Source organism: Lathyrus oleraceus, chromosome 2 (genome assembly GCF_024323335.1).
Source record: "Lathyrus oleraceus cultivar Zhongwan6 chromosome 2, CAAS_Psat_ZW6_1.0, whole genome shotgun sequence".
Taxonomy (NCBI): Eukaryota; Viridiplantae; Streptophyta; class Magnoliopsida; order Fabales; family Fabaceae; genus Lathyrus; species Lathyrus oleraceus.
This window is the reverse complement of record NC_066580.1, coordinates 471103457-471164589: the sequence shown is the minus strand read 5'-3', so window position 1 is coordinate 471164589 and position 61133 is coordinate 471103457. Positions and strand designations below refer to the sequence as shown.

General features: G+C 39.8%; 1 protein-coding gene across 1 annotated transcript; it reads left to right on the top strand.

The window, feature by feature from the left end:
- Nucleotides 1-893: 893 nt before the first annotated feature.
- LOC127123801 (zinc finger BED domain-containing protein RICESLEEPER 2-like) lies at nucleotides 894-10944 on the top strand. Its single transcript, XM_051053982.1, has 4 exons — nucleotides 894-1589; nucleotides 1728-2102; nucleotides 10719-10788; nucleotides 10871-10944. The coding sequence occupies exons 1-4, from the start codon at nucleotides 894-896 to the stop codon at nucleotides 10942-10944; spliced, it is 1215 nt and encodes a 404-aa protein (XP_050909939.1).
- Nucleotides 10945-61133: the final 50189 nt, after the last annotated feature.

Genomic DNA, 61133 nt, shown 5'->3' with positions numbered 1-61133 from the left:
ATAGTTTTGATTTGGGTATGTTTTATGAGTTGTTATCTTATGCTGAGAAATATTGAAATTGGTTTTGAATTGCAGGTTAGGTGAAAGAGGAAGGCATGTTGAAGAACTAGCAAGAGAGCTCAAGTTATTATTGGACAGGATCAAGTCAGTTCTCTTATTTTTATATTGTCTTGTTATGGTTTGTTGATTATGGAATCATCACATTTTTCAGTGATGGGTCAGCCTAATCAAACTATACCTACTCAATATGTCATGAATGAAGTTGGTTCAGCAACAACAACTGAAGTTGTTGGACCAGAATTAGTTAATACCCAACCTACAAAGAAGAGGAAAGCTAGTGCAAGTGGTTCTAGGCAATCATCTGCTTGTTGGGAGCACTTTATTAGATTACCAGATGACTTAGTTGATACACCAACTGCAGCTTGTAAACACTGCCACAAAAAATACCTATGTGACCCTAGGACTCATGGCACCACCAACATGAACTATCATATTTTAAAATGTGCAAAGAAGCCTAGAACCACTGATCTCACCCAAACTATTCTTACATACCCCTCTGTAGAAGGATCTAGTTTGGGTCACGTTAGCTCCAAATTTGACAAGCAAGCTTGTAGAAAAGCTTTGTCAATTTTTATGGTTCTAGATGAACAACCATTTAGTGCAGTTGAGGGGGAAGGTTTTAAGTACTATTCTAAAGTAATGTAGCCCCAATTTACTCTCCCATCTAGGCGTACAGTAGCTAGAGACTGTTTTCATCTACACTTGGATGAAAAACAAAAACTAAAAGCCTTCTTTAAGTCTGACTACAATAGAGTAGCACTTACCACTGATTGCTGGACTTCTATCCAAAATCAAAACTACTTAACCTTTACGGCACACTTTGTAGATAACGAATGGAACTATCAAAAGAGAATTATAAGCTTCACAGTTATTCCAAACCACAAGCACTTACTACTGAAGAGGTGTTAAGGGATTGGGGAATTAGGAATGTGTCTACCATAACTGTTGATAATGCAACTTCAAATGATGTAGCTGTAGCATATTTGCATAGAAAAATATCAACTATGAATGGGATGATGGGGGATGGAAAATGTTTTCATATGAGGTGTGCTGCTCACATATTGAACTTGGTGGTAAATGAGGGTTTGAAAGATAAGCATTTGTCTATTACTAGTGTTAGGGATGTTGTTAGATTTGTCAAGTCTTCCCCTCATAGGGCAGCCAAGTTTAAAGAATGCATTGAATTTGCTGGAATAACTTGTAAAAAACTAGTATGTCTCGATGTTTCAACTCGTTGGAACGCGACATATTTGATGCTTGAGGCTGCAGAGAAGTTTCAAGCTGCTTTTGATAAGCTTGAGTATGAAGAGTCGAGCTATAGGGAGTTCTTTGGAAAAGGTAGTCCTCCTAGTAGTGATGATTGGGACATTGTTAGAGCTTTTATCTCTTTTTTAAAGTTATTCTATGAAGCAACTAATGTTTTTTCCACCTCTCAAAGTGTGAGTTTGCATAGTGCTTTTCACCAAGTGTCTGCGATCTATTGTGAGCTGAAGCAAGCTACTATGAACTTGAATGATGTTTTTGCAAGTGTGGGTGGGGACATGATGGAAAAGTATAATAGATAATGAGGGTGTGCTACTAAGATGAATAAGTTGATTTATTTTGGAATTATTTTGGATCCAAGGTACAAGTTGAGTTATATTGAGTGGACTTTTAAGGATATGTAGGGAGTTGGATCTGTGTTTGCTATCGGGTTGATCAAATCTATAAAAGAGAGCTTACAAAAATTGTATGATTGGTATAAGAAAGCTTATGACCAAAATCATAATAGACAACCTATTGGTAGTGGTGAAAACAATGTTTCCAATGATGAAACAACAATTAGCCGTCCTTCACTAATGGCTAGAGTCAATGCTTTTGAGCAACATTTAGAGGAACAAGACTCGATTGATCAACAAAATGAGCTTGAGGGTTTTTACTCTAGTAAGTGTGTCAAAAGGGATCCTAAATTTGACCTTCTTGTATGGTGGAAACACAATTCAACACAATATCCTATTTTATCTACAATAGCTAAAGATATTTTTGTCACACCAGTGTCTACTGTAACACCCTTCTAAAATACCCCAAATATTTAATTAAAACAACAATGTAAATCAATCAGAGTAATTATGCAATTAAGGGTGTCACACAATCATTTCACACCATTCTCCAAAATATCCTGTCATGCTCATTTATTTAATCAAAAGGAAACATTTGCATAATACGCAGCGGATACAAACTAACAACATTCAAACCATGTAATACTTTACATGTAAATTTGTTCAACAACCAAATGAAAACATAGTAAAACATCCCATCCCGATGTTACATCTACCAGAGCATGACCCACTAAGGAACTACACTAGACTCCAAGGACTAGCTTCTACTCAATCACTGCTCGTTACCTGAAACATAGTTGTAAGGGTGAGTTCCTCAATCAATATAATAAGCATTATAAAATATCATGTAATGCTAAGTAATAACACAATTAATCACCCTAATCATATCACACATTCGGTAACGGCACATCAACACAAATGGCATACTCAATATCAACACAGTTCATACTCATACCCAATACCATCACAAACACACGTATAATATTGGAATACATCCATTCATATTATACGTCATACATACATTATGCAATGAGACTCCATGCATGCGGTACCGACTATTCGTGAACATATAGTTCAACCTCACCGACCCAATCCAGGTACGGCTACCAAGCTCACTAGTCCCCCTCATTTGAGACCTAGTGACTCACTCACTAATTCCTCACCATGGGAATTAGCTACCACCCCAAGGGCTATGATATGCACGCTAATCACCTAGCATGCAAACATCAACAACAATCCACAATACTAACTCACTAATTCCTCACCATGGGAATTAGCTACCACCATAAAGGCCACAATATGCAAGCTAAATCACTTAGTCATGCAAACATCAACAATCAACCACAATGGACATATGCTCACCCTCTAAGCCATAAACAGTCCATTCATAATTTCATACATGATCGATACATTCACAACATTATGCATATCATCATACCACATAATCAATCACAGCATTAGCACACTCTACTAATACCTATACTACTCAAAAACAACGGGAAATGATCCCTACTCTATCATACATCAGCTAAATTACATTACTCAGCTGAACAACCAAAAACTGCACAACAACAGCACAGAAAATCACAATCCTGCCCATACGCGTATTGCCTAGTCCCATACGCGTATGGCCCATTTCTCAGCCAATCCCATACGCGTAATGCCTGCCTCATACGCGTATGCTACGCGTACCACATCCTCATACGCGTACCAACAGAGACAGAGCTACGTTCAAAACATCATCTTCCTCATCCATACGCGTAATGCCTAGTACCATACGCGTACCAGGCCATCTCATACGCGTATTGCCTAGTGCCATACGCGTATGACCAGAAACCAGATTTCCAGATCTGCAATGGTCTTCTCTGCTACGAGATCTCTCCAATTCCACCTTCCACAGTCCAATTTTACACAATAATCATTCATATCACCTAACACGAATCATACCCTATTCGATTCCACAAAGGCTAACATTATTACATCTAATTCCTACGAATTTCTCCAATAAAACCCATTTTTCGTTCATCCAATATTTCACAATCTTCATCATGCATCATTCTAATCAGGGACAAATCAATAGTCTATCACTACCCATTACATGTTATCCCATAATACCCATTAATCGACGATAAACCCCCCTTACCTGAGTTAATCCGGCAATCCTGCAGCTTCAAGTTCTTCCTCTCTTCAATCCTTGTTCTCTGGCTCTCTTTGCCCTTTTCCACTTTTCTGTCCCTTTTCCTTTTCACGTGAAAAATAAACCTTTTTACTAAATGGGACCTTTTCTAAATTCCAACTTTTATTCCAATAAAATAATAACCCAATAATAATAATTCCAATAATAATATTCCAATTATTTAATTAAATTAATAAATGTATTATTAACTTAAATTAAATAATTATCTTATTTTATCGGGGTGTTACAACTCTCCCCCACTAAAAGAGTTTTCGTCCTCGAAAACATACCTCAAGCGAATAACTCCGGATACGACTCCTTCATCTGGCTCTCAAGTTCCCAAGTCACATTGCCACCTGTTGGTCCTCCCCAAGCTACCTTTACTAAAGCAATCTCTCTACCCCGCAGCTGCTTCAACTCTCGATCCTCAATCCTCATAGGTGATGTTTCAACAGTCAGGTTATCTCTCACCTGGACATCATCTACTTGGACCACATGCGACGGATCATGAATGTACCTCCTCAACTGAGACACATGAAAAACTTCATGCAAATTCGCAAGTGACGGCGGTAAAGCGATACGATAGGCTACCTCCCATATCCTCTCCAAAATTTGATAAGGACCAATAAATCGAGGTGTCAACTTCTTCGACTTCAAAGCTCGACCAACCCCAGTTATCGGAGTAACACGAAGAAACACATGATCTCCCTCTTGAAACTCAAGTGACTTCCTTCTCTTGTCGTGATAACTCTTCTGACGACTCTGAGCAATTCTCATCTTCTCCTGAATCATCTTAATCTTTTCCGTAGTTTGTTGAACAATCTCCGGTCCGATCACAGCACTCTCACCGGACTCATACCAACATAAAGGTGTCCGACATCTCCTACCATACAAAGCTTCAAACGGTGCCATACCAATGCTCGAATGAAAACTATTGTTGTAGGTAAACTCAATCAAAGGTAAATAACAATCCCAAGCACCTCCTTTTTCCAAAACACACGCCCTCAAAAGATCCTCTAGTGACTGAATCGTCCTCTCAGTCTGACCATCAGTCTGCGGATGATATGCAGAACTCAACCTCAGCTTAGTTCCCAAAGCCCTCTGCAAACCTTCCCAGAACTTCGATGTAAATCTAGGATCTCTGTCCGAAACAATACTCGACGGAATACCATGCAAACTTACAATTTTCTCAATATACAATTCAGCTAATCTCTCTAACGGATAATCCATTCTGATCGGAATGAAATGAGCCGATTTAGTCAATCTATCAACAATCACCCAAATGGCTTCAGAATTCTTATTTGTCCTCGGTAAACCAGAAACAAAATCCATACTGATACTATCCCACTTCCACTCTGGAATAGCCAACGGTTGCATTAGCCCAGACGGCTTTTGATGCTCAATCTTCGACTTCTGACAAGTCAAACAAGAATAAACAAAACTCGCAATTTCTCTTTTCATTCCCGGCCACCAAAATAACTTTTTCAAATCATGATACATCTTCGTAGCTCCAGGATGAATACTCAGGCCACTACGATGTCCTTCCTCAAGAATACTCTTCTTAAGTTCGGTAACATCCGGAATACACACCCGATTACCAAATTTCAAAACACCATTCTCATCAACTCTGAATTCACCACCTTGACCTTGATTCACTAGAGTCAACTTATCAACCAAAAGCACATCGGATTTCTGACCCTCTCTGATCTCATCCAGAATACTACTCGTTAACTTCAACATTCCCAATTTAACACTATTGTGAGTACTCTCACACACCAAACTCAAGTCTCTAAACTGCTCAATTAAATCCAATTCCTTAACCATTAACATAGACATATGCAATGATTTCCGACTCAATGCATCAGCCACTACGTTTGCTTTACCCGGATGGTAATTCAAACCAAAGTCATAATCCTTCAGAAACTCTAACCATCTCCTCTGTCTCATATTCAGCTCTTTCTAATCAAACAAATACTTTAAACTTTTATGATCACTGAAAACCTCAAATCTTGAACCGTACAAGTAATGCCTCCATAACTTCAGAACAAATACCACAGCTGCCAACTCTAAATCGTGTGTCGGATAGTTCCTCTCATGAACCCTCAGTTGTCTCGAAGCATAAGCTATAACCTGCTTATTCTGCATCAACACACCACCCAAACCCAACAATGAAACATCACAGTAAACCTCAAATAGTTCTGACGGACTCGGTAATATCAGAATAGGAGCAGTAGTTAACCTTCTCTTTAACTCTTGGAAACCTTCTTCACATTTCGAGTCCCAAACAAGCGCTTGCCCCTTTCTAGTCAACATCGTCAACGGTAACGCCAACTTAGAAAATCCCTCAATGAACTTCCTATAATATCCTGCAAGTCCAAGAAAACTCTTTATCTCAGAAACTGACTTCAGAGCTTCCCACTTAGATACCGCTTCTATCTTAGAAGGATCAACAGCAACACCACCTCTGGAAATCACATGACCAAGAAAACTAACCTCTTCTAACCAAAATTCACACTTAGACAGTTTAGCAAATAACTTCTTTTCTCGTAGAACTCCTAAAACCACTCTCAAATGCTCAGCATGCTCTTCTTCAGATTTCGAATACACCAAAATATCATCAATAAACACCACAACAAACTGGTCTAGATACGGATGGAAAATCCTATTCATATACTCCATAAATACTCCAGGCGCATTAGTCACACCAAAAGGCATTACAGAATACTCATAATGTCCATACCTTGTTCTGAAAGCAGTCTTCTGAATATCCTCAGTTTTCACACGTATCTGATGATACCCAGATCTCAAATCTATTTTGCTGAACACACTCGCACCAACCAATTGATCCATCAGATCATCAATCCTTGGCAAAGGATACCGATTCTTGATCGTCACTTTATTCAGTTGCCTGTAGTCCACACACAACCTCATAGTACCTTCTTTCTTCTTAACCAATAACACTGGTGCACCCCACGGTGACACACTCGAACGAATAAATTTCTTATCCAACAGATCTTCCAACTGACTCTTCAATTCAGTTAACTCAACAGCAGACATACGGTACGGAGCCATCGATATCGGCCTAGTACCAGGTACTAAATCAATCGAGAACTCAACTTCACGCTCTGGTGGTAATTCATTCACTTCTTCCGGAAACACATCAGGAAAATCACACACCACGGCTAGATCGCCAATCACCAGTTTATCTTTAGCCTTCATAGTAGCTAACAGCATGAACAACTCTGCCCCATCTGCTACTGCCTCATTCACCTGCCTTGCTGATAGAAACAAACTCTTTCCTTCCTCACTTTCAGGAAAGATCACAGTCTTATCAAAACAGTTGATATAAACTCGGTTACACACCAACCAGTTCATACCCAGAATAACATCAATCTGCACTAGTGGAAGACACACAAGGTCCATTCCAAAGTCTCTACCAAAAATACTCAAAGGACAATTTAAACAAACTGAAGTAGTAGTCACTGAACCCTTCGCAGGAGTATCAATCACCATACTACCATGCATCTCAGATATCTCTAACTTAAGTTTCACAGCATAATCCAAAGATATAAAGGAATGAGTCGCACCTGTGTCAATAATAGCTACAAGAGGAAAGCCATTAATATAACACGTACCTCGGATCAAACGATCATCTGCAGAAGTCTCAGAACCCGATAAAGCAAAGACCTTGCCTCCCGACTGATTCTCCTTCTTCGGCTTAGGACACTGTGGGCTAATATGACCCACCTCTCCACAGTTGAAACAAGTCACAGTCTTCAACCGGCACTCTGCAGCCAAGTGACCACCTTTTCCACACTTGAAACACTTCCTCTCAGCACTGGTACATTCATGGATCCGATGTCCAGCCTGACCACATCTGAAACACTTAGCAGGGGCACTAGAGTCTCCCCCACTAGGCCTCTTCATCCCACTCTGTCTCTGAAAACCCTTGCCAGCTGCATACGGTTTTCCACGATCATTCTGATTCTTGCCTTTCCTATCAACCCTCTGCTGATAGCTCTCCGCTCTGGCCTTGGTATCCTGTTCAAAAATCCTGCAACAGTCAACCAAATCAGAAAACACTCTAATCCGCTGATACCCAATAGCCTGCTTGATCTCGGGACGTAACCCGTTCTCAAACTTCACACACTTTGAAAATTCCCCAGTAGCCTCGTTATAGGGAGTGTAATACTTCGACAGCTCTGTGAACTTAGCAGCATACTCAGTAACAGACCGGTTGCCCTGCTTCAATTCCAAGAACTCTATCTCTTTCTTTCCTCTGAAATCCTCTGGAAAGTACTTTCTCAGGAATCTCTCTCTGAACACAGCCCAAGTGATCTCAGCATTCCCCGCAGTTTCCAACTCAGTGCGGGTAGCAACCCACCAGTCATCTGCTTCCTCTGACAGCATATGCGTACCGAATCTGACCTTCTGGTTATCGGCACACTCAGTCACTCGGAAGATCCTCTCAATCTCCTTCAACCACTTCTGAGCACCATCTGGATCGTATGCTCCCTTGAACATTGGAGGATTGTTCTTCTGGAACTCACTCAGTTGACGAGCAGCTCCCATTCCCATAACATTCGGATTCCCTCCAAGTACTCTAGCTAGCATACCCAGAGCCTCAGCAATCGCAGCATCATCTCTACCTCTTCCAGCCATCTCTATTCTGAAAACCCAACAAGCTAAACAATAAGTACTGATAGGGTTACACAACACCTATCCCGTACAGGGGAACAGAATAATTACGACTCGACTCGACCGACTATGCTCTGATACCACTAATGTAACACCCTTCTAAAATACCCCAAATATTTAATTAAAACAACAATGTAAATCAATCAGAGTAATTATGCAATTAAGGGTGTCACACAATCATTTCACACCATTCTCCAAAATATCCTGTCATGCTCATTTATTTAATCAAAAGGAAACATTTGCATAATACGCAGCGGATACAAACTAACAACATTCAAACCATGTAATACTTTACATGTAAAGTTGTTCAACAACCAAATGAAAACATAGTAAAACATCCCATCCCGATGTTACATCTACCAGAGCATGACCCACTAAGGAACTACACTAGACTCCAAGGACTAGCTTCTACTCAATCACTGCTCGTTACCTGAAACATAGTTGTAAGGGTGAGTTCCTCAATCAATATAATAAGCATTATAAAATATCATGTAATGCTAAGTAATAACACAATTAATCACCCTAATCATATCACACATTCGGTAACGGCACATCAACACAAATGGCATACTCAATATCAACACAGTTCATACTCATACCCAATACCATCACAAACACACGTATAATATTGGAATACATCCATTCATATTATACGTCATACATACATTATGCAATGAGACTCCATGCATGCGGTACCGACTATTCGTGAACATATAGTTCAACCTCACCGACCCAATCCAGGTACGGCTACCAAGCTCACTAGTCCCACTCATTTGAGACCTAGTGACTCACTCACTAATTCCTCACCATGGGAATTAGCTACCACCCCAAGGGCTATGATATGCACGCTAATCACCTAGCATGCAAACATCAACAACAATCCACAATACTAACTCACTAATTCCTCACCATGGGAATTAGCTACCACCATAAAGGCCACAATATGCAAGCTAAATCACTTAGTCATGCAAACATCAACAATCAACCACAATGGACATATGCTCACCCTCTAAGCCATAAACAGTCCATTCATAATTTCATACATGATCGATACATTCACAACATTATGCATATCATCATACCACATAATCAATCACAGCATTAGCACACTCTACTAATACCTATACTACTCAAAAACAACGGGAAATGATCCCTACTCTATCATACATCAGCTAAATTACATTACTCAGCTGAACAACCAAAAACTGCACAACAACAGCACAGAAAATCACAATCCTGCCCATACGCGTATTGCCTAGTCCCATACGCGTATGGCCCATTTCTCAGCCAATCCCATACGCGTAATGCCTGCCTCATACGCGTATGCTACGCGTACCACATCCTCATACGCGTACCAACAGAGACAGAGCTACGTTCAAAACATCATCTTCCTCATCCATATGCGTAATGCCTAGTACCATACGCGTACCAGGCCATCTCATACGCGTATTGCCTAGTGCCATACGCGTATGACCAGAAACCAGATTTCCAGATCTGCAATGGTCTTCTCTGCTACGAGATCTCTCCAATTCCACCTTCCACAGTCCAATTTTACACAATAATCATTCATATCACCTAACACGAATCATACCCTATTCGATTCCACAAAGGCTAACATTATTACATCTAATTCCTACGAATTTCTCCAATAAAACCCATTTTTCGTTCATCCAATATTTCACAATCTTCATCATGCATCATTCTAATCAGGGACAAATCAATAGTCTATCACTACCCATTACATGTTATCCCATAATACCCATTAATTGACGATAAACCCCCCTTACCTGAGTTAATCCGGCAATCCTGCAGCTTCAAGTTCTTCCTCTCTTCAATCCTTGTTCTCTGGCTCTCTTTGCTCTTTTCCACTTTTCTGTCCCTTTTCCTTTTCACGTGAAAAATAAACCTTTTTACTAAATGGGACCTTTTCTAAATTCCAACTTTTATTCCAATAAAATAATAACCCAATAATAATAATTCCAATAATAATATTCCAATTATTTAATTAAATTAATAAATGTATTATTAACTTAAATTAAATAATTATCTTATTTTATCGGGGTGTTACATCTACGGTTGCATCAGAAAGTGCCTTCAGTACGGGAGGGAGAGTCTTAGAAACTTATAGGAGCTCCCTAAAACCTGAAATTGCAAAGGCATTAATTTGCACCCATAATTGGTTAAAGCCGTCTTTTAGCTATTTCAAAGACTTGAACCTCATGGAAGATTTTGAGCTTTCTGAAGATATTATAGCAGGTAAAATCATTTCTAAAAATGTTATATCTTTATTTCATAATTGTTATATCTTTCTAAAAAAATGTTTATTTCATTATTTCAGAATTTGAAGAAATTTCTTCTGCAACAAGAAGAGGATCTTTACCGTCTCAGCCACAACCTTCTGGTTGTGCTTGAAAAATATGGAGGTATATTTACTTTATTAATTTGATTTACTTATTACTTTATTCCTTTTTAAAGCTTAATATTTTTCTTGTTTAATTTTTCAGTCCACATATGTTTTTTGAAGTCATATGTGACTTATATTTTGTGACTACTCAATGGTCAAACAATATATATTTTGTCCCGTGGATTTTGAAGAAATTCAAGCTAGCCAAATTTTGGTATGCATCAAACAATATATTATTGTGTTAATTATCATTAGTGGTTTATTAGTTGGATTTAATACTAATTAATTCTGAACTGAAGTTGGTAATGTCATGGTCGGTTGTCCATTAGTTAGATGAAGTATTGCTAATTGTGTCAATAGAACATTTTGAGGCCATGCATGAACAATTTGGTAAAACTGTGACGATACGCTATATAGCCAGGATCAATTGATACATTTTGCAACATCTTGATAAATGAGCAGCAACATACTCTATTGTTGGACTTTATTGTGTGACACTGGTGTGTTTATTTGGGTATATGGAGCATGAAAACAGTAGCAGTCAAAGAACTCAAAGAACCATAGAGCAAGATCCACTAAACTGTAAGTGTATTCAACTTGTTTTGTATTGTGTTTGAAATTTATAAATTGTCCTAAAAACCATGTACTTATCTCATTGATGGCAACAATATGCATTACTTTGCTCCATTGGAATTTAATGAGAGAGTAGTGATAAAAGTCTTATCTCAGTTATGACAACAATATACATTACTTTGCTCCATGATGTATGAGACTATTTATTAATATGTCAGCTACTTGTAAACCTTCACATCCATTTATTTTCTTTTAATTCAGCTTGGAAATTATGATACATCAGTACAATTGTGTCAAAAACGTCAGGGAATGCTTTCTAATAAGATCTTAATTTTAGTAGAATAACTTAGTCATTTTAATAGGATCTTAACAAATTTATTATTTATTTATTTATTACATAATATGTGTGCGTTAAAGCTTTTGTTGAATGAGACTCTAAAATTTTGATTTGATTGCAATAGAATTGAAGTGTATTGTCAAGACCATTCTCATTAATTATAGCTGTATCTTGAATTCTAATTGTGTTTGACTATTGTGGTAGTTTTTAAGGAATTACATGTTGCTTATTTGATATGGTCTTTGCTTTCATGGTTGAAAATTCATATGTAGTGTTTACTATAATTCATATTGTATATTCTCCTTAGTGGTGTACCACCTTTTTGGGTTGGTAAGATCAACTTTTAGTTTCAAAATGTCTACTATATTTATAGTTTTGGATTTAGATTCTGATTGAAAAATTAACACATATGGTGTGGTAAATTTTCTTTGCAGAAACTGAAAAGGGAATATTTTGTCATATTGGATAGTAAATTTGACTTTGTTAATGAACCATGTCCATCAATATCAAACAATGCTAAAGATCTAGCCAGGAAGATACTGAATCTGGATCCAAAGAAGAGAATTCCTTCTACACAAGTCCTTGGTACTACACTATTGTTTCTATTTTGACTTAATCCTCAAATTAATCCACTCACAGTAGTTATTCTTTAAATAAATTAAAAGTACTAGACTATTGTTTCTATTTTGACTTAATCCTCAAATTACTCAAATCATCAGTGAGAATGCTTACAATAGGTTTATATTGGGACTGTTTTTACTAAGGGACTATTTTAACTTATAATTCTACATTTTATGCTGCAGAGAAAGCTATTCATGATGCAAGTTGAGGAAGTTGAGAAGTTGGTTACACTATTGAAGTTATTCTTATTGGAAGGTCATTGATAGTAGTTGATAATACTATTACTATTTAAATTGTAATTTAAATTTATGTTGATAGTGAATTTATGTTGGAGTCATTTGGATTTATGTTGAATTTAAACCGTAGTAATTTGTATCTTAAAATGTGTCATTTGAGCCAACAAAAAATGAGCCCAGTAACCCGATTAGACCGCTTGTTTTAACCCGCGACCCGTCATAACCCAACCCAGCCAAACCGATTAAGAAAATGGGCGAAAATGAGTTTATATTGTTCAACCGCGGGTTCGGTTGGATGTGACTTTTCGACCCGAAACCGCCAAACCCGGCCCGTTGTCCAGCCCTACCGGTATGCATGATGTAGCTGTGTGTTTCCTTCTTAATTCCTTATTGGTACTTTAGCTCTTCTTTTTATAATTTATATCATTAGCTTAGAAATATAATATTAGTATTAGTTTAGAAGAATATAACAGGAGTTTTTGTCATAAATATAACTATTAGTCTTAGTTAGAGCATGTCAGTAGTCTTAGTTTAGAATGAATAGTTACGTAGTTAGAAAATATAAACATTAGCTTTAGTCAGAAAAATACAAACATTAGCTACGTAGTTAAAAGTTTATAATTAGTTTACTTAGTTTAGAATAAACATTAACTACTTAATTAGAAATTTATACACTAATTTACTTAGTTTAGAACAAAAATTAGTTATTTAATTAAAAAAAATATGTTTCTTAAATAGAAAAATAAACATTAGTACTAGTTTAGTAAAAATGGTAGAATTAATTTCTCTTTTAATTAGATTTAGTGATTATTCAAAATGCTAGATGTAGAATTAATATGTTAGTTAATTTTTTTTTTTATTAATTGATAAATTTTCTTTTGCCTCATGTAATTAATTAATTAAATCTTTAGTTAATCCTTTTGTTAATTCATGGCTTGATTCTCCTTTATTGATTTGATTATTTGATCAAATACGCTTTAGTCAATTAATTGAATTAATGACTTTAGGACTATTTAGTTACTCTTTCAAAATAATTGCACGCTCATTTTAGGATACCAACTCATTTAAGTGATCATAAGTCCCTTGATCACTTGATTGAATTATATCTTTACACTTGCATTGTATTTGATCCTAAGTCAAGATTCACATTCAAGGCTCTGGAGATGGAGGGATATCAAGACATGGTCATGTTGAGCTTCATCCATTCAAGCACCTTCTGTAACACCCTTCTAAAATACCCCAATAATTAATTAAAACAACAAATATAAATCAGAGTAGATATGCAATTAAGGGTGTCACACTTGACACTTCACACCATTCACCAAAATAGTTTGTCATGCTCATTTATTAATCAAAATAAAATATTGCACAATTCGCAGCGGATATGTAAACCATGTAACACATTACATGTAAAATCATTCAACAACCAAATGAAAACAAGGTAAAACATCCCGTCCCGATGTTACATATACCAGAGCATGACCCACTAAGGAACTACACTAGACTCCAAGCACTAGCTTCTACTCAATCACTGCTCGTTACCTGAAACATAGTTGTAAGGGTGAGTTCCTCAATCGATATAATAAGCATTATAAAATATCATGTAATGCTAAGTAAATTAACACATTTCATCACCCTAATCAGATCACACATTCAGCAACGGCAACATCAACTCAAAATCATACTCAACACAAACACAAAACACACGTATAATATTGGAATACATCCATTCATATTATACGCCATACATACATTATGCAATGAGACTCCATGCATGCGGTACCGACTATTCGTGAACACATAGTTCAACCTCACCGATCAAACCCAGATACGGCTACCAAGCTCACTAGTCCCACTCATTTGAGACCTAGTGACTCACTCACTAATTCCTCACCATGGGAATTAGCTACCACCATAAAGGCCATGCTATGCACGTTAAATCACCTAGCATGCAAACATCAACAACAATCCACAACAACTCACTCACTAATTCCTCACCATGGGAATTAGCTACCACCATAAAGGCCATGCTATACACGCTAAATCACCTAGCATGCAAACATCAACAACAATCTAAGATAGACATATGCTCACACTCTAAGCCATAAACAGTCCATTCACAATTGCATACATAACAGATACATTCACAGCATTATGCATACCATCATACATCATCAGCATGTTTATCACAGAATCATATCATATCATGCCAAATAATAAATCACAGTATTAGCACACTCTACTAATACCTATACTGCTCAAAACAACGGGAATTGATCCCTACTATATCGTACATCAGCTAAATTACATCACTCAGCTGAAACGACCAAAAACTGCACAACAACAGCTCAGAAAAATCCAACTTCTGCCCATACGCGTATGGCCCATTTCCTGGCCAATCCCATACGCGTATGGCCCATCTCATACGCGTATGTTACGCGTACCACTTCTCCCATACGCGTACCAACAGAGACAAAACTACGTTAAAAACATCATCTTCTTCATCCATACGCGTATGGCCTCACCCCATACGCGTACCAGGCCATCTCATACGCGTATGGCCTAGTGTCATACGCGTATGACCAGAAACCAAATTCCAGATCTGCTATGGGTTTTCTCTGCTACGAGATTTCTCAGATCCAACCTCCCACAGTCCAATTTTTACACAACATTCGTTCATATTATCTAACACAGATCATACTCATTCAATTTCACAATTTCTAACCTTATTACATCTAATTCCTACGAATTTTCTTCAATTATAAACCCATATCTCATTCATCCATAAGTTCACAATCTGCAACATTCATCATCCTAATTAGAGTCGATTCAATGGCTTATTACTACCCATTACATGTTAACCCATAATACCCATTAAACGACGATAAACCCCCCTTACCTGAGTTAATCCGACAATTCTTTTAGCTTCAAGCTTTTCCTTTCTTCAACCCTTGCTCTCTTGCTCTTCCTCTTTGCCCTTTTCCACTTTTCAGTCACTTCTCCCTTTTCACGTGAAAAAAAACCCTTTTTACCCAAAATGGGACTTTTTACTGATTCCAACTTTATATTCCAATAATAATAATCCCAATAATATTCCAATAATAATCCAATTATTTAATTAAATTAATAAATATACTATTAACTTAATTTAAATAATTATCATATTTTATCGGGGTGTTACAAATCTCCCCCACTAAAAGAGTTTTCGTCCTCGAAAACATACCTCAAGCGAATAACTCTGGATAAGACTCCTTCATCTGACTCTCAAGTTCCCAAGTCACATTGCCACCTGCTGGTCCTCCCCAAGCTACCTTTACCAAAGCAATCTCTTTACCCCGCAACTGCTTCAACTCTCGATCCTCGATCCTCATAGGTGATGTTTCAACAGTCAAGTTATCTCTCACCTGTACATCATCTACTTGGACCACATGCGACGGATCAGGAATGTACCTCCTCAACTGAGACACATGAAAAACCTCATGCAAATTTGCAAGTGACGGCGGTAAAGCGATACGATAGGCTACCTCCCCTATCCTCTCCAAAATCTGATAAGGACCAATAAATCGAGGTGTCAACTTCTTCGACTTCAAAGCTCGACCAACCCCAGTTATCGGAGTAACACGAAGAAACACATGATCTCCCTCTTGAAACTCAAGTGACTTCCTCCTCTTGTCGTGATAACTCTTCTGACGACTCTGAGCAATCCTCATCTTCTCCTGAATCATCTTAATCTTTTCCGTAGTTTGTTGAACAATCTCCGGTCCAACCACAACACTCTCACCGGACTCATACCAACATAAAGGTGTCCGACATCTCCTACCATACAAAGCTTCAAACGGTGCCATACCAATGCTCGAATGAAAACTATTGTTGTAGGTAAACTCAATCAAAGGTAAATAACAATCCCAAGCACCTCCCTTTTCCAAAACACAAGCCCTCAAAAGATCCTCCAGTGACTGAATCGTCCTCTCAGTCTGACCATCAGTCTGCGGATGATATGCAGAACTCAATCTCAGCTTAGTTCCCAAAGCCCTCTGCAAACCTTCCCAGAACTTCGATGTAAATCTAGGATCTCTGTCCGAAACAATACTCGACGGAATACCATGCAAACTTACAATTTTCTCAATATACAACTCAGCTAATCTCTCTAACGGATAATCCATTCTGATCGGAATGAAATGAGCCGATTTTGTCAATCTGTCAACGATCACCCAAATAGCTTCAAAATTCTTAATTGTCCTCGGTAAACCAGAAACAAAATCCATACTGATACTATCCCACTTCCACTCTGGAATAGTCAACGGTTGCATTAGCCCAGACGGCTTCTGATGCTCAATCTTTGACTTCTGACAAGTCAAACAAGAATAAACAAAACTCGCAATTTCCCTTTTCATTCCTGGCCACCAAAATAACTTTTTCAAATCATGATACATCTTCGTAGCCCCAGGATGAATACTCAGGCCACTACGATGTCCTTCCTCAAGAATACTCTTCTTAAGTTCGGTAACATCCGGAATGCACACCCGATTACCAAATTTCAAAACACCATTCTCATCAACTCTGAATTCACCACCTTGACCTTGATTCACTAGAGTCAACTTATCAACCAAAAGCACATCGAATTTCTGACCCTCTCTAATCTCATCCAGAATACCACTGGTTAACTTCAACATTCCCAATTTAACACTATTGTGAGTACTCTCACACACCAAACTCAAGTCTCTAAACTGCTCAATTAAATCCAATTCCTTAACCATTAACATAGACATATGCAATGATTTCCGACTCAATGCATCAGCCACTACGTTTGCTTTACCCGGATGGTAATTCAAATCAAAGTCATAATCCTTCAGAAACTTTAACCATCTCCTCTGTCTCATATTCAGCTCTTTCTGATCAAACAAATACTTTAAACTTTTATGGTCACTGAAAACCTCAAATCTTGACCCGTACAAGTAATGCCTCCATAACTTCAGAACAAATACCACAGCTGCCAACTCTAAATCGTGTGTCGGATAGTTCCTCTCATGAACCTTCAGTTGTCTCGAAGCATAAGCTACAACCTGCTTATTCTGCATCAAAACACCACCCAAACCCAACAATGAAGCATCACAGTAAACCTCAAATGGTTCCGACGGACTTGGTAATATCAGAATAGGAGCAGTAGTTAACCTTCTCTTTAACTCTTGGAAACCTTCTTCACATGTTAAGTCCCAAACAAACGCTTGCCCCTTTCTAGTCAACATCGTCAACGGTAACGCCAACTTAGAAAATCCCTCAATGAATTTCCTATGATAACCAGCAAGTCCAAGAAAACTCCTTATCTCAGAAACTGACTTCGGAGCTTCCCACTTAGATACCGCTTCTATCTTAGAAGGATCAACAGCAACACCACCTCTTGAAACCATATGACCAAGAAAACTAACCTCTTCTAACCAAAATTCACACTTGGACAGTTTAGCAAATAACTTCTTTTCTCGTAGAACTCCTAAAACCACTCTCAAATGTTCAGCATGCTCTTCTTCAGATTTCGAATACACCAAAATATCGTCAATAAACACCACAACAAACTTGTCTAGGTACGGATGGAAAATCCTATTCATATACTCCATAAATACCCCAGGCGCATTAGTCACACCAAAAGGCATTACAGAATACTCATAATGTCCATACCTTGTTCTGAAAGCAGTCTTCTGAATATCCTCAGTTTTCACACGTATCTGATGATACCCCGATCTCAAATCTATTTTGCTGAACACACTCGCACCAACCAACTGATCCATCAAATCATCAATCCTCGGCAAAGGATACCGATTCTTGATCGTCACTTTATTCAGTTGCCTGTAGTCCACACACAACCTCATAGTGCCTTCTTTCTTCTTAACTAATAACACTGGTGCGCCCCACGGTGACACACTCGGACGAATAAATTTCTTATCCAACAGATCTTCCAGCTGACTCTTCAATTCAGTTAACTCAACAGCAGACATACGGTACGGAGCCATCGATATCGGCCTAGTACCAGGTACCAAATCAATCGAGAACTCAACTTCACGCTCTGGCGGTAATTCATTCACTTCTTCAGGGAACACATCAGGAAAATCACACACCACGGCTAGATTGCAAATCATCAGTTTATCTTTAGCCTTCAAAGTCGCTAACAGCATAAACAACTCTGCCCCATCTGCTACTGCCTCATTCACCTGCCTTGCTGATAGAAACAAACTCTTTCCTTCCTCACTTTCAGGAAAGATCACAGTCTTATCAAAACAGTTGATATAAACTCGGTTACACACCAACCAGTTCATACCCAGAATAACATCAATCTGCACTAGTGGAAGACACACGAGGTCCATCCCAAAGTCTCTACCAAAAATACTCAAAGGGCAATTTAAACAAACTGAAGTAGTAGTCACTGAACCCTTCGCAGGAGTATCAATCACCATACTCCCATGCATCTCAGATATCTCTAATTTAAGTTTCACCGCACAATCCAAAGATATAAAGGAATGAGTCGCACCTGTGTCAATAATAGCTACAAGAGGAAAGCCATTAATATAACACGTACCTCGGATCAAACGATCATCTGCGGAAGTCTCAGAACCCGATAAAGCAAAGACCTTGCCTCCCGACTGGTTCTCTTTCTTAGGCTTAGGACATTGTGGACTGATATGACCCACCTCTCCATAGTTGAAACAAGTCATAGTCTTCAACCGGCACTCTGCAGCCAGGTGACCACCTTTTCCACACTTGAAACACTTCTTCTCAGTACTGGTACACTCATGGATACGATGTCCAGCCTGACCACATCTGTAACACTTAGCAGGGGCACTGGAGTCTCCCCTACTAGGTCTCTTCATCCCACTCTGTCTCTGGAAACCCTTGCCAGCTGCATACGGTTTCCCACTATCATTCTGATTCTTGCCTTTCCTATCAACCCTCTGCTGATAGCTCTCCGCTCTGGCCTTGGTATCCTGTTCAAAAATCCTGCAACAATCAACCAAGTCAGAAAACACTCTAATCCGCTGATATCCAATAGCCTGCTTGATCTCGGGACGTAACCCGTTCTCAAACTTCACACATTTTGAAAATTCCCCAGTAGCCTCATCATAGGGAGTGTAATACTTCGACAGCTCTGTAAACTTAGCAGCATACTCAGTAACAGACCGGTTGCCCTGCCTCAATTCTAAGAACTCTATCTCTTTCTTTCCTCTGACATCCTCTGGAAAGTACTTCCTCAGGAATCTCTCTCTGAACACCGCCCAAGTGATCTCAGCACTCCCAGCAGCTTCCAACTCAGTGCGGGCAGCAACCCACCAATCATCTGCTTCCTCTGACAGCATATGCGTACCGAACCTGACCTTCTGGTTATCGGCACACTCAGTCACTCGGAAGATCCTCTCAATCTCCTTCAACCACTTCTGAGCACCATTTGGATCGTATGCTCCCTTGAACATTGGAGGATTGTTCCTCTGGAACTCACTCAGTTGACGAGCAGCTCCTAATCCCACAACATTCGGATTCCCTCCAAGTACTCCAGCTAGCATACCCAGAGCCTCAGCAATCGCAGCATCGTCTCTACCTCTTCCAGCCATCTCTATTCTGAGTTAATCCAACAAGCTAAAACAATAAGTACTGATAGGGTTACACAACACCTATCACATACAGGGAAACAGAATAATTACGACTCGACTCGACCGACTATGCTCTGATACCACTGATGTAAAACCCTTCTAAAATACCCCAATAATTAATTAAAACAACAAATATAAATCAGAGTAGATATGCAATTAAGGGTGTCACACTTGACACTTCACACCATTCACCAAAATAGTTTGTCATGCTCATTTATTAATCAAAATAAAATATTGCACAATTCGCAGCGGATATGTAAACCATGTAACACATTACATGTAAAATCATTCAACAACCAAATGAAAACAAGGTAAAACATCCCGTCCCGATGTTACATATACCAGAGCATGACCCACTAAGGAACTACACTAGACTCCAAGCACTAGCTTCTACTCAATCACTGCTCGTTACCTGAAACATAGTTGTAAGGGTGAGTTCCTCAATCGATATAATAAGCATTATAAAATATCATGTAATGCTAAGTAAATTAACACATTTCATCACCCTAATCAGATCACACATTCAGCAACGGCAACATCAACTCAAAATCATACTCAACACAAACACAAAACACACGTATAATATTGGAATACATCCATTCATATTATACGCCATACATACATTATGCAATGAGACTCCATGCAGGCGGTACCGACTATTCGTGAACACATAGTTCAACCTCACCGATCAAACCCAGGTACGGCTACCAAGCTCACTAGTCCCACTCATTTGAGACCTAGTGACTCACTCACTAATTCCTCACCATGGGAATTAGCTACCACCATAAAGGCCATGCTATGCACGTTAAATCACCTAGCATGCAAACATCAACAACAATCCACAACAACTCACTCACTAATTCCTCACCATGGGAATTAGCTACTACCATAAAGGCCATGCTATACACGCTAAATCACCTAGCATGCAAACATCAACAACAATCCAAGATAGACATATGCTCACACTCTAAGCCATAAATAGTCCATTCACAATTGCATACATAACAGATACATTCACAGCATTATGCATACCATCATACATCATCAACATGTTTATCACAGAATCATATCATATCATGCCAAATAATAAATCACAGTATTAGCACACTCTACTAATACCTATACTGCTCAAAACAACGGGAATTGATCCCTACTATATCGTACATCAGCTAAATTACATCACTCAGCTGAAACGACCAAAAACTGCACAACAACAGCTCAGAAAAATCCAACTTCTGCCCATACGCGTATGCCTATGCCCATACGCGTATGGCCCATTTCCTGGCCAATCCCATACGCGTATGGCCCATCTCATACGCGTATGCTACGCGTACCACTTCTCCCATACGCGTACCAACAGAGACAAAACTACGTTAAAAACATCATCTTCTTCATCCATACGCGTATGACCTCACCCCATACGCGTACCAGGCCATCTCATACGCGTATGGCCTAGTGTCATACGCGTATGACCAGAAACCAAATTCCAGATCTGCTATGGGTTTTCTCTGCTACGAGATTTCTCATATCCAACCTCCCACAGTCCAATTTTTACACAGCATTCGTTCATATTATCTAACACAGATCATACCCATTCAATTTCACAATTTCTAACCTTATTACATCTAATTCCTACGAATTTTCTTCAATTATAAACCCATATCTCATTCATCCATAAGTTCACAATCTGCAACATTCATCATCCTAATTAGAGTCGATTCAATGGCTTATTACTACCCATTACATGTTAACCCATAATACCCATTAAACGACGATAAACCCCCCTTACCTGAGTTAATCCGGCAATTCTTTTAGCTTCAAGCTTTTCCTTTCTTCAACCCTTGCTCTATTTCTCTTCCTCTTTGCCCTTTTCCACTTTTCAGTCACTTCTCCCTTTTCACGTGAAAAAAACCCTTTTTACCCAAAATGGGACTTTTTACTGATTCCAACTTTATATTCCAATAATAATAATCCCAATAATATTCCAATAATAATCCAATTATTTAATTAAATTAATAAATATACTATTAACTTAATTTAAATCATTATCATATTTTATCGGGGTGTTACACCTTGCCTCATCCTTTTCAAAACAAAAGACTCTTCTTTCAACACACCTTTTTAATTATAATGCGAATTGCGCGCCACAAGCTTTAAGTAATGGAGAAGAAATAAGAGGGAGTATTTATATCCTTATTCTGAATATCTTTGGATACGGGATGCTTGACCCAGTTGTTCAAAGTATTAATCTCCATTCATAGACTTTAGTGCAATTCAAATCAAATAATTGTCAACTTTCATTCTTATACAACACTTCAACAATCCCCATCAACAACACCTTCCTCTTTGGACCAAACACAATAATCTTTGAATACTCATACAACTCTTGAGATTAATCACCTTCTCTTGGTTAATCACCTCCTTCATGGGTTCGCCACCTTCTCTCAGTTAAGCACCCATCTCTGAACCATACACAAATCTTAAGGTTAATCACCTTCTCTTGGTTAAACACCTCCTTCATGGGTTAACCACCTTCTCATGGTTAAAATTCTTTCATGCATGCCTTGTAAGCTCCGTGCTTAGACAAACCCTTTCATGCATGCCCTGTAAGCTTCGTTCTTAGGCAAACCCTTTTATGCATGCCCTGTAAGCTCCGTGCTTAGGAAAAACCTTTCATGCATGCCATGTATGCTCCGTGCTTAGGCAAACCCTTTCATGCATGCCCTGTAAGCTTCATGCTTAGGCAAACCCTTTTCATGCATGCCCTGAAAGCTTCGTGCTTAGGTAAACCCTTTCATATCTGCACTGTTAGTTATGTCCTTAGGCAACATCATTTCATATCTGCCCTGTAAGCTCCGTGCTTAGGAAAACGCCCATTTCCTGTAGGTCTTGATCCTCGGATCTAGGCAAAACCCTACAACTCTACATTGGATAATCACCATTCATTGGTTAAACGTTGGACTCTTGGTTCAGACACCATTTTATGGGTTCAAACAACACACTCTTGGTCCAAACAATACTTTCACCATACTAAATAACACCTTCATCATTTCACAAATCTTTTCCAATTCATTCACAAACCTTTTTAATTCAATAATCACAAACTCTTTTCAATTCAAACAATTTTCTTTTCATAAAAGAACTGTTATAATCCGCTCCTTAGAAGTCAAACTATAAGCTTAGAGCATTCAAACGAGGATTATAATGAGCTAACTCAAAGCACTTCTAGGATACGATTATCATTGTTCCCTAAAAACAACCAACAAATACATAATTGTCTACCACGAACTACGGAGCTCTGATTTTCTCATTGCACCATGAGAATACGTAGACACAAGGTTTTGAAATCTTGGTGAGCACATTAATTAAAAACTTATTTTTCCCTTAATTAAAACCAATTGCAAGTAAAGTTTAGATAATAACACTCATCTCCATAAAGAGCAATCAAAATGGTTCTTGTTGAGTACAACAGATGTGAGAGATGCTAATATCTTCCCCTTGCATAACCGACTTCCTTACCCTTTTTCTCTTTCCTTTGAGTTTTATTGATATTTTCTATTTCTCTTAGAATAAATAAAATTCAATGACGACTCTGTTGTATTTCGAGCGTGTGATACACTCATGAATTTAAGCAGAAGGAGGGTGAATCACTGGGTGATTCATACAAGAGATTCAAGAGGTTACTTGTTGCTTGTCCTACTCATAACTTATATCAAACTGAGCAGATGCATATGTTTGTTAATGGGCTCAGGTTGAAGACTAAAAAATTGATTGATTCAACTGCTAGTGGCTAATCCAACTTTACAACAACCAGTAGTATTAAGAAGATAATATAAACCATTGTTGCTAATGAACACTTAGAGTTGTATGATAGGTGTACAAGAAATCCTGAGGGAGTGGTGGATTTGAAACTTGTTACTCAAAATATAAAGATGGAAGACCAAGTTGCTGCTAAAGTTGAAACAAGACTCAAAACAATGAATATAAGTAATCAATAGGTGGCTAAAGTCCAATCAGGCCAAGATGTTAGTTGTGAAATTTGTGGTGGTCCTCATTTTTCTATGTACTGTGCTACAACTGCGCAACAAACTGAAGAATTGAATTATCTGAAACAAAACAACCCCTATTCTAATACTTAAAATTCAGGGTGGAAGAATCATCCAAACTTCTCTTGGAAAGATCAGTAAGGGAGTGTTCAAAAATAGGTCCTTTTCATTATCAGAATCAATAACAATACCAAACTCAGCAAAACTACCAGAATCAGTTTCGACAATAATATCAGCAACAAACTCCTAAGAAGTCAGATTGAGAAATCGCTATTGAAAAGATGGCCGCTCAAAACTCCCAATTTCAAGAATAATCAAGAAACAACCAGAGGAACACTACAATTTCTATAAATAATATTGAAGTTCATATGGGTCAAATAGCTTAACAAATAGTTGGTTCTCAAGCACAAGACTCCCTTCCTAGTGCAATGGTGACAAACCCAAGAGAGCATAATAATGTGAGAACTGTAATAACAATAAGTGGTAAGAAAACTGAGAGTCCTTAACAAAAATCAGTTGGAGAAGATCATCTCTTAGAGGTAGATATGGAAATAAATGATCATCAGAAAAGACCTGAAGAAGTAGTCACACCAAAACTGGATGAGAAGGAAAAACAACAATTCCAAAACCCCAAGTCTGTTGTTTAACTAAATTAAAACACAAATTTTGTATCATCAAGTAGTCATTGAGATCGATATTTGGGATTTTCCCTTATTACTACATTGGAAGATTAGTACACTTTCTAAGTTATCATTGGAAAGATTCCTTAGCCTACCTGCTCAGAAAATAGAATAGAAGGAGGATGAAAAAGAAAAAGAAGTGCTCGCTATGATGGAGGCACAACCTTAGTGGCTAAGATCCAAACCACACTAGTTAGAGGATTTAAAAGCACCACAAGAAGTGGAAAACACAAAGGAATAAAAAAAATTCATAGAGTTGAAGCAACTACCTAAGAATCTGAAATATGTCTACCTGGACATTGAAAAAATTTGTTCGACAAGTTTAGGGTTATAAGAAAAAGAAGAAGAGAAACCGGTACATGTACTTAAGAAATACAAAAGTATTATGGGATAGACCATTGAGGACTTAAAACGGATCAACCTAATATTATGCATGCACAAAATACTGATGGAAGATAATCACAACTAGTGGTTCAACCCTAAAGAATATTGAATCCAATAATGAAAGAAGTAGTGAGAAAGGAAGTAGTGAAACTATTGGATGCGAGTGTGATTTATCGTATATATGAAAGTTCATGGGTGTGTCTCATGAATGTATACCAAATAAAGGAGGAACAATGATGATATTGAATGAGAAATATGAATAAATTCTCACTCGAACAGTAACTGAGTGGAGAGTGTATATTGATTACAAAAGACTCAACATTACAACAAGGAAAAATCATTTTCCTCTCCCTTTCTTTGATTAGATGTTGGAGAGGCTTGCTGGTCATGAGTAATATTGTTTTATTGATGGATACTCGGGGTATAATCAGATTTTAGTAGCCCCTAAGGATCAAGATAAAACACCATTCACATGCCCTTACGATATTGTTGCCTACAGAAAAATGCCATTTGGGTTGTCCAACACTCCTGTTATATTTTAGATATGTATGACATCCATATTCACTGACATGCTTAAAAATCACATGGAAGTGTTTATGGACTGTTTTTTGTTCTTCTTTTAATGATTGTTTAACTAACTTGTCTCTTGTCTTAGAAAGGCGCAACCAAATAAACCCGACTCTGAATTGGGAGAAGTGTCATTTTATGGTACATGAAGGTATAATGTTGGATCCCAAAATTTCCCATAAGGGAATAAAAGTTGACAAAACAAAAGTGGATGTGATTGATGACATCCCACCTCTTGTAAATGAGAAAGAAATAAGAAGTTTCTTAGGACATTCAGGTTTTTATCGTAGGTTCATAAGAGATTTTTCAAAAATTGCTAAACATTTGACTAATTTGCTTGTGAAAGACAAGTCGTTCACTTTTGACAAAGAGTGTTTGGTTGCATTTGAGACATTAAAGAGCATGTTAGTATATGCATCTATTGTGATTTCCCTAGATTGGTCTCTTACTTTTGAGATCATGTGTGATGCAAGTGACATTGCAGTAGGGGTTGTGCTAGGACAAAAAAGAGAAAATCTTTTGCATGTGATATCTTATGCTAGTCATGTTTTGAATCCTGCTCAGTTGAATTATGCAGACACTGAAAAAAAAGTTATTAGCAGTTGTACATGCTTTTGATAAGTTCAGGTCTTACCTTCTAGGCTCTAAAATAATTGTGTATACTGACCATGCTACTTTGAAGTATTTGTTTTCTAAACAGGAATCGAAGCCAAGGCGCCTGAGATGGATATTGTTGCCTAAAGAGTTTGATCTTGATATCTGGAATAAAAAGGGATGTGAGAAAATTGTTGCTGATCATTTGTCCATATTGTCCTTGATCAAATAAATAGAAGAGAAACATCCCATCAAGGATGCGTTTGATGATGAATGTATCTTAATAACTACTGATGTCCTCTGGTTTGAGACTATGCGAATTATTTTGTAGGTTGTGTGATCCCTGATGATTTTGATTATAATAGAAATATTTTTTCATGATTGCATGTTATATCTATAGGATGATCCATTCCTTTACGAAAAGGGAATAGATGAATTAATCCCAAGGTGAGTCCTAGAAGGAGAGCAAAGGGACATCCTCAAGGCATGTCATAACTCAGAATATGGATGGCATTTTAGGGGAGATAAGACAACAACCAAAGTTCTCCATTTAGGATTATATTGACCCATTTTATTCAAAGACGCCCACTGAAAGATGCCATAGGACAAGTAACATTTCCAAGAGGAACCAGATGCCCCAAAATGTTATGTTAGAGGTAGAACTATTTTATGTTTAGGGTATAGACTTCATGGGACCGTTTCCATAATCATTTTGTAAAACTACATTTTGGTGGCATTAAACTATGTGTCTAAGTGTGTAGAAGTTGTGACATTACCCACAAATGATGCTAAGGTGGTAGTGAAGTTTCAGAGAACTAATATCTTCACAAGGTTTAGAGTTCCAAGGGCACTCATAAGTGATGAAGGTACACATTTTCTGAATCTCCTTATGGAAAACTTACTTAGGAAATACAATATGAAGCACAAGATTGCCACCCCATACCACCCTCAGACAAGTGGCCAGATGGAAGTATCTAACAGAAAAATCAAGCTAATTCTAGAAAAGACTATTAGTGCCTCCAGAAAAGATTGGGCAACAAAGTTGGATGATGCATTATGCTCGTACAGAACTGCGTTCAAAACACCAATAGGTATGTCCCCTTATCAGCTAGAGTATGAAAAAGCTTGTCATTTACCTTTAGAACTGGAACACAAAGCATTATGGGCCTCAAAATTCCTGAATTATGATCTCTCAAAGGCGAGTGATTCCAAAATTCTCCAGATCCATGAGTTAGAAGAATTTAGGAACCAAGCTTACGAGAATGCCAAGATTTATAAAGAGTAAACAAAAAATTGGCGTGATCGAAAGATTTAGAAAAATAAATTTTGGGAAGGAAAGTTGGTTCTCTTGTTTAATTCCAGGTTGAAGTTGTTCCCTGGAAAGCTGAAGTCTAGATGGTCTGGCACATTTGTCATACCCCAAAATTTTCCCTCTCCTTTTCACTTTTTATCTAGACTTGCTAGATTTCTTGTGATGGCCTTTCTCTTTGTCTTTCTTAATCTTAGGACATTCCGGTATATAGTTGTCATACTCCAAAACTTTCCTTTCCTTTTTCACTTTTCATCTAACCCACAACTTGAGATTCATTTACACTCACCCAAGCTTCATTCATGTGCATCATTTCCTCATGATTAACACCTTCTAACAAGCATCTGGATTCAAGGTTTAGGGTTGATTAAAATCAGGGTTTTGCTTGAAGATTATGATGTTGCTCATCATGTGGGATGAAACCCCAAATTCTTGATCCTTTGGGACCTTGATTCTTGAAGATTACATAATGACATTCATATGTACATTCAACCTTAATTCTTGATTTTGCTCTTATGGGAACTTGTGTTTGACCTTTTGTGCATTTGACTTGTAAACCCTAGTGTGGCTTAGTGCATTTGTGCATTGCTTATGTTGAGTACTTCTTGGTTTAAGGCTTTTGGTTATTACATTCATATTTCATTGCATGTTGTCATTGGTCTCACTTGATCAAAGTTACACTCCATCCATTAGTTTTCATGGTCATCATCAATTGGTGCAAAGTTTCATTGTCCATTTTGGTTAAATCATTTCATGGTCATTTAATTTCAATATCATTAGTTCATTCAAAATACTTGTTTGCAATTTGATTGCATTGAATTTGAAAAATGGTCATTTGAATCCAAGTGGTTCATTAGAGCACTATTTAGCCAAAGAAATCAATTTCTTTCATTGTATAGTCCATACATTGCATTGAGAAAAATTACAATATTTACATCATTTTTGCATAAGTTGATTTTTGATCAACTGTTGACTTTTTGGTCAACCAGTTGACCAAAGTCAACAGATCATACTACCATCCATAGTCCATAATATTCTAATTATTTGTTATCCATCACTTACATAAATCAATCAAATCATAATCCATGTTCACATCTTATCCAAAACTTTACATGTGTATTTCAAAGGCCAAATTACACTACATAAGCCATTTCAAACCAATACATAAACCTTGTTTATTCTTATTACAACCATAAACCTATTCACATAATGACAAATGTAACACTTAAACCATGTTCATTCCATGACCAAATGACTTGACTTATACAATAGATAAACCATGTTCATTTCATTACAACCAAAACCAAATACAAGACCTAATTCCACAATCCAAATGTCATTAACCATTCAAATTTCCATTACATTAAACATTCAAAATTCCATGTACATCACAAATTCATACAAGTCAAAATTCTAATACAAGCAACCAATACAAATACATTCCATATACAAATTCCAAGCATAGAAGTCAATTCCACATGGCCTATGATTCACATTTCCAAGGACCTGCATTTTCACAAAAAAAAAGATTCACTTGCGTTTTTAGGATCATTTAATACACAACCAAAACAACTTAAAATAAAGGCCCAATCATAACATTGCCCCTACAAAATTCGATTACAGTGAAAAATGATACAACCGGAATTTTTTGATAACCAAGTTCCAACTGCATATTTGATTTCCACCCGTGTGCTTTGAACACAATATTCCAAGCAACTCAATTGCAACATGTCCAAACATTCAACCTACAATACGCATAACAGAGTAAACACAGCAATACCATTCACCTGCAAATACAAATCCAACTTGCATTTTTCATAACATGACTCCCTTACATTTCATAACAGGGCACAAATAATTTTCATCTGCAGAGTTACCAAACAGAAAAAAGCACAAGTCCAACTCATACATTTACTAATTCATTTCACTCTAGTAACAGAACCCTCCAATCTCAATTCAAACCATAACAACTAATCCACTTCATTCTTCACAAAAACTAACTCCACTCTAATTTCATAACTAACGGAATCAAATCAATTCACAACTAGATCCACTTCAGTTAACTGATTCTTCACACTAACAGAATTGTTCACTCTAACTTCAATTCTCTTCTAGATTAACTTCATAACTAACAAACGTCGCCCTAACTAACATTTAACCAATTTCTAACAGTTAACTAACTGTCAACAAGCGTTCAACAAAATTGCAAGATCAAACACCTATAAATAAGTTCACCCTACAACTTCAACGAAGTTCACGATTTCATTTCATTCTTTCAATTTGCAAAACTCTAAGAATCTCTTAAATTTTCACTCTCCAGAAACTCTCAACCATTCACTCCTCAAATCCCATGGTTCACTCATCCCAACTCAGACACTCGCTTTTCAGAATCTCTCATTCATTCTCAACCTCGCTCTCTAAATTCAACTCTGAAAAGAGAACAATGACGCAAGAACACTCGCTTTTCAGAATCTCTCATTCATTCCCTTGGTATCTTGGGCTTTTGGCTATTTCTATTAAACACAACATGATTCTGTTTGTGCACCCCTGGACTCATTAGAGTGTTTTGAATACGGGCCTCTGTCTGGGCCCTGTGCAGGAACTACTAATTACACCCTGTTTCTGCTAAGTACCCCCTATTTTGGACTATTTTTTTTACACTTGTTTTCTTTGCAATTAGTTTTGCTATATTTTTGTAACATTTCTTTTTTTAATAATTAGTTATTGTTAATACATTTGATTTGGAATTAAATGATAATGTTAATTAGGTTTGTCAACATGATTAGTGTTAATTAGGATTAATGAATTGTTTAGCTCTTAATTGATAGCTTGTTTGAAATGATTAGAAAAATATGATTTTATCTTAGTTATTGATTTAGGTTAGATTGTAATTACACATGAATTGTTAATTACATGATTTGATTTGGTTTTAATTCTTTCATGTTTTAGATTTTGTTTCTCTTGATTTAGAATTTTAATCAGTAGATTAATCATAACCTTTTTAGATTTTATTGAACTTTTAATCAAATTAGGGTTCTTGTTAGATTTTGGTGTATTTTTTTTTCGAATTTGCAATTTTAACCAACGACATGATTTGTTCCCTTAAGATCTAGGTCTTTAGAATTTAGTTGTTAATTTGAGTGATCCCTAGGGTTTAAGTCTTTATCGCTTTATGCATAGATTTTCAACTGTTATTTCCCAATTGACTCAGTTGATCAAAGTCCATTTTGATCAATTAAATCCTTTGACTGTGCTTAATTCCCCTAAACTATTTAACTGATCAAAATACCCTTGTTCACTTGATAGGACAAGTCCCTTATGTTCAAGATGTACTGGATACTAGATCTCAAGAGTTGTACAAGACTACAAGATTCAAAGATCAAGATTCAAGACTTCATTCAATTCAAATCAATACAAGACAGACTGGACAACTATTCAAGTACTACAAAGGCGGACTAAACACTTGTCAATCATGAGCTAAGTTGTGTGCCATGAGTCTTAAGCAATAGAGAAGGAATGAGAGTGGAGAATTCCTATCCTCTTCTGAATATCTTTGGATATGGGACGAATAACCCAGTTGCTCATTGTATTCACCTATATTCATAGACTTTAACACAATTTAATTCAAGTTGATTGTCAAGTTCTCTTTCTTCAAAGACAACCTTTCATCACAGGAAGCTGCAAGGAAATTAAACTTCAACACTCACTAGTTATGATGCAAATTGCACGTCAGGAACCTTAAGTAATAGAGAAGGTATGAGAGTGGCGAATTCCTATCCTCATTCTGAATATCTTTGGGTATAGGATGAATGACCCAAGTGCTCATCGTATTCACCTCTATTCATAGACTTTAGTGCAATTTAAATCGAATAATTGATAAGTCTCTCTACACAGATATGGGATGCAGATTGAAGATCAGACTTCCACCTTCTAGGGTTTCTTCTTCTCCTTTTGTTCTCTCTTAGTAAAACTAAAACCATTTTGCGAATAATACGATTAGGATTGCACACTACGAGCCTTAAAAAATGGAGAAGGAGTGAGAGTGGAGAATTCATATCCTCATTTTAAATATCTTTAGGTACTGGATGAATGACCCAATTGCTCATTGTATTCATCTCAATTCATAGACTTTATTATGATTCAAATCATGACTCTCTTTTCAGAATAAAAGTAAACTCACCTCATCAAACTCAATTTTGTCTTTGGGTTTCATTTCAGTTTAAAACCTTTTCAGAAAGGACATGTTACTTCCGTTCTACCGAGAACGAAGCTTAAGCCTTCATGTGTGAGCAATCAATATTTAACTGGTAGAGCACGATCTGAGTTTATTCATTCTATCGCAAACAAACAGATGCTTAAGACTCTTATGCTCGAGCATACAAGCAAGTTGACAGTAGAACACAAATGTTAATACCGTTCATCAAAAACAACTAATGCATCTGTTTTAGTTCTGCGAACTACGGAGCTTTAAATTTATCATTGCACAGTGAGAGTACTTAGGGACAAGGCCCAAATCCTTGGCGAGCACATTAGTTATTAAACCCCATTTTCCCTTTTCGTGAGTAATCTTTAGATAATAACACGTGTTCTTGCAAAGAACATTCAAAACGGTTCTCATTGAGTATAATGGATGTGAGGGATGCTAATACCTTCCCCTTGCATAACCTACTTCCTTACCCTTTTCTCTTCCCCCGAGTTTTATCTATCTTTTCTCTTTCCTTCGGGAATAAATAAAATTTCATGGCAACACTGTTATATCTGTGAAGGTGCGATGCGCTCGGGTATAATTCGCGTAGCTTCAATAGTGACCAAATTCTCCATAATTGTAGCAAGAACTCCTAAGCTTACCTTTCTTATTCTCATATTCCTTTGAGGTTTTAGATACCCTTCTAAACTTGGTTAGGTTCTTGTTGGAGTGCTTGACTCCATTCTTCCTTATATACCTTTGATACCTTTTGACAAAAAAAAATGTCCACGTCCTCATCATCGGAGTTCTTGTCATCCCTTATTTCACAATCACTTTGCTAAATATATGAGGGTTTTAATCTAGAAGTATTTAGAACAATATATTTCTTCTCTTCCACCTTGTCTTTACCTTTCTCCTTCCTTACCATCTTTTCATGCTCTTTTTCGTGTTTTTACAAGCAAGTGAGTTCTTGCTCACGTTCTTCCAATTTTCCAAACAAAGTAGTGAGATCAAGTACCTTAAGATCATTCGCCTCCTTGATTGTGTTGACCATGGGTTTCCATTACCTATTAATACATATCAAAACCTTATTAGTAGAAATTTCATTGGAAACGGGCTTAGCTAAAGCATTCAACCATTTAATAAGATGTGTGAACCTCTTTGCATTTCGGCAATGGTTTCACCATGCTTCATACGAAAGAGTTCAAACTTTTGATTCAATGTGTTGATTGAAGGTGAGAAAAACAAGAAAGGGGGGGTTTGAATTGTTTTGGAAAATAAGCACTTTTTAAAATAAAAACCACACAAGGAATTTATACTGGTTCGCTTATAACACAAAGCTACTCCAGTCCACCCGGCTAAGGTGATTTCGCCTTCAACAAGGACTTAATCCACTAATCTTGAAAGATTGTTTACAGACAACGTCTAAGAGAAAGATCTCTTAGTCCTCTCAAGTATACAGACTGCGCAGAGTCACTTGAGGAAAATAAAACAATAGATGAAAGATAATGTAATCTAGAGTGCTTCTAAGATAAGCAAATATTACAACAGTAAGAACAAAAAAATTGTTTCACGTTCCAAGCAAAAGCTTCGTGAAGTTTGAGAGAATAAAACGTTTTTATGTGTGTTGATGTTTCAGTATGTTCTTGTGTACTCTCAATGTTGATTGCAGTCCTTTATATAGGAGTGAAGTAGTCGTTGAAATTGATGGCCAATAATTTAAATTAATGCCATAACTTATATAGCTTCTTGCCAAGACAACTTTCTCTCCTTGAATGACTTCTTTCCAAATATAGTTCCTTTTCATTTGAATTTGGAGTTAACGTCTCTTTCTGTATTAGGAAATCCATTTCCAAACCTTTATTTGAAGTTAACGTTACTCTTTCTTTATTTAGCAAATCCATGATCAGAGTCTTCATGTTTCTGAGAATCTTGGAATCTTGCTATCTAACTTCTGATGTTGATCTCTTTTGAGTTCTGATGGTTTCTTCAGATAGCGCTGAGAGCTTCTGGAGTTTGACATACCGTTGTTCAGAGTTAGAACTTCTAGAGCGTACTTCTTGTTCAGATGCTTCTGATATTTTGCTGTTTTGCTCAGAGTTAGACTTTCTTGAACGTGTTTCTACTTCTGGTCTTCTGATAATTTGTATCTGATATGATTCTGTATCTGATGACGTTATCAGATCTCTTCCTTCTTTCCTTAGAACCCTGCACACTTAGAAACTTTTCGTTAAGGTGCCATTTTTGGTTTCATCCTTTGTTATCATCAAAATCATGGAATCTGTTGTAGAACAATTTTTGTTCTTACAATCTCCCCCTTTTTGATGATGACAAAACAAACTCAATTAGCAGATGAAACATAAACAATATCAGATCAGATAGACAAGAGCTCCCCCTGAGATAGGCTAAGGAGTTCAGAAGTCCTTACCAGAGCTTCCAAGCAATGAGGTTTCTTGATGCCTGTAACACCTCAAAATTTGCCCTCCTCTCTTGGGACTAGCTTAACATATTGCATATCATTTTAGGGCATTAGGCATTGCATATTGCATATCATGTGGTTACATTGTGCCAATCATCCTCCTAAGTCTTGGTCAGAAGATAAGAGGTGGAGATGCAGGCCTAGGGTTTTATTGACTGATCATTAGCCATCTAAGGATTGGGCTATGAATTAGGGTTTCATGATTTCTCAAGGAGATTGGTCTTGATCTTGGTTGCAATGATACATCATCATCATCATGGTCTTGATATCATCCAAAGATTCAAGTAAGTGATCAAGATACCTTGAGATTAGGGTTTTGACCACTGGTCAACCCTAATCAGTTGCATTGGGCCAATCAGGGCATGGCAAGGAGATGGGGTCTACAATGGATATGGGGATCATCTTGTGAATATATTGAGTTTATGGAAGCTAGGGTTTCATCCTTGAGCCATTTCATCAGAGAATTGGGGCTCAGCTTGATCAGTGTATTGCCAAATTCATCTATCAGTTGAAAAAGTCAACTGTGGTCAACTGTGCTTGATTTTATGGATTTGGAGGTGGGAGAGGGTTGGATACACTTCATTCATGTTGAAACAAGTTTCATTTGACATTTCAAACATCAAGAACGAAGAAAATAAAGTCAGGAGAAAAATTGCCAAAAATAGAAAGTGACTTGTAATGGAAGTTTCCAAAAATGGAAAGTTTTTCACCACAAAATTACATGTCCAAAAAAGCTTCAAATGAAATTTTGTTCAACATGAAAGTTGTAGATCTTGCTCTCACCTTTCCAAAAAGTCAAAGAACTTGAATTTCTCATGTATGGTTGACAAGTTATGGTCCATTCATTTTCCAAAAATGCCTATAATCAAAGTGGCATAACTTTCACATGGAATGTCCAATTTGGGTGATCTTTTTGTGAACAAACCCCATTTCACATGTACTTTCATGTTGCATAATCAAAATTCATCAAAAATGGCCATGGCAAAAAGTCAAATTTCAAGTGGACTATGTTGAATTTTTGGCGTGAACATGTGATTTTGAGAATTACTTGGAATTTGCACATGAGACCAATGCCAACACACTCCATACATCATTTAGAACTTGTGTGAATATTCATTTTACTGTTGCATTGCCAATTGGAGAAGGTCATTTTGGAGATTTCACTTTAAATCACATTATGCTAATCAAGCCAATTTGGTAATTGTGATTAAGGGAATGGATTAGCAGGGGTATATATTGTTAATCATAACAGAAATTGAAGATTACAATCACATTCTCCAAGATCTAACAAACTTTTTCATCAAAACCTCTCAAATTCTCCAAGAACTTCATCACTATTTTTCAACATTTCTTCACCAATTCTTAATCAATTTGCATCATTCTTCTTTGGTTCATCTTCCACAAGACTCATTGAGGAACTGTTTGCTGAATTCGTGGCCAAAAGCATCAAGAATTGTGACTGTCCAAAGCTTGCATTTCCATGGCATTTTGATGATTCTCGAAGCTGAAGCTGTGTTGAGCTAAACTACTGGTTGTAATCACTTTCCTAAGCATTGATCTTCATCTGTTTTAGAGTTTTACACGAGGAAACACAAGAATTCATCTCTGCCATCTCCGAGAGGTAAATGCTCGAACTCTTCGATTGGTTGAATCATTATATGGCTTTTGTAGGTCTTTGAATGTAGATTATCATGATGTTTATAGTTTTTGATTTGGTTGAGAATTGAATGAGTAATCGTGATTTGAAGTTTGATGATCATTTCTTAAATCGTTCGATCCCGTCGCTACAGTTAGAGTTAGGGTAAATCGTTTGCATATCCTTGATCTAGGTTGAGAGACGGTCATTTTGATGTATAGCATGTTGATTTTGGTTACGATTTGATGTTCATCATTTTCTGGAATTTGCTGTTGGTGAAGAACATGTGAAACGCACGCGTAAATCTTCATTTGCCTTGCCTGAGTTTGAATTAGTGTTTGGCGCGTGAACCAGCCAATAGGAAGGCGCCACTGAATTAAAATGGAGCGACGTCGTTTTGCCTGAACATTTAAAAATTACAAAAATGCCATTATTACATATTATTTCTTATTTCTTTTTCATTTTAATTTCATTTTTGATTACATGAACTTCAAAAATTCGTATCTGATTCATTTCTTGTCCAATTTTGGTGAGATTTTTTGCATGATGCTCCTTGAAATATGTAGAATTTTATCATGATTTTTGTGATTTTTGTGCACGTGTAAAAAATTAAAATGCCTAGGGTTTTCTTGGTAGTGTCACATTTGTACATGCTTTTCCATATCTTTCATAAAATGATGATGCTTTCAAATAAATGGATGAAATTTTTTGTGCTTATTCTGGACTCTTTGATGGTGATTTTGATGTAGAGTTTGCACTTTTTGGATACTTGGTTATTGAGTTATGAATTTTTTATTAGAGGTGTGACAATTTGTGTCACACCAAGCTTGATGAACTTCATTATTTTATTTGCCTGGCTTAGGGATGTTGAATTGAGCTGAAATTTTGTATGAATGATCATATTTATGCTGAGATAACATATGAATTTCTCTGGAATTTTTGATGGCATTTTCTAATTGATTGGGATTTTCTCCTCTGTTGATTCATTTTGTGACATTGTGTGACACATGTTACCATTTGATTTGTGAAATTCTGATCATTGACTGTATGAGTGTGAAATTTGACATGTGGATTGTAGACACATTGAGGCACATCATGCTTTTGATCCCATTCATTTATCATGTGTTGTCACTGTTTTATGATTTTTGGAAGTTGGTGTTTGTTTGGATACCATGTGTTGGATTGCTTGAACTTGTCTGAACTTCTTGATTTTTAATGACATACTTCCATTGATCCAAATGAGCTGAAATTTGATGTGCTATTCATTGGATATGTTCTGTTTAGACTTGAATTTTTGTGGAATTAATTGAATTGTTTTGATATGCTTTTGGTTGAGATAGTTCTGTTTGGTCATTTGAAGTTGCAAATAGCATGCTTTGTGATATTTTGTGCATAAAATGATAATGGTGATTGATATGAGCATGGGACCAATTGCATTTGCTTCTGATTTGTTTAAGTGTGATTTTGGATAATTTTCACTTGCTGTTTTGGATTTTTCATCCCCTTTGGACCCTAGGCTTGGCCTAGTGGTCTTGTTTCTCATGGTTGGTTTGGATTTTCAGGTTGAAATGCAAAAGGCTTAAGGGGAAAAGTGCAAGTTGATTAAATTGAGTTTGTTTGATGTTGTAAACTAACTTGTTTTGTGTTGTAGGGTTTGATGCTTGAGTTTGAGCTCATGGCTTGCACTTGTGTGCATTAATTTGTGTTTGACTATACAGATTAACGTTTGCTGTTTACTGTTGGTTTGTCTGAATACTGATGATACTTGATTGATTTCAGGTACATTAAGTCGCTTTAGTTCTTTAAGAACTTGCTGTGCTGCTGCTTGGTTGTATAAACCAGTTGAGGTAGACTCTCTTGTCTCCATGTAGTCTGGAAGACCTGGCTTGTTATTTAGCCAGACAACTGTCTGAAGTCCTCCTTAAGAGGCGATGTTTGTGATTGTTTACTTTTGTCCCCAAGCAGGTGAAGACCTCTATGAGGCAATTGGCGGAACCCAAGGGATATGCAATCTATCCCCCGCTATTCTGTTGAGTCGTCCCTCTGCTCACACCACTGTGTTGATGCATTGGGACATTAACCCAAGATCTTGTACTTTGTACAGTTGTGTCAGAGTCTTGAGCGTAGAAGGGTTCCTCCTTTCTGGACCCACGCTCCTTTGTCTGAAGCTCTCCCTGGCCAGGGATAAGAGCTGTGAAGTCTAATCTTCACTCACCTTTCATCTGCTTCACCCTGACTCTCAATGTCAGGGTTAAGAGCGAACACTACCTTGTACAGATGACTTGCCTCGGCAGTCCACCCTTGTTTGAGCCTCACTTGACTGGATATAGTGTGTGCTATGTGAAATGTTTGTTTTACTTTGATTGATGCTTGCATGCTTGTTTTTCCTGGTTATGATTAGCTTGCTGTTGTGCAAGTAGATAGAAACCTTTACATAGGGCAATGATGCATGATAACACTAGGCTCGAGTCCAGCTCCCTAGCAGTGTGTCTCCCCTTGGTTTCTGGCTAGAATTTCTTTCCCTTTCAGGGGAACTACGTCGCCCTGATCCTCATACCAGATGAGGTACGTAGGCAGGAGACCGTGCGAGGTCTCTCCGGGCACTTTTCTTTCTTTTTGTGTGTGTGCTTGACGGTTATAGGCTCGAGTTCCCGACTCCCTATTAACTTGTTTGGTTGTTGTGTGCTCGGAAGCTGATGTAAGTCCATCGAGTGGCATTCGGGTTCCAGTGTGCGTGTGTTTGGTTCGGATGCCGATGTAAGTCCAGTGATTGGCTTTCGGGCTCCACGTTTGCCTTTTTGTGTGTGTTTTGGTTCGGATGCTGATGTAAGTCCAGTGATTGGCATTCAGGCTCCCAGTTTGCCTGTGTTTGTGTTTGCTTGTTTGGCGTGCGTGAGCCGAACTACGGCAGCTCTGATTCTCGTTCCAGACGAGATACGTAGGCATAGGATGCGATGTCCTAGCGAGCCCTCTTCTCTTAACCCCACCTGTGTTGTCTTCGGTGCGTGTGTGTGTGATGTTTGTTTGTTTTAGCAACCTTTTCTTTCTTTTAGAGCGTGGATCCCGTCGAGTACGACGGACGTGAGGGGTGCTAATACCTTCCCCTTGCGTAATCGACTCCCTTACCCTTTCTCTTTGGTCGCGAGACCATGCTTTTTCCAGGTTTACTCTGAGCGTTTCCTTTCCCTCTTTTGGGATAAATAACGCACGGTGGCGGCTCTGTGTTATTTTTTGTTTCAGCCCGCCGGTTGTTTTTCGCGGATGCGACAGCTGGCGACTCTGCTGGGGATTTACAAGATGTTGACCTGTGTTGGTCCATCTTCCCTAAGCGAGTCTCTCCTAGCGCTCTAGGATAGTTTAGGTTGCTTGTGCTTTATTTATTGCATTTATTATTTTGATTGTGTATATATTTGCATAAATGTCTGCATGCATCATACTATCATGTTGCCGTCCTCTGTGCAGGTGGTTCCGTTGTTTTGGGGTGGGTGTTCTGAGTGGGGCTAAAACCCAGGCCCAAGTATACACCTAGGATTAGTGTGGTCTCATGTTGCCTCCTTCATGTTAGGTCAACATGTGCCTGGCAACGTGATGTACCACAAGCCGGACGAGGTTCATTTGATAGTGCTTTCCTCTGTGGGGTACTCCACTTTGGTTGAGTTACTTCATTTGAGCTGTTGACTCTGGTGACCGATCATTTCCCGGATCTTTGGTTTAGACGATCTTAAGAGAGCTACAATGGCACACCCGAAAGGGCAAACCCATTGAGTATCTTTGCCCGATTGTCGAGACTATTATCCGCCTTAGGGTGACCTGATTAGAATTTACCTGTGAGGGGAGGGTGATTCTTTCAGATGTTCTGTTGGTGACTCAGATGGTGACTTTTGGTTCCGTTGATCTGGGTCCTATTTATGAGTCGGATTTATGGTCATTTATTACCGAGACGCCGGAGTACTGTCCGAGTTATTTATCAGTGGGGATCCGTTTATTTCAGGATTCCCCGGGCCGATTCAATGATTATTGGGTATCTGCTCAGAGATTATTTGGTGATGATGATGGTGTATCAGTCAGTTCCGTTTATTTCAGAACCTTTGAGTTGGATTTGTGGTTACATGTTCCCTCAGATGGTTGTGATCGGTTCAGAAATCAGGGTTGTAACTCAGAGTGCAGATGATCAGATGGCTTGGAGGATGGCAATGCATTGCATTCATTCATCAGCATCAATACATCTTGCATTTACCTGCATCTAACACATGTTTATCCATATGCAGGGACATTTTTGATCAAGATCCTGGTTGAGAGACTTTATGTTCAGATATGAGGACCGGTTTGAAGCATGATGTTGCCTACAGTTTCTTCGACCCAGAGATTGGTGTGCTGAAGGAGATGATAGCATTGATTACGCCAGACCATGTGGCGATGTTCAGGGAGGCATACGGTAGTATTCTGAAGATGGTTTTCAGACTCACTGATAGTGACAGGAGCGCCATTCATACACTTCTCCAGTTCTATGACCCGACGCTGAGATGTTTCGTGTTTCCAGATTATTTGTTGGGGCCTCTGATGGAGGACTATGCCAAAATCCTGGGTATGCAGATTCGGGATCAGATTCTTTTCCATGTTACTAGGGTGGAGCCCGATGTCCTTGGGATTTCCCGTGCTCTTTATTTGAGTCCGGAGATGATCAAGGAGGGTTTGAAGGAAAAGGGGAAATTACCTGGATTTCATTTGAGTTTCTTGGAAGCTAATGCCAAGGAACATGCTGTAGTGGGTAATTGGAAGACGGTTTGTGCTTTGGTTGCTGTGAGCATTTATGGGATTATTTTGTTTCCTAATCAGAAGAGCTTTGTGGACCATAATGCTATCAGATTGTTCATGCAGAGAAACCCTATTCCTACTCTGATCGGAGATGTTTACTACTCGGTTCATAACAGGAACGAGAAGAGACGTGGTGGTTTGATCAGATGTTGTGCTCAGTTTTTATTCAGGTGGTTTATGGGGTACTTGCATTCCCGAGGTGCTTTTGCTCATCTTGATCCTACTGTCAGGTGTTCATTCAGGTTGATGGGTTTGCGGGCTGCTGACATCGCTTGGACTCATAATGGTATGGCTGGACGGGATTTTATATACAGTTGTGGGAGTCTTCCCAATGTGCCTCTTGTGGGAGTTCAGGGTTGCATCAATTACAACCCGGTGCTTCTCAGGAGACAGATGAGGTTTGCTGTAGAGGGTCCTCCTATGGGGCGGGAGATCCAGGAGTCTTTTTACTTCCCGATTGATGGCAATCAGGCTAAGCTGAGGCAAGTATTGGATGAGTGGCGTGATATCCAGAGAAAGGGTAAAGTTCCTTATGGCAAGGTCAACTGTCGGTATTTTCCTCTATTTGATGATTGGTTGCGGAAGAGAATTGAGATTACACATCTACCATTTCCGGGAGGTGATCCTTGGTGTCCTATGATTGAGGGTCCGACTTCCACTGTTAGTATGGAAGAGTTCCTTGAGATGAAGAGAGCCAGAGATCAGTTGCTTACAGAGAAAGCGGAATTGGAGAAGAGTGTTGCTCGGATTCAGATGGCTAACCAGGAGATCAGAGTGAAGATGGAGGATCAGGACAAGCGACATGCCCTAGAAGCGAAGCGCTTTGAGATAGATACTGCCTACTATGGGAAGGTCAGTCAGGCTTTGGAATCTTCAACAAAGGAGCACGACATTACCAAAGAGAGATTGGTTAGAGCTTCAAAGGTCATCGAAGATCAGAAGAGGAGGCAGATTCTCGTGAAGGATCAGAGAGACGACAGAGCCAGAGTCCTTGCTGCAGAGTGGGAAGTGGAGAAAGCAAAGATCATCGCCGAGAGAGATCATTACATGGCTGAGAGAGATCATTACTTCAGGTAGATGAAGATCCATCAGAAGGAAGTGGGGAGATTACAGCAGGAGAACAGCGAGCTCAGGTTCGCCGCAGAATTCGCGAAGATGGAAGCTGAGATAGGGCCATCTGTGGGACCCTCATCAGGATAGCTTTTCATTTGTGTTGGATTACCATCAGGCTTGTTGACGGAATTCATTTTGCTTGTATTTTCTTTCCCGATTCTGGAGATTTGTATCTGATTTGATGTATGACTATGGCACTTATTGGTGCATTTTGCTATGTGATGGTTATTTTCATTCGGTAATTGATCTTCAAGCTTTATTTGCTTTCCCGTATGCACTCACACGAGCACACACATGGTTGGGGGTATTTTGCTAAATCATATATCTTTGATCTATATGATGAAATCAAATGCTGAATATCAGAATATCGCTGCCGGATTATCGTTTTGTCTCGATGAAACTAGGATCGAGAAACAAAGTGGTCCTCATGTGGATAAACACTGCATTCATGCATGATCATAATAACTTGTGTTTTATTTTGCAGGTATCAGTTCTAACGTGCTTGATTGTTTCAGGAATCATTGCTCGTGCTCGCAGAGCTGTACCTTTGCACTCAACACGTCCTCACAAATACTTCACGCGACGCAATACTCCCAGACTAATGGATCTCCCGAATTCTGATATCCTTGAGCTGAAAGACAAGATGACTGAGCTGATCAACATCATGCAAGGTTTTGCAGTTGGTCAGAAGGCTCTAGCTGATAAGGTTGAGAAGCTCGAGCGGGCTTCAGCGGCAAACAGCGGTGTAAACCTGGATGGTGTCTCCAACCAGGGGCTTGGTGGTTCTCGAGACGGTGGTAAGAGAACAACAGTTGGTATAGTGAATAACACTGCTGGAGGTTTTGGTGCTGCGGGTGGTCAACCGGGTCAGAATATGAAGGACAGTCTGTTCCCGCCTTTCTTCGGTGTTGATGACGACAGAGAGGAAGACAGGGAAGCAGATCAGTTCTCTATGCACAATGAGCCATTTGGTCAATACGGTGCCCCACCACAGAATAAAGAGATTCAGCTGCTGGCTGAGAAAATCAGAGCTTTGGAGAGTTATGCCACTCCTGGGGTGGTTAATATGTCAAATATGGGGCTAGTGGAGGGGATTGTGATCCCGCAGAAATTCAAGGCGCCCGCGTTTGACAGGTATAATGGGAGTTCCTGCCCAGAAACTCACCTTCAAGCCTTTGTCCGAAAGATCTCTGCATACACCATGGATCAGAAGCTGTGGATGTATTTCTTCCAGGACAGCCTGTCCGGAGGCTCACTAGAATGGTATACCAAGCTGAAATCCTCGGATATCAAGAGCTGGCAAGATCTTGGGGACGCTTTCTTTAAACAGTATCAGTTCAACGCTGATATGGCCCCGAGTCGTACCCAGCTGCAGGGTATGTCTCAAAAGAATAATGAGGGGTTTAAAGAATACGCCCAAAGATGGAGGGAGTTGGCTGCCAGAGTGCAACCTCCTCTAGTTGATAGAGAGATGTCTGATCTCTTCATGGGGACTTTGCAAGGGGCTTATGCTGAGAGGATGGTTGGTTGTCCGGTGACCAACTTTTCAGATATAGTCGTGGCCGGGGAGAGAATTGAGAGCTGGTTGAAGCTCGGGAAGATTCAAGGTAATGCTTCTTCTTCAGGGTCGAAAAAGCCTTTTAGGAATGGTCAGAGGAAGAAGGAAGGTGATACCAGCGCCATATATGCTCAGAGAGGACCCAGTAGGGATCGTTACTTCCAGCACACTGCTGCGGTAACTATTCCTGCTGAGCATCAGCATGCACAGCAGCAGCAACAACAACCTCAACAACAAAGACAACCATTTCAACAGAGGCCTCAGAGGGCCGGATATCAAGTCAAGGGGAGAATGAATGATAGGCAGTTCGACAGGCCGCCTGTGACTTATTCTTTTCTGTTCAAAAAGTTAATGGACTTGGGGCTAGTACAGACCAGAACGCTGGCACCTTTGGGACCTGATCAGAGGCCAGCCAACTATGATGAAAATGCAAAATGCGAATTCCATTCGGGTGCTCCCGGGCATAACATAGAGAACTGCAAAGCTTTTAAGCACACAGTTCAAGACCTGGTGGATTCGAAGGCGATCAACTTCGCACCATCTCCCAACGTCAATGCCAATCCCATGCCCGCGCATGGTCAAAGGGGGGTGAATGTTATCTCGGAGGAGAACAGAGTGGGGCTGTTGTCTGTTGATCAGTTGAAGACTCCTCTGGCTGAGGTTAAGAGGCAGTTGATGTTGAATGGGGTCAACCCGGGATGTCGTGATGATTGTGATGAGTGCACTGTTTCTGTCAATGGGTGTTCACTATTGAGGAAGACTGTCCAGAGTCTGATGGATGAGGGGAGTATTTTGATCGAGAAGGCTGATAAGGGGAAGGATGAAGTCTCCACCATAACAATTTATTTTGACCCGGTGGATTTGTCAAATCTTGCTGAGGCGGCTCCAGTTACCATCACGGTACCTGGGCCAATTCCGTATGACAAAGATGATGTCGTGCCATGACATTATGGTGGAGAGGTGTATTGTAATGGTGAGAAGGTGGAAGACCAGACTGCAAGTGAAAGCACCATTTCAAAGGTGGATAATGCCGGTCCCAGCGGTTTCACTCGCAGTGGAAGATTATTTGCTCCGGATGCCTTAAGGGGAGGAGAAGGAGAAAAAGAGAAAAAAGAAAAGGCCGAGGCTTTAGCCAGGGCAAAAGGGAAAGCAGTGGTGAATAATGGTACTCCTGATGTGACACCGGCGCCGGTTGGGTCGGAAGAAAAACTTGATGATGATGCAGAGGAATTCTTGAGGATCATCAAGAAGTCTGAGTACAAATTGGTTGACCATCTGCAGCAAACTCCCTCCAAAATATCGATTTTGTCGTTGCTGTTGAGCTCTGAGGGGCATAGGGAGGCTTTGATGAAGATCTTGAAGAAGGCCTATGTTCCTAAGGAGATTACCATAAATCAGTTGGAGACGGTCGTGTCTAATGTGCATGCCAGCCATGGGCTGGGTTTTACAGACATGGACCTGACTGTGGATGGGAGGAATCATAATCGGGCTTTACACATCGCCATGGAATGTAAAGGAGCCGTGCTTTCGCATGCGATGGTTGATACCGGCTCCTCATTGAATGTGTTGCCGAAGAAGGCTCTGGCTAAGCTGAACTGTGATGGGCTGATTCTGACTCCGACCGATTTAATAGTGCGGGCATTTGATGGGTCGAAGAGGGCCGTGTTTGGAGAGGTTGAGCTGCCTGTGAAGATAGGCCCAGAGGTGTTTAAGTCGACTTTCTATGTCATGGATATTCAGCCGGCATACAGTTGCTTGTTGGGTAGGCCATGGATTCATGCTGCTGGGGCAGTGACCTCGACTTTACACCAAAAGTTGAAGTATATCTGGGAGGGCCAAGTTGTCACTGTGTGCGGAGAAGAGGACATCTTTGTCAGCCACCTGTCCTCGTTTAAATATGTGGAGATGGACGGCGAAATCTGGGAGACGCCAAGTCAAGCTTTCGAAACCGTTAAGGTGGAGAATGCTTTGTTTGCAAAAGAGGAGGAAAAACCGTCCATATCTTCGTACAAACAGGCCGCCGAGGTGGTGAAGAATGGAGAGGCTCCTGGTTGGGGCAGGATGATGGATATCTCTGCAAAGAAAGACCGCTTCGGAGTGGGATACCAGCCGAACAGAGGCTCGGGACAAGGCAGAGGGCGCCGTACGCTAGTCACCTTCACTAGTGCCGGAATGCTGGATCCGGATCACATCTGCATGATGAGTGATGAGGCTGATAGTGACTGCGACATGGACCGGTGGATAAAGCCGTGCGCACCAGGGATGGGAATCCAGAACTGGAAGGCTGAAAAGATCATCCGGGTCACTCTGCTGGAAGAGTAATATTTTTCCTGTTTTGATTTTATATGCATGAAAGCCATACGTGTTGCCCGACACGTAATGGTTCATTGTAAGGGCCACCTCATGTTTAAATTTGCAAGTTTGCATCATTAATAAAAGGATGTTTTTCAGTTAAAAGCGGTGTTCCCTGTTTTTCATTTATTTTTGCAGTTTTAAAATAAAAACAAAATAAAAATGGCAATGTTTTCATTTTTTCTTTTTCAATTTGTCTCGTTCCGGTTCTAAAGCAATGCATGAATCAACATTCATGCAGATGCGATTCTTCGCCGGATCTCATTGATAACAATCCTGTTACACCCTCGTATGACTTCGACAATCCAATCTATCTTGCTGAAGAAGAAGACGAAGAAGATTGTGAACTGCCAGGGGAATTAGCCAGGTTGTTAAAACAAGAGGAGAAGGTGATTCAGCCGCACGAAGAGCAAATTGAAGTGGTGAATTTGGGTACCGACGAGGTCAAGAAAGAGGTGAAAATTGGGGCTGCTTTGGAGGAAAGTGTCAAGAGCAGAATGGTGGCATTATTGAAAGAGTATGTCGACATCTTTGCCTGGTCTTATCAAGATATGCCAGGGTTGGATACCGATATCGTTGTGCACAAGCTACCGTTGAGAGCAGATTGTCCTCCAGTGAAGCAGAAGTTGCGCAGAACTCGACCTGATATGGCGATGAAGATTAAAGAGGAAGTGCAGAAGCAGTGGGATGCTGGTTTCCTTGCTGTCACCAATTATCCGCCATGGGTTGCGAACATTGTGCCAGTCCCGAAGAAAGATGGGAAGGTGAGGATGTGTGTGGACTACCGAGATCTGAATAGAGCTAGTCCAAAGGATGATTTTCCGCTACCTCATATTGACGTGTTGGTAGACAATACAACTCAGTTCTCGGTGTTTTCCTTCATGGATGGCTTTTCTGGCTATAATCAAATCAAAATGTCGCCAGATGATATGGAGAAAACAACGTTCATTACACCGTGGGGTACCTTTTGTTACAAGGTGATGCCATTCGGTCTCAAGAACGCCGGTGCTACTTATCAGAGGGCCATGGTGACTTTGTTTCATGATATGATTCATCATGAAATTGAATGCTATGTTGATGACATGATAGCAAAGTCCCAAACAGAAGAGGGGCATTTGGTAGATCTGGCCAAGTTGTTTGACCGGCTGAGACAATTCAGACTGAGGTTGAATCCGAATAAGTGCACGTTCGGAGTGCGGTCCGGTAAATTGTTGGGGTTTATTGTAAGTGAGAAAGGAATAGAGGTTGATCCTGCAAAAGTAAAAGCAATAAGAGAAATGCCTGAACCGAGAACGGAGAAAGAGGTTCGTGGTTTCTTAGGTAGATTGAACTACATTTCACGGTTCATATCTCACCTAACAGCCACGTGTGAACCAATATTCAAGTTATTGAGAAAAGATCAAACGGTCAGGTGGAATAATGATTGCCAAGCGGCATTTGAAAAAATAAAAGAGTATTTGCAGGAGCCTCCGATTCTGATGCCTCCTGTGGAGGGAAGACCGTTAATTCTGTACCTGACAGTCCTCGAGGGGTCTATGGGGTGTGTATTGGGGCAGCATGACGAGTCTGGTCGAAAAGAGCATGCCATATACTACCTTAGCAAAAAGTTTACCGACTGTGAAATAAGATATTCACTGCTCGAGAAAACTTGTTGTGCTTTGGTCTGGGCTGCTCGCCGACTGAGGCAGTACATGCTGGTTCATACCACTTTGTTGATTTCCAAGATGGATCCAATCAAGTACATTTTCGAGAAGCCAGCATTGACCGGACGGGTTGCGAGGTGGCAAATGATTTTGACAGAATATGATATACAATATACATCTCAGAAGGCGATCAAGGGGAGTGTATTGTCTGATTACCTCGCTCAGCAACCCATTGATGATTACCAACCGATGAAGTTTGAATTCCCTGATGAGGACATCATGTTTCTCAAATCGAAAGATTGCGAGGAACCAATCCCGGAGGAGGGGCCTGACCCTGAATCCGAATGGATTCTGATGTTTGATGGGGCCGTTAACGTGAATGGAAGCGGTGTTGGTGCTGTTTTGGTTACGCCAAAAGGATCCCACATTCCTTTTGCTGCCCGGCTAACATTTGAGTGCACCAACAACGTGGCTGAATACGAAGCTTGTATATTGGGGATTGAAGAGGCGATTGATTTGAGAATCAAGAACCTTGTCATATATGGAGATTCAGCTCTGGTTGTAAATCAGGTTAACAGAAAATGGTATACGCATCAATCTCATTTAGTGCCGTATCGGGATTATACGAGGAGATTGTTGACGTTTTTCCCCAAGGTGAAGATGCATCATGTGCCCAGAGAAGAGAATCCTTTGGCAGATGCTTTGGCTACTCTGGCTGCCTTGATTAAGGTGCAATGGTGGAATCAGTTCCCCAATTTTGAGGTAGGTCGTCTGGATAGACCGGCTTATGTGTTTGCTGTTGATACAGCATCTGATGATGAGAAGCCGTGGTATTATGATATCAAGCGCTATCTAGAGATTCAAGAGTATCCTGAGGGAGCATCTAAGAAGGACCGAAAGACTCTGCGGAGGTTGGCCATGGTGTTCTATCTGAATAAGGATGGGGTTTTGTATAAGAGAAATTTTGATTGGGTCTTGCTCAGATGTGTTGATGACAAAGAAGCAAGCCAATTGATGAAAGAGGTTCATGAAGGATCGTTTGGTACCCATGCCAGTGGGAATGCAATGGTGAAGAAGCTGCTGAGGGCAGGCTATTATTGGATGACAATGGAGGCCCAATGTTTCAATTTCGTGCGGAAGTGTCATAAATGCCAGATTTATGCCGATAAGGTGCACGTGCCTCCAAACCCGTTGAGTTTAATGTCGTCTCCATGGCCATTTGCTATGTGGGGCATTGATATGATAGGAAAGATCGAGCCTACAGCTTCGAATGGGCACAGATTCATATTAGTGGCTATTGATTACTTCACCAAGTGGGTGGAAGCAGCCTCTTATACGAACGTGAAAAAGCAGGTCGTTGCCAGGTTTCTCAAGAGAGACATCATTTGCAGATATGGGGTTCCCGAGAGAATCATTACTAATAATGGTTCTAATTTGAACAACAAGATGATGGCAGAGCTGTGCCGGGAATTCAAGATTGAACATCACAATTCTTCTCCTTATCGTCCGAAGATGAATGGGGCGGTTGAGGCAGCCAACAAGAATATAAAGAAGATTGTGCAGAAGATGGTGGTAACTTACAAAGACTGGCATGAGATGTTGCCGTTTGCGTTGCATGGGTATCGAACGTCGGTGCGTACATCTACTGGGGCAACTCCTTTCTCATTGGTGTATGGAATGGAAGCAGTATTACCTGTTGAGGTTCAGATTCCCTCTTTGAGAGTCCTGATGGACGTGAAATTGCAAGAGGCGGAATGGGTAAGGACCCGGTACGAAGAGTTGAGCCTGATTGAGGAAAAGAGGCTGGCGGCTATCTGTCATGGGCAGTTGTACCAGCAAAGGATGAAACGTGCTTTTGACAAAAAGGTACGACCTCGGGTGTATCACGTGGGTGATATGGTGCTGAAAAGGATCCTTCCTCCTCAAAACGATCGAAGGGGCAAATGGACACCTAATTATGAAGGTCCATTCGTGGTCAAGAAGGTCTTCTCTGGCGGAGCCTTGTTGTTAACGACCATGGATGGCGAGGATTTTCCATCCCCTGTGAATGCGGACGCAGTTAAAAAATACTTCGTGTAAATAGACCCGCTGGACAAAAAGAATAAAATAGTCCAGGAAAAAATGGGCATCCCGGCGAACCAAAAAACAGAAGAAAGGTTCGGGCAAAAATTAGGGATAAAATGAAAAATTGTACACCCGGCAAGTCGAAAACCTGAAAAGGCGACTTGGGCAAAAAAGGGTATCCCGGTGGACTGAAAACCCGAAAGGGCGGTCCAGGCAAAAGAGGGATTGAAACGAACAATTGCGTCTAGCATGATCGTTTGCGCTTTGGTTAAAGCATCATGGATAATACCCGGTAGGGATCAATCGGAATCGTCTTGTTCAGAAGGCAGAAAGCACGGAGAGTTTGAGGACATATGGGGTGTAACCGAGTTGGAACTCGATGAGATCACGGGTTTCACATTGCCATTAGGATAGATTTTTCCTTTTGTGCGCAATTACCTCTTTTCAGGAATTGCTTCTTTTGTATTGCTCAGTTTGAGCCACACACTTTTCAATCAATAAAATGCATATTCAGTCAAATAATTTTTGTTTTTGTTTTTCACTACCGCTTTGATTGCAAAAACATCCAGATTATTGTGATAAAGAATTTTGCATTTTAAGACATACAGGTCCCTTCCAATGCATGCCTATAAGATTGAAGCTTGAAATCTTATTCGGAAGGTTGAGTGACCCAAGTGTTGAAATCTTGACACGCCTGGGGCATGGTTTTATCTAACGATCTGTTTTGCAGGAACTGTTAGATATTTTCACTCACTTACAGGTTGTGATGTGGAAGCTGTTGACAAAACAAATCCCCATGGAGTCCGATCAGGGATGAGTGAATGGGTAGTGAAGGGATGACGAAGAGACGTTGAGACGTACGACGATCTTTGAATGATAATCAAGAAGACTCTTCAAAGTCGGAAGATTGGAAGGTCTGTAGAAATTCCCCGCGGAGTCCGATTAGGGACGAATGGATACGAACGATGAGAAGACGTTGAGACGTACGACGACCCTTGGAATTAATCAAGAAGACTCTTCAAAGTCGGAAAATTGAAAAATCTGTATAAGCCCCAGGAGTTCGCTCTCCGTCGAGCGCGGAGCGATTTTGAATACAATATGATGGAGCAGAAAAGGTCCAGACGAGTCGGGATGTATATCCCCAAGCAGAGTCAGAGGACCAAATCCCCAGCAGATCCAAGGTCTGTGGTTACCCTAGCAGGGTCGGGATCGTTATCCCCAGCAGGTGTCAGATCGATGCTTCCCCAGTCGCCAGGCTTGGAGGTTGCTGTTTCCCCAGCAGAGCTATCTGTGAGCATTTCCCCAGTGAAGTCGCCAGGTATTTGTGAGGGTTCTCCAAGCAGAGTCGGGATTGATATCCCCAGCAAGTCGAAGACTGTTGTATCCCCACAGAGTGTTGGTGGTTCTTATCCCCAGTAGTTTCCCAAGCGGATTAGGTGCAAAAAAGGTTCTTCCCCGGCAAGGGTTACCTTTTCCCAGCAGCAGCAGTGCTATTCCCCAGCGGGGTGGAGATCGGAGTATTGACGAGTTCCTCAACGGAGAGTCTCGTGCTCCCCAGCAGAATCCCTTGAGGGGGACGTTTTTTATGCATTCATCATGTAGAATAAACATAGCATGTTGCATGGAAAAATAAATCGCGTAGCATTTCCATAGTTATGGAGCATTACGCATAAAAATCAATCATGCATCATTACAAGCATAAGCTAGTCTCAGACCGTGGTTACTGTTTGAGAGGTGGTTTTGCCCGAAGGTGAAGGTGTTACTCCGAGGAGTTTAGCCTCATGGTTAGATCAGCAATATTCCCCAGTGGTGCGATACTGGAGGAGGTTTCTGTTGTGTGAGACAGCAGTTGGTAGGTGTTACTCCGAGGAGTTTAGCCTCATGGTTAGATCAGCAATATTTCCCAGTAGTGTGATACTTGAGGAATTTGTTTCTGTCGGACAGAGATGGAAATATTATGCGATCAGCGCGACTCGAGCCGTGGTTACCGCTCGAGGTTTTGGTTTCGCCGGATGGTGAAGATGTTACTCTGAGGAGTTTAGCATCATGATGTCAGATCAACGATGTTCTCCAGTAGTGCGATACTGGATGAAATTTTTTCCGTCGGACGGAGATGGAAATGAAAACGAAGGATGTTATGCGATCAGCGCGACAAATCGGGGTTCAATTGGAGAAAGGGAAATGTTGAGGCATTTTCTGGAGATCGGGGTTCACACTGGAGAAAGGGAAATGTGGTGACATTTTCTGGAGATCAGGATTCAAATAGAGATTGGAGTTGAAGATTATATCCGGGATGAAGTCCTCAGGATTATCTTCTGTTCATGTGTCACCTTAGACTTTGGCGGATGCCAATGGAGGTTGTTGTAGGTGTCTTCTGAAGAAGAGATGCACATGTTACCTTCCTTTTGTGAAGGTGTACCCTCTGATATGTCGCCCTCAGAGTGGTTTGGTGTTATTTCCGATGTTGCCAGCGGAATTATCACAAGAAATTAGAGAACGGGGTTCAAATGGAGAAAAGGAAGTGTTGAGGCATTTTCTGGAGATTGGGGTTCAAACGGAGAAAGGGAAGTGTTGAGGCATTTTCTGGAGAGCGGGGTTCAAATGGAGAAAAGGAGACACGAGGTGTTTTCTGGAGAACGGGGTTCACATTGGCGATCACGAGTTGTCGTCAGGCGACTGGGGTTCAAACTGGAGAATGGGGTTCATTATTTTGGCAAACGAGGTGTCGGGGTTCAAATGCGATGATCCGGGATCACTTGCGCGAAGGAAAATTTCGGGGTTCAAGAAAATATAAAAAGAGCAATCAGAAAGTTTCGGGGTTCAAGAAAAGCATAAAAAGAAGAGATAATAATCCCTAGTGGATGTGTGGTGTTCAGCCCATAGTTATCCCTGTGTTACCATTTATTTTGGTATCCAGGTCGACATTCTGTTTCGGTGATCATGCCGACTGTTCTCCGTACCGGACGGATTCTTCTTTCAGAGATTGCTTCTTCGCCGATTCTGACAGGCGTTGTTAATTATTTCCCATCAGAGTGCAAATTGTTAGTCTGTTCTTGGTATTCAATCACTCTTCATCCTGATCATCTGAAAGCCGAGGCTATTCATATCGACAGGTTCACAGTGGATTGAATAGGGGCAGCTGTAACACCTCAAAATTTGCCCTCCTCTCTTGGGACTAGCTTAACATATTGCATATCATTTTAGGGCATTAGGCATTGCATATTTCATATCATGTGGTTACATTGTGCCAATCATCCTCCTAAGTCTTGGTCAGAAGATAAGAGGTGGAGATGCAGGCCTAGGGTTTTATTGACTGATCATTAGCCATCTGAGGATTGGGCTATGAATTAGGGTTTCATGATTTCTCAAGGAGATTGGTCTTGATCTTGGTTGCAATGATACATCATCATCATCATGGTCTTGATATCATCCAAAGATTCAAGTAAGTGATCAAGATACCTTGAGATTAGGGTTTTGACCACTGGTCAACCCTAATCAGTTGCATTTGGCCAATCAGGGCATGGCAAGGAGATGGGGTCTACAATGGATATGGGGATCATCTTGTGAATATATTGAGTTTATGGAAGCTAGGGTTTCATCCTTGAGCCATTTCATTAGAGAATTGGGGCTCAGCTTGATCAGTGTATTGCCAAATTCATCTATCAATTGAAAAAGTCAACTGTGGTCAACTGTGGTTGATTTTATGGATTTGGAGGTGGGAGAGGGTTGGATACACTTCATTCATGTTGAAACAAGTTTCATTTGACATTTCAAACATCAAGAATGAAGAAAATAAAGTCAGGAGAAAAATTGCCAAAAATAGAAAGTGACTTGTAATGGAAGTTTCCAAAAATGGAAAGTTTTTCACCACAAAATTACATGTCCAAAAAAGCTTAAAATGAAATTTTGTTCAACATGAAAGTTGTAGATCTTGCTCTCACCTTTCCAAAAAGTCCAAGAACTTGAATTTCTCATGTATGGTTGACAAGTTATGGTCCATTCATTTCCCAAAAATGCCTATAATCAAAGTGGCATAACTTTCACATGGAATGTCCAATTTGGGTGATCTTTTTGTGAACAAACCCCATTTCACATGTACTTTCATGTTGCATAATCAAAATTCATCAAAAATGGCCATGGCAAAAAGTCAAATTTCAAGTGGACTATGTTGAATTTTTGGTGTGAACATGTGATTTTGAGAATTACTTGGAATTTGCACATGAGACCAATGCCAACACACTCCATACATCATTTAGAACTTGTGTGAATATTCATTTTACTGTTGCATTGCCAATTGGAGAAGGTCATTTTGGAGATTTCACTTTAAATCACATTATGCTAATCAAGCCAATTCGGTAATTGTGATTAAGGGAATGGATTAGCAGGGGTATATATTGTTAATCATAACAGAAATTGAAGATTACAATCACATTCTCCAAGATCTAACAAACTTTTTCATCAAAACCTCTCAAATTCTCCAAGAACTTCATCACTATTTTTCAACATTTCTTCACCAATTCTTAATCAATTTGCATCATTCTTCTTTGGTTCATCTTCCACAAGACTCATTGAGGAACTGTTTGCTGAATTCGTGGCCAAAAGCATCAAGAATTGTGACTGTCCAAAGCTTGCATTTCCATGGCATTTTGATGATTCTCGAAGCTGAAGCTGTGTTGAGCTAAACTACTGGTTGTAATCACTTTCCTAAGCATTGATCTTCATCTGTTTTAGAGTTTTACACGAGGAAACACAAGAATTCATCTCTGCCATCTCCGAGAGGTAAATGCTCGAACTCTTCGATTGGTTGAATCATTATATGGCTTTTGTAGGTCTTTGAATGTAGATTATCATGATGTTTATAGTTTTTGATTTGGTTGAGAATTGAATGAGTAATCGTGATTTGAAGTTTGATGATCATTTCTTAAATCGTTCGATCCCGTCGCTACAGTTAGAGTTAGGGCAAATCGTTTGCATATCCTTGATCTAGGTTGAGAGACGGTCATTTTGATGTATAGCATGTTGATTTTGGTTACGATTTGATGTTCATCATTTTCTGGAATTTGCTGTTGGTGAAGAACATGTGAAACGCACGCGTAGATCTTCATTTGCCTTGCCTGAGTTTGAATTAGTGTTTGGCGCGTGAACCAGCCAATAGGAAGGCGCCACTGAATTAAAATGGAGCGACGTCGTTTTGCCTGAACATTTAAAAATTACAGAAATGCCATTATTACATATTATTTCTTATTTCTTTTTCATTTTAATTTCATTTTTGATTACATGAACTTCAAAAATTCATATCTGATTCATTTCTTGTCCAATTTTGGTGAGATTTTTTGCATGATGCTCCTTGAAATGTGTAGAATTTTATCATGATTTTTGTGATTTTTGTGCACGTGTAAAATTAAAATGCCTAGGGTTTGCTTGGTAGTGTCACATTTGTACATGCTTTGCCATATCTTTCATAAAATGATGATGCTTTCAAATAAATGGATGAAATTTTTTGTGCTTATTCTGGACTCTTTGATGGTGATTTTGATGTAGAGTTTGCACTTTTTGGATACTTGGTTATTGAGTTATGAATTTTTTATTAGAGGTGTGACAATTTGTGTCACACCAAGCTTGATGAACTTCATTATTTTATTTGCCTGGCTTAGGGATGTTGAATTGAGCTGAAATTTTGTATGAATGATCATATTTATGCTGAGATAACATGTGAATTTCTCTGGAATTTTTGATGGCATTTTCTAATTGATTGGGATTTTCTCCTCTGTTGATTCATTTTGTGACATTGTGTGACACATGTTACCATTTGATTTGTGAAATTCTGATAATTGACTATATGAGTGTGAAATTTGACATGTGGATTGTAGACACATTAAGGCACATCATGCTTTTGATCCCATTCATTTATCATGTGTTGTCACTGTTTTATGATTTTTGGAAGTTGATGTTTGTCTGGATACCATGTGTTGGATTGCTTGAACTTGTCTGAACTTCTTGATTTTCATTGACATACTTCCATTGATCCAAATGAGCTGAAATTTGATGTGCTATTCATTGGATATGTTCTGTTTAGACTTGAATTTTTGTGGAATTAATTGAATTGTTTTGATATGCTTTTGGTTGAGATAGTTCTGTTTGGTCATTTGAAGTTGCAAATAGCATGCTTTGTGATAGTTTGTGCATAAAATGATAATGGTGATTGATATGAGCATGGGACCAATTGCATTTGCTTCTGATTTGTTTAAGTGTGATTTTGGATAATTTTCACTTGCTGTTTTGGATTTTTCATCCCCTTTGGACCCTAGGCTTGGCCTAGTGGTCTTGTTTCTCATGGTTGGTTTGGATTTTCAGGTTGAAATGCAAAAGGCTTAAGGGGAAAAGTGCAAGTTAATTAAATTGAGTTTGTTTGATGTTGTAAACTAACTTGTTTTGTGTTGTAGGGTTTGATGCTTGAGTTTGAGCTCATGGCTTGCACTTGTGTGCATTAATTTGTGTTTGACTGTACAGATTAACATTTGCTGTTTACTGTTGGTTTGTCTGAATACTGATGATACTTGATTGATTTCAGGTACATTAAGTCGCTTTAGTTCTTTAAGAACTTGCTGTGCTGCTGCTTGGTTGTATAAACCAGTTGAGGTAGACTCTCTTGTCTCCATGTAGTCTGGAAGACCTGGCTTGTTATTTAGCCAGGCAACTGTCTGAAGTCCTCCTTAAGAGGCGATGTTTGTGATTGTTTACTTTTGTCCCCAAGCAGGTGAAGACCTCTATGAGGCAATTGGCGGAACCCAAGGGATATGCAATCTATCCCCCGCTATTCTGTTGAGTCGTCCCTCTGCTCACACCACTGTGTTGATGCATTGGGACATCAACCCAAGATCTTGTACTTTGTACAGTTGTGTCAGAGTCTTGAGCGTAGAAGGGTTCCTCCTTTCTGGACCCACGCTCCTTTGTCTGAAGCTCTCCCTGGCCAGGGATAAGAGCTGTGAAGTCTAATCTTCACTCACCTTTCATCTGCTTCACCCTGACTCTCAATGTCAGGGTTAAGAGCGAACACTACCTTGTACAGATGACTTGCCTCGGCAGTCCACCCTTGTTTGAGCCTCACTTGACTGGATATAGTGTGTGTTATGTGAAATGTTTGTTTTATTTTGATTGATGCTTGCATGCTTGTTTTTCCTGGTTAGGATTAGCTTGCTGTTGTGCAAGTAGATAGAAACCTTTACATAGGGCAATGATGCATGATAACACTAGGCTCGAGTCCAGCTCCCTAGCAGTGTGTCTCCCCTTGGTTTCTGGCTAGAATTTCTTTCCCTTTCAGGGGAACTACGTCGCCCTAATCCTCATACCAGATGAGGTACGTAGGCAGGAGACCGTGCGAGGTCTCTCCGGGCACTTTTCTTTCTTTTTGTGTGTGTGCTTGACGGTTATAGGCTCGAGTTCCCGACTCCCTATTAACTTGTTTGGTTGTTGTATGCTCGGAAGCTGATGTAAGTCCATCGAGTGGCATTCGGGTTCCAGTGTGCGTGTGTTTGGTTCGGATGCCGATGTAAGTCCAGTGATTGGCTTTCGGGCTCCACGTTTGCCTTTTTGTGTGTGTTTTGGTTCGGATGCTGATGTAAGTCCAGTGATTGGCATTCAGGCTCCCAGTTTGCCTGTGTTTGTGTTTGCTTGTTTGGCGTGCGTGAGCCGAACTACGGCAGCTCTGATTCTCGTTCCAGACGAGATACGTAGGCATAGGATGCGATGTCCTAGCGAGCCCTCTTCTCTTAACCCCACCTGTGTTGTCTTCGATGCGTGTGTGTGTGATGTTTGTTTGTTTTAGCAACCTTTTCTTTCTTTTAGAGCGTGGATCCCGTCGAGTACGACGGACGTGAGGGGTGCTAATACCTTCCCCTTGCATAACCGACTCCCTTACCCTTTCTCTTTGGTCGCGAGACCATGCTTTTTCCAGGTTTACTCTGAGCGTTTCCTTTCCCTCTTTTGGGATAAATAACGCACGGTGGCGGCTCTGTGTTGTTTTTTGTTTCAGCCCGCCGGTTGTTTTTCGCGGATGCGACAATGCCTTCTGCAATTTCTTAAGTCTAGTGTTAGATAAATTTATTTTTAAGAAAAATATGTTGCAGAGTGCTTAAGGTATTTAGACAGTATTTTCATCAGAGTTATTGATGACTTCTCCCCCTTTTTGTCAGAATCAAAAAGACATAGCAAAAAAAAAAATTCAAGAGAAAAACATTGTATTCAGATAAAAAGGCAACAAAGACAAGAGCAAAAAGAACAAGTAAACATCAGAAACAAGGAAAGCAAGACAACAGGCAAACTAAACCCTAAGTGCCTAGGGGTTGGGAGGCGGAGGCATTCTCTGAAGCAATTGAGCTAGCATGTTCTGAATGTTGTCGTTGACAGTGTCTTGTTTATCCATTCTGGCACGGAGTTCCTTCTGATCTTTCTTCAGTTCTTCCAGCGTCTGGAGAACCATAGGAACAACAGATGAGGACTCCCTCTGAGTCAGAGCCTGCTGTGCTTCAGCAGCGGCCTTTGCTTCAGCTTCAGCAGCAGCCTGTGCTTCAGCTTCAGCAGCAGCAGCAGCATCGGCCAGAGCTTTAGCTTCAGCTTCCTTTGCCCTTAGGATTTCAGCTTCCCTTGCTTTTTCTTCCTCCAGCCTTCTGGCTTCTTCTTCAGCTTCTCTTGCAAGTCTCTCATGTAGTCTTGCCTCAGCATCTCTGATAAAGTCGTTTCTGACTTGTTCAGAGATGTGCTTCAGTTTAAAAGCCTCAGAGGTCATCCAGCCAATGACTCTGTTCCAGTGTGTCCTTACAGAATCGGGATCATCACTGATGCCAGAGTTACTGGTCAGAGACTTTACCTTCTGAACTGAAGCCCCTGCGAACAGCATAATGGCTTCCTCAAGGGTAGGTATAGAAAGGTCAGGTTCAGAGGTATGAGGTGGAGAGATTGGAGGGCTGAGGTTTAGTGTTAGAGGTTCAGGTTCAGCTTCAGGTTCAGGTTCAGCGGAGGTGTTTGGCGGGGTGATATCAGAGGTGTGGAGGTCAGAGGGTTGAGTTTCAGAGGGTGTGTTTGTTGTTTGTTGTGGTGGTGAAGTTACTTCAGGTTGTGTTGGTTGTTGTAAAACGAGGTTTTGAGCCTGAATTTGGGCTAGGGTTGGAGAGTGAGGGTCAGAGTGTTCTGGGTCAGAGGAGAGGATAAGGTATGGAGGTGATTCTGGGGCTGAAGATGATGAAGAGGAAGTGGTTTGGTTCATTTCTTCAATTTCAGATCGAGGTAGTGATGTATGAGCAAGATTAAAATTGGGTAGAGGTTGTGAGGTTCTGGTTGTAGAAGGTGGGGTTTCAGAGGATGTGTATATAGGTGGTGTTGGGAGAGGATTAGAAGAAGCCATAAGATGTTCAGAGGGAATAGAGGGAGCAGACTTACCAGTAGTTACTTGCAGAGGTGCTGGAGATCTGGTTCCAGAAGTCTCTCCTAGTCTTGCTTTCTTGGCCTTTGAAGACTTCTTTTCAGAGGGACCTCTTTTGAACCTGACAAAGTCTTCTTCTGAATCTAGACAATCGTCCAGTCTGAAGTCAGAGATGTCGACTCCTTCATCCTTCAGACGCTGCATATAGAAGAGGATAACATCTCTGGGTTCATTCTTGTAGAACCTTGCAAGACCATGGGGTAGCTTCCTCTGATCTTTCAAGGCGTCCCAGAAGGTGTCCAGCGTGGGTCTGACTTGAATCTTCTTCAAGATTCCCATGCTCTTGAGATTTCTGGCGTTCAGAGGCTTTCCAGTATCTATTGTCGGATCTTCCATAAGCTTGTTCTTCTCCAGATGATCTACAAGCCCATTTTCGATGAAGACATCAGACAAAAGTCTTCCCAGAGGGATGTAGGATCTGGGTTTCATGTTGTTTCTTGTCTCCCTTACAGAGTCTCTGAGATATCTGAAGAGTAGTGCAGGAAGGCAGAGCTTCAAACCCTTGTGAATGCAATACAGAATGCACTTCTGATCTGTATTGATGTAGTCAGAGGAGTTTGATGCTGGGCGATGATGAATGGTTCCCAGAATGATCTTGAGCCATACTCTGAGGTTCTGATGAAGTTCTTTGTTCTTTGAAGGATTGCCTTCAGTGTTGAGTTTGAAAATGGTTGGATTTATTTCCTGAGCAACGCGCCTTGACCTAGGGTTGATGTTGTAGATCCTTATTCCTCCATCTTTCTCCATGTTCAATAAAGAAGCAATTGACTTTTCAGTAATCACTATCTTTACCCCCAATACGAAGGAGACGATGAAATGGTCATCAGCGTCAGCAAATCTCCAGAATTCTTTGATGAGATTTGGGTAAACAGGGCCATAAAGCCTTTGGAAGTAGTTTTCCCACCCTTGTTGACGGAGTTCTTCAGTAAGATCTACTCCATTCCTTTTCATGTTGTTGAAGTCTACCAGTGTTTCACATAAAACTTCCAGTCCCTTAAAGGGAGTTGCTAGGTTTATATGGGGTTCACGATCAAGAACATGGGGTTCCTTGTACACTGGAGTAATGGAAACGCCTATAACTGTTGGAGTGGAAATGCTTGAACTTTGGGCAGTGGTGTTGGATTCCATTTGTTGAGAAAAGTTGAAAACTTGTTGTTGTTGAGCATCCATAGTTGATGAAGAAGAGGATGAAGATGAAGTGTTTGTAGAAATGCTTCAGAGAGGGTTTGAGAGTGAGTGAGAGTGATAAGTGTGTGAAATGTGAGAGGAGTGTTTAAATACCCTAAACGAAAACACATGCAAAACGACACACTATTCAGCGTTAGCACAAAACACAAGTTAGCACGCTTGGGGAAAATGATTAAGGCTCATTAATGAATGTCTAATCCCAACAGTATGCACACTGCTCGAGGAGATCTCAATCGTCTGGCCTTTGAATTTCTTCTGGACAGCTGTCTAGAAGTTCCAAGGTTAGACGCTAAGTGCTCCACGTGTTTTGATGTATCTGATCTTCAGGAATACCAAAGGATTGGTTCCTGGAGATTTCTAACTCAGATATCTTCTTAACTTGGTAGAAGTATCAGAGACTTGTTTGTTTATGTCAGAGTCTCATTTTACATCTTCAGAGGCACAATTTATTCAGGGCAATTTTGAATGTTCAGATTTTCTAAGATAAAAAGAAATCTATCTTCAGCTAAAGGCTTAGTAAATATATCTACCCATTGATGATCTGTATCAATGAACTTCAATGTTACTATCCCTTTCTGAACATAATCTCTGATAAAATGATGTTTTATTTCAATGTGCTTAGCTCTGGAGTGTAGAATGGGATTCTTACTTAGACAAATAGCAGCAGTATTATCACAGAAGATAGGAATGTTACTCTCGAAGAT

Bases quoted from the DNA above. Each gene is read 5' to 3' on its own strand.
- LOC127123801 (XM_051053982.1), top strand. From the start codon at position 894: ATGGAACTATCAAAAGAGAATTATAAGCTTCACAGTTATTCCAAACCA. The intron at 1,590-1,727 runs GTGGGTGGGGAC...AAGGATATGTAG, and splicing joins TGAATGATGTTTTTGCAAGT to GGAGTTGGATCTGTGTTTGC. The intron at 2,103-10,718 runs GTAACACCCTTC...AATTGGTTAAAG, and splicing joins TTGTCACACCAGTGTCTACT to CCGTCTTTTAGCTATTTCAA.